The sequence below is a fragment of the Lepidothrix coronata genome, unplaced genomic scaffold, assembly GCF_001604755.1.
Source record: "Lepidothrix coronata isolate B3197 unplaced genomic scaffold, Lepidothrix_coronata-1.0 Scaffold195, whole genome shotgun sequence".
Taxonomy (NCBI): Eukaryota; Metazoa; Chordata; class Aves; order Passeriformes; family Pipridae; genus Lepidothrix; species Lepidothrix coronata.
This window is the reverse complement of record NW_016690375.1, coordinates 537,389-609,477: the sequence shown is the minus strand read 5'-3', so window position 1 is coordinate 609,477 and position 72,089 is coordinate 537,389. Positions and strand designations below refer to the sequence as shown.

Sequence of the window (72,089 nt, the reverse complement as noted above, 5' to 3'; positions counted from 1 at the left end):
TTAATCATAGATGAAAGAATGCCAATACTAGTTAAACACAAAGAATGATTGAGACTCTGTGCGTGTGCTTATATATATATCGCATAAATATATAAATTAAGAGTTCTGGAAATCTTGCATTAGTATGATAATAATTGCAGAGCAGTGCCACCAAGCATTTCCAAAAGTACCTACTATATGAACGACAGTATTGTGTTATTGTGCTGCTTCAGTGTGGGTTTTGTGCCTCTAGGTAAAGAGAAAAAGCAGAGCTGTGATAATAATGTAACAAAAATAAACTAAACCATCAGGGAAATGAAGATACAGGCCAAAATGAGGACACGCTCTTGTTTACAAGTCTTGCATAAGAGTGGAAAGGATGAATGTACAATATCTGTTGTGCTGGTGTCATGCTACAAGTCTGTACTAGACCTGGCAAAAGGATGAAAATATTATTTGGCAAAGGCTTTAAATATTTTAAAATCTGGCTTGGCTTCAAGATGAGTTACAATGAAACATGGTGATTCTGAAATCCCCAGGACAGAAATATTCTGGGAAGACAATTATTGTACTTGGAAGTCCTTCTTTTGAAAACCGAAAACATTTCATTCTGAAAATATTAGAAGATACAATAATAAAGAACTGAAAACTGAAAGAAGTCATTACAGCTATAAGAAATTCGTTTCACAATGTTAAAATGGCACCAAGCTTTGATCTTTTTAGCATCAGTGTCAGAGAACAGGAGGGTTGTAGAGGTTTAGGAAAGGGAGAGAGAACCTCTGCTCTAGATGAGGAACATACCAAGAGGAATAAGAGGATTAGAGGGCTTCTGACCATGCCAGCTGAAGTGGGTGCTGCTTGCTTGGAAGGGCAGGGTTGCAGTATTAGAAACATGAGCTTTTTTCATTCTTTCCTCACAGTGCCTCTCCCCACCCCCTCCCCCAGCTGCAGGTTTAGCGTGCACGGTGGGCTGCTTTCCCTCACACGCCCTCATTAACCAGCTCTTCAGTTCGTGCTTCCATCTCTCACTTAGTGTAGTTGCTGTCACCAATAATATATTCCCTTTGATTCCCCTCCTCACTTTCTTCCCTCCATAGCCCTCCAGAAGACATCAGGAAATTTGCATTTCTATCTTAACAGTGCATGACTTAGGAACAGTGAAGATAACTCATGACACAAGCAACTGGGAATGGCATCACAGGCAAGTGTTATTTGACATATATGCAGGCATGCCCTACATATCTCCTTTGGCAAAGCACTGCTCCCCAGTCAGCCAGATTCCTCTTGTGATAATAGCCATTCAGTTTGGATTTTCAAAGCAATCTCTGCATATCTCTATCAAAACAGGAGAAATCAGTACTCCTCCAATCCACCCTTCTCCCATCTCCCAGGAGAGAGACTTACAAGAAAATAGATTTTTTTCAAAATAAGCATCGAAACAGACAAAAAGTGCTGAGAATTATATCTGCATCACACATGTTATTGTACAATTTATGTCAAAAGTGGTTTTAGGCACATCTCTATTATTCTACACGAGACGCTTGTTACGTGGAAAGCTGATCTTTGGCATCTTTTGTATCCCTTATTTTTTCAAGGAAAACCAGGTGGGTTTGTTTCAACATTTAGTTTTAAAATGCTGCATGAATGAGTGTTTTATCTTGATACATGATTTGCTTTGAAGATTTTCCAGACTTCACGGATTGCATCCAAAGATCTCCTCAGTCTGCCAACACACAACTAAAGCAACCAAAGCATTTAGTCACTCCAGAAGAACTGCAAGTGTGCCTAAAATTAGGCTTGTGCTTCACATTTTTTGTACCTAAGCTTGTGACAGGGCACAGAGCACCTCTAAAGATTAAAGCTGCAAATTCAGTGTTCAGTCTCTAACAGATGTTTGTTCTTAGATTGCTCAGTAAAATAACAGACTTAGCCACTCTGTTTCTGAGGTGTTCAATGATGAATTTTTAAAATAAATATTACTGGAGTGATTTTATTGCACTTCTCAAACTAACATTAATATAATGGATTTCTGGTTAACAGAAAGGAGTAGTGAGTCACAGCTAATGTGACAATGGGGAAAACACATTAGTTTAATAATGAGGGGATTAAATCTGAGGTGTAGCTGTCTTGACCATTCAGAAGGATTTTATAGCGGGTGCCACTCAGATTGAAAATACAACCTTATAAGAAAGCTAAACATTAAATGCAGTTAGTACAACCTGGAGTTACATGCAGCTATCCAGTGTAAAAATCTAGCTCAAACACTGGAGATAAATGCATTGGAGTTCAGTGCAAGTGTAAAATGTAATTATATCAACAAACATAGATCCCTAAAGGACTGCAAGATGAGAACTTCTTTCTGATCACAAACAATTAGCATCTGGCTGACATCCCACAGCAGGAAGACCGACATCCTTTTTTTACATTTCATTCTAATGAGTGCAACTGTGGAAATAGCATTATTATTTATGTAGGCCCCAATCCAAGACAGCACTTAATCTTATCAGCAGGAATTTTAACCCCAACATACGGCTGAGGCAAAGAGGTTAGTAAGATTAAAGAGTGATTAGTTGTTCACAGCCATGGCTCAAGAAAGTGTTTGTGTGTGCACAGACCACTTCACCATGCAAGTCCTGGAGATAACCAGACTAAGCTTTGCAGTTGGCTTCTTCCTGGAAAGGGTGAAGGAGTAGGGACAGCACCTGATGAAGAGGGCAGCTTCCCTGGGACACTACAGGCTCTTGGGAGCAGCTGGAGTAGACAAAGGCTAAAATAGCACTGCCCAAAGCAGCAACACAGAGTAACTACTACAGCAATGGCATGATAACTGCTTTCTTTTCCTTTCCCTTTGCTTGCCCTGTAAGGTACATCTTGGTCATACTGACAACTATTTCAGTGCCTCAAAAAGTTGTAGTTCAGGCTACATAGACTTTACGTCTTTCTCTGACTCAGTGTTTGGAGGCTTCGCAGAAAATGCAAAGAAATTACTAAGAAAATAAAATCAGGTGTTTACACTTCAGCTATGTATAGTATGTACTGATATAAAAAGGAAACCTGATGGGAAACAAATGAGAAATGCAAGTGAAGCCACCCACTGCGTAAACTCTCAATTGATTTTGGAGTTTCTCCCCTTCCTTTTTTTTTTTTTGAAAATGCTTAGTTTTCCCTTCTGTGTACCTCCTGGAGCATAGCATCTTCTGTAGCTTCAGAAGTTATCTCTGCTTTAGTAGCTGTGCCTTCCAAGCTGTACTACAGGTTTCTCCTTTTCTTCCTTGAAATCGTAATCCCTTGTATCCACTGGGTTTTTTTAATTTGCTGCATGGCTACCTTTGCCTGACCATTGGGTCTAGCTGAAACAATACTAAAAAAGCTGTATTGTTAACTCCTTATGTTTTCTTTTTAAATTTTTATCCATTTCCTCTGTTTCTATGTATACTTTGTAACAGAAATATTATATTTTTGCAAGACTTTTAAAGTCCTTAATTTTGACCTTCTTAGCCTTTTGTTTAAGGTTTTGTTTCAAGGTATTGTTTCATTTTTTATTCGAGAAAGAAAATAATAATTTAAGTGGAGAGAAAGCCTTAAACAAATCATGTGTCTTGCTACTTGAGCCTTCTGACTTAGCTCTGCTGTGCCACTTGGAGTCTTTCATCTGCTTTATGAACATTCATGATTATTTTCGAACAGTACTTCATTGCAACATCCTAGCTAAGCAGCTTTTCTAGGATGTGTGAAGGTTTTGAGGCCACTTAGAAAAGTTAGCCAGGTTGTTCTGAAATGCCTTCAGTGGTGATTTGACTTAATCTCTCCCACTATCTTGAAACACTCTAAGTTCTCCATGGCCATTGGGACTTGCTGCTTCTGGGAAGGTTGGTGGCACAGAGTGGTAGAATAAAGTTCAATTTAGCTACACCATCACAGAAAGACAAGTTAAATTACCTCCATGAAACCATCAATATTCCCATTTGCCGATCCACCCTGAAATAGATTCTACTGCCATCTTTGTTCCTTTTGTCATCAGGGACTCTCTATTCTGTATGTTGTCAGATATACATTTGGCATACAGTATTTGAAACTTTTTACTGGGTTTTGTGCATCTCAAGCAGAAGAATAATAGTAAATAACCTGTACAGTTATGTCTAGGTCAAAACAATATCTCCTAATGTAATTACAAGCCCATAAAAGCCTGAGGCACACATGCAGGTCCATAATGCAACATCCATCACCACAATAACTGATTTAGAGCTTCCCATTGATGCCTTTTTTCCCCACTAAAATACATAAAAACATCTGTCTTTTTGTTTTCCCTATCAGAGACCTAAGAATTCCATAGGCCTGCTCTGGACTAGTGCCTTCCACATTACTGGGACACAAGCAGGTCATCATAGTTGTGGGATCCTAAGTACTGTGTGTGCATTACTTACGGCTGATATGACATCTAAGCAAGCCAGATTTTGAAATACACATACTGAAATATTACTTCTTGCAAACCCAATATTACTTAGGCCTTAAAGAGATAGTATATCAGGTAGGTGTGGGGCCCCTGGTGGTCTAGTGGTTAGGGTGCTGCACTCTCACCGCTGCGACCCGGGTTCGATTCCCAGCCCCCCGGGCAGATGGAGCTCGTCAGCCCTGTGAGGCAATCCATCTAAGAGAAGGTCACTCTAAACAAACCTATGTCCTGAGACCCTCACTGCCACTGTCCAAGCTTGCTCGGCCCTGGCAGATGAACCTCAGGATTAAAGGGTGGGCTCAGTTCAGCGCACACTGGGTCTCACCTAAAAAATCCACTGCGCAGGCTCGAAGGGTTAATGACCTTTCCCAAATCTTCGCTCGCGAAGACTGGCCATATCATTATTATATCAGGTAGCTTAAATCTCCTCATGGATAAGAAAAATCAAATCAGCCAAGTTTGGTAGATGAAGTGTTGTGACACTTGCTCATCCTTCCCCCCACCCCCTGCCCAGCGATTCAATAATCCTCAACTCTAAAATACAACATGTTATCTTATCTTTTTGCCCAAGACTTGAATAGCATGTGCTGTTCTGTACTCTGCAAAGGCTAAATTGCCATTTTTAAGTCATCACCTTGAGAATAGCTGAAGGTGCACAGAAGCCTTGGCACACCTTCCCATATCCTTGCGGCATTTAACAACAAATGTTCTTGACATAGAAAGAGATGAAGTCACGTGCTGTAATTGCTTAAAAGATATAACAGGGTGTGCTAGTGATTTGGCGTTCCTCAGAACAACCCAGACCAGCACAAAGGTATTACTGCTTTCACACCCTATAATTGCAGAGAGGTTACAATTGTTTAAAAGAAGACCTTGCACAAAGCTCCTGCAGAGGCAAGTTTAACTCAGGGAAGAATCTAATTCAGTCCTCTAAAAACAGAATTTGGCCTGGAATCAAAACCACAATACCATGAACTCCTGCCTACCAGTCTCACTGACCAAGAGACACTCTACCTGCTGTTTGGAATACAGACCAATGTCACCTGTGCCTTCCATGCTAACAACATTATCAACCCATCTTTGATACTTATTGCTGGTGATGTAAAAAGTATGAACACCCCAAAGCATTTTTTCTGTCTCAAACTCAATTTGCAGCACAGGCTGCAAAGCTGACAAAAACCCAACCTTTTCTTCCCTATGGCAAATTGAGCTCCCACTGGATTTCTGGCATTGCTTTTCGTCTACTCCAGAGAAGCACTGGAGTATATTTCCCCCACAGATTATTTGTCCCCTTGAGCCCCGGTGGAGCCTTTGTGGAGGAAGTCCAGTTCCAAGCTGAGTTATCTTCCTTGTAGAATCTTCAAAAGAACACAGGAAAGGGATCTGTCTAAGAGCCTACATTTGAAAATTTGCATGTACACTCTCCCAAGTGATTTTAAAAGACAAGGGCTATGCTGAAGAGGTAACAGAACCTTATAAAAGGTGTGTCTGCTGTCACCATTGGTGGCCACTCTGGTCCGTGGAGCAAGGGTTTAGTCCAAACTACAAATACGAGTTACTGCAGCCTGAGCTGAAGTGCTCCTGGTGATTTTGTAAGTTTCTTCTGTCCCCTAAGTATCAGTCAGCAAAATCTGCAAAATACACGCATCACAGGACTAAGAATATTTTTGGCCTTAATCTGAAAGTTACTGAGTAAAATATATGCAGTATTACTGTTCATTTTTTTAAGCTATTTCAGATGCTTTTTTTTTTGCTAAGAACATGTTTTACTGCTAATACACATATTGCTGATGCTATTAAAAAAAATAAATCTCAGTTCTCAAATTCCTAAAAAAAAATAAATTATATTGATCGAAGTGTGGCAAATATTTTAAGAAGGATTCATTTTATATTATGCAGCACAGAATCAACTTGGAAGTTTCAAAATGCATCATCAGATTCTTTGAAAATGGTTTCAATCAACCTTCACATGGCTCAAAAATCCCTCTGTTCTGATTTTGCATAAACAAGCTTGCCCTGTTCTTACTGATGCTGCAAGGACTACCAGCAAGGTGCTAATGAGGATTTTTGTGTGTGTGTGTGAGTAGGGACATACCTCTTAACAAAGAATTTGACTAATCTGACAGTGTCACTTCTCTATAAGAAGCCAAACATCTGTCAGCCTGTAATGACTTCTTCTGATCAATAGTGACATGGCCAGATTTGAAACTGGTAACCTGGAGGCAAAAGGCTTTGTACCCTGTTACTAATGTCCTGAGCTCTCCAATCCCCTCTGAGGTACTGCTTTCTAATGAATACATTCTACATTCAAGATGACAAATGGCTTCAATTAAAAAGAGATCTTTGGGAAAACATTCCTGTTGTTGAACGGAAGACCCCACAGTATTACTCATTTATTCTTTTAGGCCACTGGAGTTAATATGTCAGCTCTACAAATTAAAAGTTTCTGTGTGAATCATGAAGAAAGATGCCTGGGAGTCACATCGCTTTGAGACACAAGCTGTTCCTCCTGTGCTCACCAGGAGGTGGGAAGCACGGGCTGGTGAGGGCCAGGATTGAGAAAGATGTGCCCCAGAGAATGTCAGTGGTGCCCACAGAGTTGAAGTCCTACCTGTCTTAGGACTTGGTAATTGTAACAGGTGCTGCTTTTAAAATACAGCAAGGACTGCAGACACTGCAACAGGGAGGAACTGGGTGAGCTCAGTTATCACGAGGGAGAGCTCACTGTTTCTCTTATTACTATGAAGCTAAGGTAGAAAGGTGAGGTCAAAGGGCCAGCTTCTCTGAAACTGAACTTTAATAAGAACTTTTGCTGCTTTACTCCTCATTCCAGGTTATTTTTTAGGCCATTACCTGCAACACAAGCACTTACTTTCAGCCTTGGTTGATGGCAACAGATGGAAGGGGTCTAAGTGCACAATCACGTGCTTTGTGCACCCCACAGACCTTCTGAGCACTTTGACTGTGCACTTTTCAAAGTTAAGCCTTTAATTCAGATGTTCAGAGTCTGATCCTGATGTTCTTCTGAAGCCTGAGGTCAAGTGAAAGCTGTGCAGTTCATAAAGTTCCTCACAGACATACACACCAAGCAGCCCAGAGTCCACCTGAGTTGCAGAGCAGCGAGTTCAGGAAGTGGAGAGACTGTGTTAGACGAAATACATAAAAATCCCCATCCTGATTTTAAGCAAACCATATTAGAAGCATATCATTGTGGTTGGGCAATAAGAAATGCAGTGAAGTTTACTGGCTCACATAACTCGATTAAGCTTAAGCTTTGCTGCTTAAGCATTCTTGTGGGAGTTGAACGGGGACAGAAGCAGAGACTCTACAGCAGCACTGAAGGTTTTTGGTCTGAGCTCTTCACTGCTGAGGCTTACAGAGGATTTGCATGCACCCTGCAGCCTCCAAATCCCCTGAGCTAGTCAGTCTGTGATCATCTATCCCAGCAGGACTTGGAGCAGCTCCACCAATTTACGTCCCACTCCTGTCTCACAGCTGGATGTCTCAGGAGTGGCTTCACTTGACCTGTGCTGCCCTGAGCTCTGTTGTGAAAAGAGGTCCTCATCTTGCTCTCTGTTGCAGATGCCCCTCCAGAATCCCTCTATCAGGTCACCATCAGTGTTTTACACTTAGTCATCAGAGGCAAACTGTGTAGCACGTGTGACCATCTGAGCTCTTCTAACAAGTCTCACAACTGCTTCTGCTGGCACAAAAGGGACAAAGCAGAAGGCAGTGGTAAATCAGACCAGGAGTTTTAAAGTGGCTAGAAGCTGATCCAGAAGATTACATTGTCTGTAGAAAAATGGATTCAGAGGCAGGAAGTCAAACTTCTGCTTGGGAACCTCTTCTATTCATGACATTGCTGTGAAATATGAACTTTTCCTTCCTCTCTCCAAACTGTTCAAAGAGTTTTCTCTGACTTGACTGAAAGGTCATCTAGAAGACTGAGTCCAGCTATTCCCATCTGTCTTTCTTTTTTTGAGTTCAGGGATTATCAGCTCTATACTTGTCTCAGCAATTTTAAAACCCCTCAGATATTATTATCTTCAATTTTGATCAGTGAGAGTTTTTAGCTAATGAGCTCCAACGGGGAAAAAATTGATTGTTTCATAAGAAAACACTAAAATGACAAGGATGATTCTTGTTGTTAGTTGAGTATCTGAAAAAAGCCTAGCACAGCTGAACTGCTGTGGTTCTGGATCCTGACTATGCTCATTTTTGTAGGATTCCAGAATATAAAACTGCATGGCAGTTCAAATGAGACCCTGATCAATTAAAATCCTCTAGACCTGATTATACTCAAAGCCAATGAAAATTAACAATTACAGGCCTTGTTCATTAGCAGTGATGCCACTGTCAGAGAGATTGTGCAAGGGGGCCAGCACATATGCAAGCTGAACGCGTGAGATGACACAAAATTAGATGTTATTACAGCATATCCTAAATCCTTAGGCAGTACTGTACACTTTTCACAAATATGAAATTACCTACCTCAACTTCCACATTAAAAGCCATTGCTGCAATATCATTAAATTTCAAAAGTGGTTTGTACAAAAAAAGTAGTGAACTAGTAGTAAAGACCACACACCATAGTCCTATCGTAAATGTATCTTGCTCTATGGCTTGAAACTGTAACAAAGTCAAATCCACAGTAATGTTTTCCACTAATGATAAGAGGCAACATGGCTGGGGAAGAGTTGTTTTGGCTTTTGGCTAAATTCTTAACAAATTTTTGGGCACACCATTAGTCTGATACCTTGTACATACACAGAATTTCTGTTTGTACGCACATGATGGTTTTAGCTCCCACCATTACCTGAATCCAGGATGCACAACCAACTAAACATCACCCTGCATTTACAGGACTTCATTTAAATGAGAATTTCAGAGGTCCATTCAGCCATTCAGTGTATCACTCCATTTAAAGTCTACTTCACAAAGCATAGCATCAGGCAGATGTAAAACTTGGTCTGAGGAGTTTTTTGGCTCTGATATTGAAGTTTTGGAGCTTGAAATGCATCTTAGCAAGATACCTGTGCTATAATTTATTTAAGCTTTGTAACAAATTTGAATTCTCTGGTGCTTCTCTTCTACTGTATGAAATGCTGAGGAGTCTGTTCAGATTTACAGTTCACTGATCTGTGCTGAAAGTATCTATTACGATAAGCAGAGGAATGAATGGAAGGGAAAATTGTCTATCAGCACTCTTAGAGAGGTGAAGTTTTCAAGAATAGCTTTCAATCATGAAAGTTATAAAACAGCTACATTTTGCAAGTGTAGCTCTGAGAACATTTCCCCATCAGCTCTAGTAAATTGCAACATGGTTGGGTGTATCTGCCAGTATATTAATGTCACTATTAAACACCTGATAGAAACAGTGCAACTGCAGAATCTGAGAGTGAAAGAAACACACAAGCAGTCGAAAAGCAATTCCGTGGTAAGTGCGTGCGGTTTTGCCTGGAAGCAACTACACAGAGCAATCTGAACTGCAATTCAGAGCTGTTGGGAGCATTCAAAGGGCTTTAACCTGAAGAAGCACCTAATGTCACTGCGGTTACTTACATAACAGTCCAAACTGCTTTATAACAATTCATTTAAAGGCTTAAGGTAGTTTAAGGATTTTCTTTATGGCTTCACTGATGTTGCCATGGCACTTACTTTAAAGTTTGCTAATATTTTTATATTATTTTTATAAAGAGTATTTAATACTCTAAGCAGTAATCTAAATGACAAAAAACCCACAAAACAAACCCAAACAAACAAACACCCCCTCCCCCCCCCATTTATCTTAAAAAAGTGAAGACAAACTTTTGTGCCAGCTTGAGTCCTGTAGCTTTCTAGTGTATGTAACTGGTGTGATTTGAAGCATTAAGAGGAAAACTCACCTTGCTAGGTAGCTTGCCTATCTTCCTGAATACATTTTCACAGTCGGGATACAGAAGGCTGACACTTTGAAATCACATTTTGTTCTGGTAAGTGCTGCAGAATTTTCTTAACAAAAGAAATGTGAAGAACTCTCCTGTCTCCTACATTACATCAATACTAACCAAGCATTATCTGCAGGATCTTCATCAAGCCCAAGTCTGTACCTCAGCTGCACCTTAGCACCTGGGGATCAGGATTATTGGTAACAACTGATGATTTACGTGGTTGTTATCATGCTTGGGAGTGGCGCTGTCTCCTCTCAAGTCTGTCAGCACCTAACAGAAAATAACAGTTAATTCTAATTAACAACTGTCACTAAACTTGTGCCAAAACTCAATTTGAATTCAGATTTCTGGTTGAAATACTAGCAGCATGTATAAACTGCACATGTTTCTCTGATCCTTACTCCCCAAAGCAGGGAGGCTTTCTCCTTTTCTGGGCAGGATCAGCCGGAGGATCCTTAACACTTGTGAGATGTAAGGACCTAGATCTTATCTGCCTTTTCTCTCTTTCTTTGTGTGCTACGTGGCTGCGCGTCAGCGCCTCACCAGCAGTGATGGCTCACTGATGTGGCAGCTTTGGAAGGGCTCTCCTTTATCAGTGGTTCAGACATTCTTGTCTCCTCTAAGCTACAGCTGTAAGGAAGCAGAAACTTCAAGCCAGTTTCCAAAGGATAAATGTCATCATCATGAGTTATCACAACTAGTACTGCATATTTTCAACACCCTACAAAACCAAAATCAGCTCAGGGGATCTCCAGTGCAGGATTTAAAGTGCATCTGCCCTGTGCAATGACTTAGGTGTTGAAATGTGTCAGGACATTAGCTGGGATGACCAACAGAGTGTAATCACCCTGTTGAAAAGCAGGGTTAGTCACCACGGGAAGAACAGGGAGATACTCTGACTCATGCATCTACTACTGAAGGCCAGGCAGCCTGTAGGTGGCATGGACAATGCTTGTTGTCGGTGGCCTACACTTGAAACACCCTGACGTTAGAGGAATACCTTCTATCCCATTATTAATGCTTCCCTTTTCTCTTCAGTTTGCTTACAAAATATCTTTGGGGATGCAAAGGGAGCAACTTGAATGGGAAATAAAGCTGCTGAGGTAAGCAGGGACACCAGCTGTTTCAAACAGCTGGAACAAATTGAAATCAAAGGTGACAAGAGCAAAAATTTTGCAAACTGTTTGGACTTCAAAGTGCACAACAAACTACCGTAGGGGGATCAGGAAACACTGCCTATCCAAATCTGCATCACAACTCAAGCATCAGTACCTCCACAGATCCACAGCTCATTCAGAGATGACTGCTTTTATTCAGGATTTCAAAATCACAGTTGGAAAGCAGGTGTTTGTGAATTCCTGTCCAAAATAACAACTGAGAAACAATTCAACTCATAGTTCACACAAGTAGAAGCTGGACCACTGGAGATACCCTTGAATTGCCTGGGCAAGGAGTGCTGCAGTCAACGTAAGGTACCAAAAGGCTCATTTTTCTAAAAACCTGAGGTAAGAAACCTACAAGAAGCAGGGAATCTGGAGGTGCCTCTTGTTTCATTTAATCATAGTGGTGGAGAGCAGCCTCTCATTTCTGTTGCTGCTTCTGGCCAGATGTGTGTAGCACTTCTTCACTTGGAGTACTGGTAGCTCCTGAAGGAATTCCTCACTTCCAACGCCAGGCACTTTTTGACTACTGCCATATGACTGGTCAAACATGAGGTGCCGATTGCCCAATGTCCTGCCACTCCCCTTCTCTTTAACCTTATTGAGAGTGTAAAAGAGAGAACTCCCATCTGCAGCCTCCTCATTACAACCCACAGTGTGGTGCCCTTAAATAACACCTTTCTTGTGTAGGTCTAATTGGCCAATATATAGTAGCTGCTACTGGCTCCTTTAAGTGCTTGCACAGTGCATTGGGCGTGCATGCATGTAATTTATCATGTCAAACTCATTTTCTTTTACACAGTATTGTTCCTGCCTTTCTTCTTCCACAGGCTTATTATTCTGCATGAATTTCCTTTGTAATTAAGTGGCTTGGTTACCATTCCCAGCTCTGGAAAAATGACAAAGGGAAAATATGAAGAGCTGCAGCCTCAAATTGGTTTGCATTCAGCAGGGTTGCCTGCCATTTGTGGAGACCAGCAGATGTCAGCCTAAATTGAAAAATGGAAAAGAAGTACTGTATCATAATGTTAGCATCTCCCATGCCAGATGGGAGCCTTACAGAATATTGCAGGAGCAGTTAGCCAGCAGTGGTTAAAATTCAGCGTTGGAACAAGCACAGTTATGCTGCATGCACCAATAGTGTATTTTGATTATAGAACTTAATTGTATCATAGATCAATGATAGTTTAATTTATGAGGATTGATTTTGCTAATTCAAGCAGTTCAAAAGGCACTGTTAAAGCTTCAGTTCATTTAACTGTATCTGACTTTAGCTTTGCTCATGCTATCAGAAGATAAATGACTGTATATAAACTAATACCTTCGCCTCCCTACTTGTATATTTATTTCAGCATCTGTCACTAACTGTGAGTTACATTTAAATGCAAAGTGTTAACTGGGTAGGATACAGAACTGAGCTTTGCATACTTAAGATCTGGTAACAAAAGCATCATATGGTTATTTTCACATGCAGACTTACTGATTCTTCTGACAGTTTATTGTTGCCGTATTCCTGAATTTCATAATAGATAATTGTTGCACTCATATTAAACAGCAACAAGACAGTCGTAAATGCTGTGTCAGAAGAAAAGAAGGATGGGCAAGCCTATTCAAGATGTGGTTAATGTAGATCACAACTTACCAGCTGTGGTACAGAAACCTGACATCTTGTTAAGCCTCTGAGAAGCTCACGGGACTCCTTCTTGAAGGTCTAGATCATAAAGCCAGCATTTACATGAAAACCTTAACATTTACACAAAACTTGTGTTTCCCACCAATCCATTCCACACACATGGAATTTCTACCCCTGACTTTTCAGGCAAAAGATCTGAGAGCTGGAAAATCAGGCAAATAAAATCAGAATCAAGAAAACTCAAGCTAATTATTTTATGCAATCGTAGTGCCATTTTTTGAGCCCTGAGAATTCTCACCCTGAATGTGAAAGCAATTTCCCAAAACGGGTCAAATCACAGGGAGAGACTGGTTTGTCAGCTTTAAGTAGACTGCTTACAAGGAAAAGCATTCATATGTTCACCTTAATTTCACACTGACTTTTGCATCTTCCTCTGTCTCTTGCTTAATCTGATAAAATCAGTCAATACTCACTCCACTCTTATGCTGCCTGTGACAAGCAAAATCCACACTTGATGCACCTTGCTGCAACCTCTGCATTTTACAGTGAGTCTGAGTAGACTTTTGTCAACACAGCCAGGCAATCAATAAACATGGTTTTTCACTTGTTTGTTTTAATCTTTAATCCCATGCTTACCCTGTATCACTTGCAGTGGAGTGGGGGGAAGGAATAGAATCATAGATTCATAGAATATCTTGAGTTGGAAGGGACCCATGTATTGATCTTAGGAAAAACCAAGAAAAGGAGGTGCATTTTTCTACAGAGACCAGATGAATCAGGAAGACTTGTCACCATGTGACAAGCATGAGCTGTGCAGAAATACTGGAAAAGCAAATAAATTATCTTTCTGTCAGCAAAGTGTCATATCACAGGAGACTGCAAATTGGAAAGCTTTTCTAATATCTATTTTGATTCAACAGCATTGGTCAAAAAAATGAGAAATAGAATCATATCTATCACTATTAATTTTGTGTTGTAATGATAAGGGAAAGTTCCTCTTCCCTTCACCGCCCTGTCATACCAACCCCTCAAACCAGCTTTGTTTCACCTGTTTAGAAATCAGTGGAACAGTGCTGACTCAGACCATCTGATGCTTTCTTGAGCTTTTGGAAAGAACAGCAGAAAAAGATTCATTGCATGCTTGACAATCATAGTATTGCCAAAAATACTAGTTAGAAAATGAAATCAGAGCACAGAGAGAGAATGGCACACAGGGAAAAATTAGGCCACAAATTGCAACAACAGTGGCACCCAATAAAAGGGATAAAAACCAAATGAAACAAGTGGTCCAAAGTACATTTTGTGTTCATCTCTGTGCCCTGTCTATTCCTTCTGTAACTTTAACAATTAAGTCAACACACCCATAGCCAAGTAATTGCAGCTCCAGGGGTCTCTCAAACCACACAAACAACAGGTGCATGCAAGCTTTCCCAAGGAATGTCGATCACCAGCTCTTTCCCAGGTCATACACTCTTAAAATTACTGTGCAGGGACTTTCCTATCCCTTTGGATCAGGGAGTAGGACATGCTCTCACTAGGTCTTCATGTTGCCTTTGCTGGTTTCAGGGTTTCTCAGGTAGATGTCCATTTTACAGCACAGGTGGGGAGAGAAGGTCAAACTGAGCTCCCAAAGGGGTGTCATCTCTCCCTTTCAAACCACTACGAAAATGTACTCCTGCTTCCTGATGAAGAATAGGTCTCCCTCACATCTCCCAAGCAGAGGGATGTTCTGTCCTTGGAAGTGGCAAATTGGAGGGGACCAAGCAGAGCAGATGGGGTGATCCTTTAACTAAGTTTTTCACATTTGAGTCAAGACGCTTTTTCAGAACAACCTTCATGGGCCCCAAGGTGTTTCATCTCTTTTCAGGCTTTACCTCTAAAGGAACATCATCTTTTTCCACTCCCCCAAGACTTACTTTTGTCTCTCCCACTCCTGTTTCATGTAACACAAGCTATAATAACATAGGTTGGTGGGGAAGAAACAAGGAAGTAGCAATTTGTAATAGGTTTCTACAGAATAGCAGAGAGACAAATTGATACAAGTTAAAAGAAGCAGTAACATATGCAAACATGCTCTGCTCATCATAAAAATCTTTCTGTTCTTCCCCATATGGCATTAAACAGTCAAATCTTATATCAGTGATTAATTTTGGTCAAGGGAGTGTATTGACTGGGTACAATAGTGCTGTCTAGCTAATGTACAGCTGGAGTCACACAGAAAGAAAGTCAGTGGTAGGACAAAAATACTTTATCAGTGTCTCTCCTGCTCTTTGTTTTATCTTGCTCACCAGGTGGGCTCATTCCTCCTTCCTTGAGAAGACCTGAGTCTATTTTGAAGCATACCTTGAGCTGAGCTTTAGCATTCTGGAAATCACACAGATCCCATGAAAGCTAACTAATGAATCATTGTCCACAATAATGTTATCCTTGTATTTTCTTTTGCTCTTAATCCTGCTTTTTTCTATATGTTTCTCCTCTGCTTCTGTATCTCTTGACATGACAGTACATGTCCCCTTTCTCTGTGAGGCACCTCCCTTAATGCTGACTTCTCTCACTTCAGTACCATCCTTCCTTGTATCGTTACCAGGATGCATCTCACACCTTGGCTTATAAGGGTGGGCTTTTTAGTTGTACATTCTCAACATAGTTTATCCTTTTTCTCACACTCCCACTTTCATTTTCTGGTGACATTCCCAGGATTGGATCCTGTCGTGCGGCCACCTGTTAGGAAGCAGAGAGCAGGAGCCCCTGGGGACCCTGTCATATTTGTCTGCTCAGTGCTAAGTTACAGTTGCAGACAGGTGACCTATGGCTCATTACCGCATAAGCACAAATGTATTAGACTAGTAGCAATGCTAAAACCATTTAAAGGGCGTAGATACTGTAGGAGAGAGAAATTGGAAGTCTGAAGCAGAGCCACATGGCTACCAGTGGAACATAAGTGAACTCTTGACAGTGTAATTATACTCACCAGAGCACTCAAAAATAATTGCTATCCTTAAGAATCAAGCTGCTTGTTTTAATCTTAATGGGGAAAACTGTTTTAGATGGTCTTGGCACAAAGGTAGGAGAAGCCAGACAAAGAAAGATGCTTTCCTTTTATTTTCATTGGATTTGTCTTTGAGACTTGAATTGTTACCCTTCTGTACATCTGCACAATATGATAATTATCAAATTAGTTGCTGTAAATCCTGAGCTCATTCCATATGGTAGGATGAAAGGATTGTGAGGACACATGTGCAATAAAGACATTTAATTTGGAGGATTTTAGATTTGGAGGAATATCTGGTAATTCCCGTAATACTGGCACCATACAAGTAAATCAGAGAGAGTTTCCAAAGCAAAATGTGACTATTTTCTGAAGTATTATAGCAGTTCAACAGTCTGGATAGTTTTTTGGAGAAATTGGGCTCTCCACTCCTAGGAGAATAAAGGGAAGTTTTGTGACTTCAAAATGTGCAATTTCAATCTGCTAGCTGAAAGGAGAGTTAGTCTTGTAATGCAACAGGTGACACTGAGGTGATTTTTAAAAAGGGTTGCAACTCTTTCTGTGAGCACTTTTGTATCCACGTACTTGAGCAAAGTCTCTTTGAATTTTGAAGTGTTTAGCTTCAAGAGTTTTGGGGGCTCCAGAGGAACACATAGTTTCAAGCTAACTGTTCGAAATGCTGTGTTAATTAGTCCCTCTCCAAAAAGAAAATATTGGACATCAAAGCAATCCCAGGAGGAGGGGAAAACAGAATCATTCAATATATTTTACATTACTTTTCATAATCAAAATATATAAAGTAATATATGATGCAAAATTAGGAAAGAGGATCTCTGTAGTTACCAGAAAGTGTAGTTTTACTGAAGTTAGTTTTTATGCTGAGACGCACAGCAGTCTCTCATTTATTCTCAGCACTAAGTATTTGTGGTACTTTTTGGTTTCATGTGAAACCCAGCATCTAAAAATTGTTCCTGTTCACACTGCACTCAAGCCAGCTGTCCCCAGACCAGGCAGGAAAGCTTGGAATTTTCAATTGCAACCTCTGTGACACAGAAAAAGACACAACTGTCTGAGAAATGGGAAAGGGAAGCTATTCAGGTGCACCCTTGAAGGGAAGTTACCCCAAAAGGAGAGTTAAATTTTTTAAGGCCTACGTGAATCAGCTTTCTGGGAGCAACTGAAATGATATGTTCACAGATCAGACACTAAATTGGTGCATGGGAATTCAACCAAGCTTGTGAAGTTCATAAGACAAAGCAGATCAGAGATCACACAACAGACCTTAAAAACAAACACAGAAGTGTCCTGAGGTGGTAGAGAAAGGTGCTGTTCCCAAGGCAATTCTTTTAACGCTCCTGGATTATGGAAGGAATAGGATTTGAAAGCAAATTACCAAAGCAAATATTTGATAAATGAACCAGTGAATCATCAGCATAACAATGATGGTGGAAATTAAGATACATGCTGCCTTCACCAAAGAAATGTAGAAGCTCAGAGCAGCATGGATGTAAGAATTGAGCCCTTGTGAGATTTCACAGCGTGTTTGGAGTGAAAAGCAAGTTCAAAGCATGAAACTGTATGATTCAGTACAGAAAGGTTGAAATACTGCAGAAGTATTGACCACTTGAGAGGTAAACTGCTGTGATCAATCCTGTCAAGTTGGAGAGACAGGTCCAACAACATCAGCACTTGCAGCATGCTGTTCTCAGCACACATGAGCACATGGCTGCTGCTGTAACTCTGCAAAGGATAGCCATCATGCTGGGGAATGATCAAAAGTCAAACAAAAATTTCTCATTTAAGATGTTAGCTGGGAAGGGGTTGTCATTGCCAGCACTTTTGAAAATAATTGTGGAAAGAAAAATAGTAAACTATATGGTGATAAAAGAGTACTCCAAGATGGTCTTTTTCTCACCAGACATCATTATGAGGACTAAAGTCAGTAGTTAAAAAGCAAGATCTATTCGTCCTGAGATCAGCAACCCACCCTAACACTCACAGTGGCTTTGACAAGGTACCAGCATTCACTAGTTTGGTGACACTCTCCATAGATGGCAAGCAGACATTGCTGCTCTTAATAATTGCACTGGTTGCAGACTGTGAGTCTCACAAGCACACCTTAGAGTGGCCTTAAAGTCAAATGTATAGACACAACAGGATGTTGTTTCAAGGCAAGAAGACCTGAACAGGAGCCTGGCTCTTAACCTGTCAGTGCTGTCAGGCACTTCTACTTCTCTGTTACTTCAACTTTTTATATGCCTGTTGTAAATGTTAATTTACTTTTGTCAAACATATCGCTCTTTTCACCATTACTGCACTGCCTGCTATGCACGTTTCTCCATGTAGCTCTATTCCGTCAGATAGGAGTGACACATACAATTTGGTATTTATTCATTGCTATAACCACTTAAGCCAGAGATTCAAAAAATTTGGCATGCTAATACTGCCACTAGCACTGCCTTCTTCATGTTCAATACAGTTAGCAGAACTAAAGGGTTACAAAACCAACTCCGTGTTTTTAGCTTCCCTCAATTTGTATTGAAAAACTGTTGGACTTTTTTTTACATTATTTAAATATACCCTGGGATTTTTAAATGCCAAATGTAATCTCATTATTTTCTTAAACAAATATTTTGTAATTACTTGGCTTAAATTCGACAGAATTGTTCTCACTTAGACAAGGATTCCATTTTTTTCCACAGTAAGTTATTGCAAAAGAGTATTCACAATCACAGGGAATTGACATCGAGTAATTTGACATGAGAAAGACATCACTCAGTGAGTTTACTATTATCAGTTCTCATAAGCCATCAATGCACAACCTGGAGTTAGGCTTGTTACATATCCATGTCTAACTTACATCCCAGTTTTGATCTAATACTTGGAGAGGGCACAATAAGACCTGCGATTGCCCAGGGTGGCCCAGATGCCCCCATCTTAATCATGTTCTTCCCAGTAACAAAGCAAGTACACTATTCAGACCTACTCAGGTTTTGCTGCTGGCAAGCTTTCCTGGCAAGTTTAGGAAGTCACATGATTCTTTATTCTGTATCTTCCTTCTGCTTTCATATGGACATCAAGACTTGTGTTTAAGTGCTTTAATGAAATCTCATTTAACAGATCCATATGTCTTGCCATTCATTCTCTGTCTCCAGTAAACAGGAAGTTTTCCTGATCAGCAGAGAAGATTATTTTTCATCAGACTCTGTCCAATCTTAAAAAACTCTACAAGTCTATCCTATACACTGAGCAACAAATCCACAAATCAGCTCTTGATTAACTTTTTCTGCAATGGTTTTAACTATTTTCCGGTTTTAACAGTCCTCTTCTGTCTTTGTACCTTTGAACATGCTTCTGATCCTGTTTCAAAAAGTAGATCAAGGTCTACCTGCTAGCTACAGTCTTCTGCTGGGCAGCATTGCTGGGTGACCAACAGTATACCTTAAACTGAAAGGATTTCTAAGGATTTTTAAAAGAGATGTATTGTTTTTCAGTGCTGTTACGGAGCCTTTGATGTATACATATTTTCACAGTCACCAGAAAAATTACCTGAGAGAGTACAAACTGCAGAGAGAGGTATGAAACAAGCCACCAAATGAGTGGAGAGATTGTATGTTAGGGGACACTAAAAAGCTTCTCACCCGTGTGCATTTTCTTCTCTCCCAAAGTGTATTTCACCTGGTTGAAAAGTAATTTCTCCCCATCAGCTTTTCCTGTTATTGCCTGGAAAAAAAAAAAAAGGATACACACACAAACAGCAACAATGAAATAAAGAAATACTGTGTTTCTGTAGAAACAGATTGAAAGAATAATCTATCCTGTCTTCCACGCAAGCTTTCTGGAGCTTTGTACTGTATTATAACAGAACTAAAATGACAGTAATTAGGATGCCCATAGGACTTAGCAAACTGAAAATACAGGGAAAAAAATCTGGGTTTATTTTACAGCTCTGAAGAAGTGTGGTGCATGGATATTACATCACGAACAATTTCCAAAGTCACTGCCATCTGACCATTCTCAAAACCATCACGGAAGTAGAAAGAAATACAAGGGAGGAAACATGAAAGGCTGAGAAAAGTCAGGGCTGTTGTTCAACTCGAAGTCACATGGGCACCGTGAGAGCCAGGAGAACAGGTACAGAGCACACCTGATGCAGGGCTTTTCAGGAGCAGTGGTTCAAGCTTTCAGCCTCCTCTGAAATTTATAGGGAGGCTTTGTATTTGTGTGGTAACTTCACACACCCACCAAATAAACTTCATATCACACCACAGAGGTGAAGTCCCACAAGAAAATCTACTTCACAGAGTGAAACACAGAAATTGGTTTCCTAGACAACAACTCCATGAGGAAAGTTAGTATCTATTCTGAAATAATTCAAAATTAAGCCTTTCTAGCTGTAGAAAAAAATCACTGTAAAAGCTCACCTTTGATACACCTGAGCATCCTAACTTTTGATGAACACTATCCCACATCTTAGTTTTAATTAATTTTTCTCTTCATCCTTGTTTAGGAAGGCAAATGTATTCTTATTTATTAATTTTCTTTAAAGCTTACAAACATGGCCTGTGTAATTTTCCTGACTTACACCTTTGCTGCACAATTATTTAAACATCTGATCCTCCTTTGGGGAAAATGGCCATATAGACCAGTTAAGTCAAAGTCCAAACCTATCCTATACAAACAAGACAAGCCCACAGACAAATTGAAGGGTGGGCCTTTAGCACTTTTTGGCCAATATAGGCTGTATTTAACACATATTCATCCTCCTTTCCCAGGAAACTAGTGACAGGATGAGAGGATATAGCCTCAAGCTATGCCAGAGGAGGTTCAGGTTGGACATCAAGAGGAATTTCTTCATGGAAAGGGTTGTTAAGAGTTGCAATGGACTGTCCAGTGAGGTGGTGGAGTCACCATCCCTGGAGGTGTTCAAGCAATGACTGGACATGGCAGTCAGTGACATGGTTTAGTTGACAAGGTGGTCATCAGTCAAAGGTTGGATGCAATAATCCCAGAGGTCTTTTCCAACCTAAGCAATTCTGTGATCCATTGCTGGTGGCATACCAGTTTACTTTGCTGCCTTTAAACTTTTTGTGAGGTCTCTCTCCTTCTCCTGTAAGCATAGTTCCTATTTTCCAGAATTAAATGTACTATGATAACGTGTACCTATTAACAAGCTGTAAAAACACCCAGATCTTGGGGCCAAGTTAACAGAGAGATTTACTTAGACCCTAGAAATTATTGATGAAAACCATACTTGAGGTTTACTATGTTCTTCTAGAATGTGTCTAAACACTGAGCCTGAAAATTGTCTCCTGCTTGTATAAGCTGGTAATGGTCCTTTGTTTGACAGGAAGTAATAGTAAACAATTTTCTCACGTGTGTATTTTCACTTCAGTAAGTAGCAATAAGTAGCCTAGCAATGGATGGCTGAACCTTTTTTTCCTCTTCCAAGGCAATTTGCAGAGGAGTCAGAGTCATCAGATAGAGCTGAGGATAATTCTTTGTCTAAACATGTCTATCATTCTACGATTTTTGTTTTAATTGACAGCTTTCCTGAGTTTACCATTCATCCTGCTAAATCCATGTGAATGTGAGATATACTGGTTTCCAATAGAGGGCTTAAAGAGCATTCAGAAGGCTTTTGGTATTTATAAAGAACTTCTGGGCACTTCAGATCATTTGTATGGTATCTCCCAACTCCCGCAAATCCGAATAGCAAGCTTTCTGGAAGTACTTGTACGGTGTTTGTAAACAGTCGTGGTCTGTTTTGTTTGCAACTTGCTTTTTCTAAGAGGAGAATCTTGAACAGCAACCACCACAATAAATATTTTCAGAAACACTTCGGTTTGTTTACATGTAACATGTGAATGCAGAAGACTATTTTCAGCTAGCAGCCACCACAGATTTCTGAGGGTGGGGAAACAGGGTAAGGAAGTTCATTACCAGCCAGTGTGTTGGTTTTAACATATCTATAGCAACTTCAGCTAGGAAGCAGCTTGCTTATAAAGCTTTCTTACCAAGCACTCTTGACTGGAGTCCCATCTGAAGACAGTGTTTTGTTATATCTCACTCTTGAGATCTCTCCTGCCATCACTGCTCTCATACAAAAAGGAAGAGTGGCAGCTTTGCAAAGAGAAAATTACTCCAGTGGAAATTCTACTGTATATTTTAAACACAAAGTGGTGACAAATACTTGTACTTCTTATAAAACTGCTGAAAATGTGATTACACTAGGAAGATTTATAAGTACAAAGCTTTCTTCCACAATAACTAGAGAAGGTTTCCATCTTTTGTTGTCGATAACTATATCGCGGGGACAGGAGTATTGAGATCAGGCTTTCTAACAGTCAGTCAAGCAGAGAAAGAAGTATGGATTCAACAAATCTAAACTGAAAAAAAAATGTGGACCTTGCTAACTGTGGTACATCTGATGGGCTGAAGGGGTTAATGAAATCAGTGGAGCTGCTAGGCAATAGTTTCTGCACCCAAGTAGCAGCCACCAATGACGGATGTGCAAAGCCATGGTATACACTTTAATTCTTTGGAGATGTTCAAATTGTTTGTGTGTTGTCTTATTTTGTTTTGCACTGTTTTGCACTCTCCTGCTCACCTGCCCAAGTTGAGCTAGGGAGATTGGGTTTTGCAACTGCCTCAAGGCACTAATTATCCCACTGTCGAAGGTGCTTAATCATTGGATACCCACTGATTTTGGTGGGGTTTAGCTGCAGAGTTGCTCCTAATAGATGCACTCAGTCACTGCCTGAGTTCAGAAATAATGGCTTTCTTCCTGCTTGCTGCCAATGTAGATGTTATTATCGCAGAGAAAAAAATAATTGAACAAAAATATCCCAGATGTAGGGACAGACGGCAATACCCACGAGTCAGCATCAGGCAGGCCTGTGTTAGCAGGGAAGCTTGGCATGAGCTGTAGTGAGGCAGGGTTGTGCTGGCTAGAAATGGCATGTGAGGAAAACAAACCGCTGTTCTCAGTGTGAATGCTGAGTGTATGAGGGGCTGGAGAATGTGTTCTGCGATAACTTGGTTGGTATAGGTGAGAAAATGATAATGCAAACTCTGGAGTAAATTGAATGGGCTTGTCAACGCCGGATCAGACAAAACGTTGCCATGGTTATTGAGTCCCCCAAATAAAGAGAACACTGCTCACTCTGAAGTACAAAGGCTCAGGATGGCTTTGTGGTCCCTCACAAGGGCTGTGGGCAGAGATGAGCGTTCAGATGTGCTGCCTGCTATCATTAGGGAATGCAAATCAGAGCATGAAAATGGAAGCGGAGGGGTGACAAAGTGCCTCAGGAACTACCTTTCCTGGTTAATGCCTAAAAAGTTCTCCTGGGAGTTCAGACTGATTGCTGTCTTTTCTGCGTAATGGGTAGGCTGACTGATTTTATTGATCCTCAGTTATTTTTCAATATTGCTTTCTTCATTAGCCCAGGCAGCTCAGGTACATAGTCACGGGCCCATAAATAAGCTTCAGTGGCTGATGCAAACCAATCTTTACAGTAAAGAATCTGCATTTTAGTTTTTAACAATAGACAAAGACAAATACACCTAGTTTTAATTCATCTGAGGAAAGATTTGAATGGATTGTTACATGGTGCAAAAAGGGGAGTGTACATTTATTACATTTTTAAAATATATTATCTTTTGAATAGTACAATAAGAATTAGCTTCAGTTATATTTATATTAGGGAAATTGGTTTTATAACTGTTACTCCTACAAATGTGGTATTAATCAGAATTCTTACTTTAGCCCAGTAAATTTTTAGTTTTGTGAGGAAAAAAAAGTGGAGAAAAGAGGAAAGAAAACCACTACAGTGATATAGAAATTATCTGGTTGCTGGGGGAAAATAATGTCTGTGAAGATGAGGAGCCAGCTTGAAGAATTTAGAGGGAAGGGCAGCAAGGGCGAAGAAAGTCACATTAAAACAGAGATACAGTCTCTGGTGGGTCATTTGAATTTCATCTGCAGAGTAATTTTCATGCCATTTAGCCATAACCACAGCAGGAATGAAGAGGACTAAACACATTAAAATGACAAAGTCATACAAGGAGGGATTGGGGCTTGTGATCATTATATTTGATAAAATTCAATGATACGGTAGGCTGAGTTAGTGCTGTATCAAAGATTTTGAGTGTTTACAGAAAAATATGGTATGCAACAGGAGAAAGGTCTGTAGCACACTCATTCAGGGTTCATCCATCAATTACAGACGAGAAAGGATCTCTGGCCTGAAAAAAAACAAAGCAAAAATACAAACAACAGCAAAACATCCCAACCTGTTAACAAGATTTGCAGTTGACCCTTAGACTAAAGACTTGGTTTTGGGTATTTTCAGATCCTTCAAGGAAACAGGATATTTTAATAACTATTTTTGTGCTGCAAGATCTCTTAACAATTAATTAGTAGATTTAGAGCCTCAGAAAATGGGCTTATACTGAAAGCTTTCATCAGTTCTCAACTATTGTCCTTAAACACAAACCACAGTAGGATGACCCCCTGAAGCTGAGTGGATGCTGTTCAGTGCTACAGACTTTTGTACTTCAGGTAGCCAAAAGCCACAGGCACATGCCCATGGTCACACTTCAGTACCAGTGTTTCTGGTGGAGAATGTGGATATAAGTTTGGAACAATAAAATGTAGATTTATGCATCTGAGGAAAGAGATTCTCTTATCAACAGAGAGCATTCAGTCATTTCATGGACATCCATCTTAACATCTGGTAAGGTATATTAAGTAATACTAAGAAGAGAGCTGAAGATTCTTATATGTTATCAAGAAAAGTTTCTGACAGTGGAGAACAAAATAATTCAGGAAGCTTCAAACCATACTGGGCTTCAATAAATTGGCATAAATCATAGTTAGTTTTTTTCAGCTTTTAAGAAAATGGAGGGAGACAAACACAGAGACATATAAAAGCTGATCAATTAGCATTAACAAAGGCAGCAATCAGAAACAAACCTAGCCAGTCACACCAGACAATAGGATATCAAGAAACTGCAACAACCTGGGACTTCACAAAGGATAACGGTGCAAACCTGAGGGTTTATTTTTTCACGTAGTCATAGCATGAACTAAAAATAATTTTTTATTGGACTGATGCTTGAAGAATCACATGAAGACTGAAGTTCATTTCATCTTGCCTCAGTAGTTAGTGAATATAATGCAGAAACAAAAAAATCACAGACTTACAGAGGTCAAACTTAGAAAACACTTTGGTTATATCATTTAACCTTGTGTACATTATAGGTCAAATGCTAAAATGTGTGTGAAGCCAATATGTTTGCCCTAAAACTTATCACCTAAGGCAAATCCAGCTGTGGTTTAAATATTTCAGCAACAAAGAGAATCCACCAGATCCATTTTGGTGTTTTTCCTATGACTACTTATATTCAGTGCTAAAAATGAGTACCTTATTTCTAATCTGAAGGTATCTCTCTCTGTTTTTGTTGCCAGATAAAAAAACCCCTCAGTTTGTTATTATACTGGTTACATAAAAAATCATGAATTGATTAAATGCTGCCATATCAAAGTATGTGGTGAATAATGTTAGGCAAAATGAAAAAGAAACATATTTTTTCCCAAACAGATTATATACACATGATTATTTATTGATACAATGAGCTAAGTAGTAACCCAGCATCTAAGTCATCAAAATCTATCCATCACTTTTGATATGCAATCAGGGTGTAAAGGAATAATCAAAACCAGCTTTGTATTGAGAACTGATTCTCAGCAACCTTGTGTAAGTAAGTATGTCTATGCAATGTAACTGTAGATCATAATTAGATTTATGCTTCCCAGTCATGTTTAAATAGGGAAGATGTTTATTTTTCCTTCATCTCCAACCTGTTGACTCTTGGTGGTTGTGCACATGGCTACAACCAAACAACATCATGGAGAATCAGCACTACAAATGCCATTACACTCATTACTTTCAGAAACTTACTGTAGTTAAAGAAACCAAGTATTTAAAGATAAAGCTAAATTCATATGCAGGTTGCTTCATTTGACTAACTGCTTACATTTATGACTGACTTAGGTACGATACAACAAGTAACCACTAAATGTGGTTACTGGTGGATATTTGGCTGGTATAGAGCCAGTTGCCAATCTGAGCCAGACTTCTTGACCATAATTTAACTCTAATAAAGCGTTTCCAGTAATTACTCTGTCAGTGTACTTGTTACTATTAATATTTTCAGCCTGAAAAGTGAGTTTGTCTATTCCATCAATGACCAGATAGCCAGAGGCACGTGGACTAAATGATTCAATGGTATATTCAAAAACATAGACCCCCAGATATGGAACATGGAACTTTCCAGTTGCTGGAGCAAATGAAGCGCCATAGTTGACATCCAGATTGTTAAATCTGATGGGTCCTGGAGTTGTCATTCCATATGTATGAGATGCAAAAAACGCCACCATAGGTGCATATCTGTATGATCCTTTTGAAAAATCTGGAATGGAATAAAGAACAATTTCAAGTGGTGTTACATTGTAGAAAAGCAATTCAGACCAGCCAAAAGATCAAAAGCAGCTTTTCTGCAATCACATCATCCCGTAGCTTGAGCAAATGAAACATAGTATTTCTGCAAAACTGCATTTTTCTATATTGTAAAAAACATAATTTTCTTCACAATTAGTGCTAGGTGTATACACCAAAGAAAAATTTTAGAAACAGCAAGGGAACTTTATGTTGCCTATACTAAGCTATCATTAGGGGGCTTTCTTTCCACCCCCCACCGCCTCCTAGTTTTTCCCACCCCAGGATCTCTCTCATTGTTCATGTGAGTGAGCTGAAGCCAAGAATTTCTCCAGAAATCTTAGATGAACACTGAAGAGGTTTAGCACTCCTGATGTTAAATGAAGGAATAAAAGTATATGTGTTTCTCTTCAAGCTGAGCCTGCACACTATCATTACCTGTTTTTGTACAAATTATTTCATTCACTGTTCATATGCTGTCATGAGTGAAAATCAGCCAAATGAGTGCTGAAAGGTGCATATAATTCACATTCCATGTGGCCTGGATGTAAATTATTTACTTTTTTTCTGGACTGAATAAGCATAATTTCCACTTTTCTTTCTTTCTTTCTTTCTTTTTTTTTTTAATTGAAATTATCTTTCAAGGGCTACATCCTTTGTTGATGAAAGTCAGAGGCATGCCTAACATGACTCCTTGAGGCCATAGCCCCACACATTGTGGTAACTACTAGTATTTATAGAGCATTTATGGCCCTGTTAAAGCTAGTATTCCCCAGAGATGTGATTTTACCTCCCCCTACAAACTCCATGACATCATGTTCAAACACATCTATTGCGCACCCTCCACTCTGCACATTTCATCAGGGAGCTTTCCAGCTATTGTGGCAGGTCCCAAACCAATTTAATCCCATCATCTGGTCATATTAAAGAAAGAGATCATGAGTCACCCACTGGGATTGATGTCTTCAGCACCAAAACACCGGACACTGCTACTAGAGGTGGTACTCATTAAAGAGAAATGTGAGACCTCTGACCAGCAAATGCTCTCTAATTAGGCCCTGGGGCAGAGGCCCATACTGCCAGCATATTGCTCTACTAAATTCTGTACTTGCCGACGCTCAGGGAATTGTCGTTCCCCAGCTTCACGCTGCAGTTGACTCCTCCAAAGGGGTGGCGACAAGCGCAAACAAAAGTCTCTCTGTCATTGATACAGGTTCCTCCGTTCTGGCACGGGGAACTGACACAAGCTGAATACTGCCCTGTGAAAGAGAGAGAGGAAAACCAACAACCTCAGTCGCAATGTCATTACAGCGACACTTGCCAAGCTTACAGTATTTTGTAAAGCCTCTTTGTCAATGCATAATTTCTGCTGAAATTCTTTGTGAAGGACAACTTCAGATCCTGTCCAGGCTGTTCAGACCCTTTGCTGGTCCAGTCTATCTTTACTTGAACTCAGCAAGCCCCCAAGATATTCAAAGTTCCCTCTAAGTGCCAAGTTCTGCTTGTCTCAGAGGGTCAAGTACACGCAATAAGGTAAAAGATGCTTCCAAGAAGTTAGATCATGCTGCTTTTTCTGGACAGAGCCAGCTAATCCTTGGGTGTACCAAAATACAAATTTTGTACTGCTAGTGTGCAGGTTGGACTGTCTTGTCTATGACATGACCCACCCAGACATGTAGCAACCATTGCAGGAGAGTCTGGCTCCTGGTGATGAAAGATCTTTAATGCTATCCAAACCACTTCCAGTACTTGTCCCTGGAAAACTCAACTCCAGGATGTCTGCAGAGATTGTTGTAGAAGTTTTCTGTTGCAGGCAATGAAAATTACACCAAACAGAGCAGAGCAGAGCAGCCTTGCTGAGGATGTCCTGGCCTCTGTTCCCGACTATGTATGAGCTGACCAAATCACACTCAGCCGATAAGGAAAAATCTGTCAGGCCAGTGCTGCTGAGCTCTGAGACAGCAACTACTGAGTGTAATTGTATAATGTGCTGTCATAAGTTTTAGGGGGAAGAAAATTCAGGTCAGATTAAAAATTAAATAATGCTATGAAAAATTCTGAATACAAGGCGTTCCCAAACCATACATTTTTCTTTTCTCTTGTTTTGGTTAAATGAAAGTCATACGTTTTAGTAAATATTTTTTGCCAGGAACTGCCAGTAGACCTCTGGAAAGAGAACTCCACACAGTCCTGTGATGGTAAATCTACATTGGTAGGTCAGAACTGGAAAAGTCTTGCGTAAAAGGATCTACTTATTGGCAGGGAAATGTTGAGCTGCAGCTTCACACAGATATTTCAGTAATGCTCATGTTATCTTCAGATTCGTAATCAGCCATTTCACAGACTGATGCATTAAGGCAAACTATTTCTGTGTGATATTTTAGTTCAGTGAGCAGAATGCTAAGGCACATGCTACAGTGACACTTGAATTTACTCTGATATAGCATATGATTTAAAAACACAACAGTAATTCCTTCCACAGAAAATAATGTCCATCCCTTAATGCCTGAAATAAAGTAATTTGGGACTGTCATGACTGGGGTCACAGCACAGGCAACTGGACATGAGGAAATAATGGTTTTCTTCTCAGATAATAGTTTTGCTGCACACTTAATTGAAGTTATTTTTCACTTACATTTACCAAGCATCCACATATTTACCAAGCGTGAAAGGAAAGCAGAAAAGGAAGGAAAATAGCTGATTGTGCTGACCATATCATATTCCCAAAACACAAAAGCTTTGTGTAAGAACACGGCAGTCTCTCTGTTAATTGGTCTCTGCTTATCATAAACAAGAAGTAAATCCAAGAAACAGGAAAATGATCACAAAAAGGAAATGACAATGATGTTGAGACTACTGTTTTAAAAGTCTGCTGAGGGGTGATTTTGCCTGAACTTAACCTTGGAGTTAATTCAAATTCAGGCATAGTTTTATCTACATTATATTAACCCTCCAGGTGCAGCATTGCTTAATAGCAGCTGGGAAGCTCTTCCATTTGATAGAAATAGAAGCTGTGGAGTTGAGTCAAGTTAGGATTTTCAGAGTAAGAGGCAAATACCATAGATCTCCACTGTGAAGGTAATCTCTACGTAACTATGCTACAATAGCATGTTTCTGCTGTCATTTCTGGCTGAAGCTACTCCTATGTCCAGTATTTTCTTTTTCTTTTTTCCTTACTGAAGGGTGTTCTGGGACAGAGTATTCCCTCCTTGGAGTAAGATGCCAAGACGTTCAGGCTAGGAAAAGATTTCCTACTAGAGTACATATTTTATTGTTAATTAATTTTTCACAACTTAATAGTGTAGATCAGTAAAAGACGGAGAGTGTAAATTAAAGGCTTAAATTGTAGCTATTAATAGCAGAGAATAAACTGAATGCAGTTGCTTATTACACTTGGTATGGTAGGAGTGAGGATAGCAAGTTAATGCTCAGTTTTCCTACTCTTTCGGAGGGCAAATATCCAGAAGCTCTTTTGGGAAATAGACTGCCAATGCTGTGCAAACAAATCTTCAAACAAGCAATGATGCTCTGTCAGTACCTACTAGAGTGTTATTTAGAAGCAAATCAAATACTTAGCAATTTAATGGTCTCCTTATGGAAGGAAGTAACTCCAGTGGTTAAGTTTGGAAATTCTTCTGAACAGGAAGTAACTGGCCAACATTTTTTAAATATTTAGTTATCAGTAACTGTTTCTCAGGAAGTCCTAGGAGATTGGAAGTGCCTGAGAATCCACTAAACCACCCTGCTTACACAGGGTCAAACTGGTTGTCAGCCTACAGTTATTAATCACCTCTGGTTCAGCACTCTCAGTCTGACAGTGATAAAGGCAATGGCTATCCCCAGGATTCTAGATGCAAGGAGTGTCAGGGAACAGGAAAAAGACAGCTTCACCTGGGCCAGCACCCAGGAACTGAAGGTAACAGCAGGGCTGGTGCCTCACCAGGACAGGTGACAAGCAGAGCATGGCAGGTGTAGCAGGAAAACCTACCCCTGATAAGACCTATAATCCAAGACAATGTAAGTTATCAACCGCTGGTGCCCGGGGTGCTGTCTTGGTGTTAAAGCATGCTAAGACCATCCTGGTTCACCAGACTTCAAGTATGCATCCTGCTATTGAAATAGGATTTGATAGCTAGTCTGCTGGCTAGTAGATCTGTAACTAGCAGTCAATCACTTTATACTATGAAAGTCCAGTCTCCTTGCATATAGTCAGGTTCTTCTGACATAACCCTTCTTGGAGTGTATGTGTGGAGATTCCTCCCTTGGCTGGGGATGCCCTCCAAGGTTACTCCTCGAGGCTGAGAGAAAGAGGTCTCCCCATGGGCATTGGTATGGGTGAGTTTCATCAGATCTCTACTTTATAATTATTCCTTTTTGCTAGCTTTAATAGAACTGCTTCAATAATTGCTTTGTTACAGTGTGCTATACTACATTATGCTATATTATACTCTACCAGTAGATTTTTAGTGTTTATATTGTGTACTAATAGTTCTGATTAAGATCTTCTGTCTGATCATTTCTATGAAATAAATTATTCATTTTGTATAAATGTTCTCATTTTGCCAATCATCAAAACTTGCGGGACAAAAGTTGTTCAATCATACCTCTGTAATTCCTTAAATTTAAACTATTAAAATAATCCGAGGCTAAGACTGGGTTTAGCTGCACCTAGACTCCTCTCTGAGAAGGGGTTTAGAAAGCAAATGAGTCCTTTCTGTACCTTGAGACTCACTGGCAAGGCTTTGCTTTTTAACAAATTTGTCTAAGCCTTCCACTACCACCTGTGACAGCAGGTTGATCATGGTAACCAGAGTTAGTCACGGTCTAGCAGAACTAAAAAGGCCTTGGATTTTGGCTTGAGCTGAAAGAGGGATCCCAGTCCCATGGGCAGGGTGTGCAGTCTAGGGGCTAGGTCAGGATGCTCAGGATAGTTAAGGTGCTCTGGGCCCTGTCAGGAAATTCAGGTATAAGCTGTTTAGGGTGTTTGTGCTGCAAAGAAGCACAAAGGTTCACCCACAGTACTCTTGTGCAAAAAGCAAGGAGGAGAGGTGCCTCAGCTGTGCCCTCTGGTTTTGCATGGGGGCAGGTTGTCAACACCCATCTGAGCTACTTGGACTCTGGCAAGTCTGTTTCTCTGTTAAGCAGAGGTGTTTAATACTTCCAGTGTGATGATTTTAGGATCATCAATTTAAAAACAAAGAACCAGTTTCATTAATCCATTAGTCTAAAGCCTAAATATGCAAAATTGAGGTGTAGGTCATCAAACTGAAATGGAATAACCATGACACTTGTGCAATTAAAATAATATGGAAAACATTTAAATAGGTTAATTTCACTGCAGGCTTGGATGATAAAGCAACAATGGAAGCTTGCATTTCTGTTAAGAGTCAGAAATCTTGTGAAAACAAAATCAGAATTAAATACAAAGGAAATGAGAAATGAAAGAAATTACCTCTCACAAAGATGCACTGTTTTAAATACATAAATATGTGAAGCACAGCTTTTCTCAGTTATTCATGTTGATGGGAGGGTGGCATAATCTGAATAAAGCAAAGCTCACACCAAGAGAGCACATGGACCTTTGGAAAGCACTGCAGCCTCTAGACTCCTTAGAAAACAGACACAGCACTAAATAGCAACAGGCAAATATGAACAGAGCTAAGTTCCCCTTACACTGCATCACACATTTTTGCAGTAGAACAGTATTTTCATTGGAAGGTAAGACCAACCATAATCCATATGCAAGACTAATGAAGAGTCACTGAATATATATATTTTGTAAGGGCTGTCATATCCCCTATGTTAGATGTTTAAGCTGTCTTAAGACCACTACTTTTTATCCACCCTGGGTTACCATTACAGTAAGTATCAGGTAAAGTGTTAGTGTTTTCACCTCTAACACATGTAGTGCAGCCTCTATCTGACATAAACCTTTTCTTTAGTTCATTTCACAATATAGGAAGTCTGCAAAGGTATATGTCCCTGCATATGCAACGCAAACTCACATTGTTTTGTCTTGATTTCAACTAACTGCCTAGGAAAGTGTTACGTCAGGGTCAAATCCTGAACACATTAAAGCCAATGAGAACCCAAATCTGTTAGAGTAGGATCAAATATTGATCATATTGGAATCAATGAGAATTGTCATTCGCATCTTTCTAGCATTTTTTTTCTTAATTGAAAAAGACAGTCTAAGATTAAATACTTTTTATAATTAGCCAATTATGCCTCAGGGTTTCTTTGACAAATTTTAGTAGAGATGGCACAAATCTCTGGGTGGTGTTCTGGAACTTGAGAGAAAAAGCTTTCTTGGAGAAGCAAAATCTACCAGCCAGAAGATGGATACTTGTTAATTAGGATAATGGCCTTACTTCTTCAACTTACAGAAATGTAACATATGACTTTGCTAGGCATTCAATATTATTGAGTACAAAAACTCATTATAGATGGAAAAGTCTGAATAAACATTGCTACGTAGAAACCTTGTGTAGAAATAAGGCTTCTTAACATCCACAAGATCTGCACTTTCTGTAGGAGTGAGAATACGTACAATGTTATCAAGCAAGTTATTTGTTAAAATTCAGTATGAGATAAATAATAAATAGGAAAGACATTAATTCATTAATGTGGAGTGAAAGACAGAGCAGGTGGCACCTTTCTGTGCTCCAGGCAAATAGCACCAATGATATTTTCCAACAAAGCAGATGATGTGGGAAAGATCAAAGACATCATATCTCGTTTTCTCTTAATTTTAACAAAGGTTTTGAATTTCCATCCTATGCAGTGCCAGGAACAGACAAAACACAGAAATGACTAAGGAAGAACTGCCATTTTTAGTAGCAAAATATTCAAACTAATTTGTAGTAAGACCATGGCAAATCTTGGTGCATTTTTAAGCGTGACTGCCTGCTGGAATAGCTGTGCCCCCTCTCTAACTGAGAAGGTAATCAAGGACTGAAATCCTTTGGTGGGGATTGCTTTCAGCAGAAGCCGAGCTACTCGTGTGACTGGAGCTTTAAAAATGATCCTTTCCATTGATTATTGAGAAACACTGTACCTAGGACAGGAGGAGACAAAGGAGCAAGGCGGGCAAAGGAAGGAAGAGAGAGGACAAAGAAGATTGTCCATGGCCTTAGCACATGAACAAAAGTGATAGCTCCTACTACTTCCACATCTGCATGCAATAGGGACCAAATACTGTTTTAGAAATATTCATAAGTTTAAGAGTGCTTTACAGAAAAGGTTTAGGTCTGAATCTTCAAAACTACCTGGGCATGTCTCTGTCATTAAGGAATCTGTATCATCTTAACATGAATTAGAATCATCTCAGGATTTCTAGTCACTTAGTCACTCTTCATTTTCTGTATTGTGCCAGAAATTATATTTCCATGAAGCATTATCTTGGGCTATTGATTTTCACTCAAGTATGATTCCAAAAGTCATAATTCAGAGTTTGTACTTCTGTGAATTCATTCATATGAATTCATTTCACATGATGACATTTGAATTTAAGCTCAGAAGCAAATCACACTCAAAGTTTCCATTTTAAGAATGGAAGCTCCTACTCAACTGAGCTGTTCTCCAGGTGGATTTGAGCCAAACATGCTTTATTGGCTGCACTCCTTCTTTTGCAAGAACACACTGTATAACTGTAACTGTAATTTCAATGAATTACTGAAGGAGTCGGCAAAAGCCTCATTACAGTCATTTGGTGTATTCACTTGCTTCAGATTTCTGATACTTTTCATCCCTGCTGACATTGCAAAGTACTGATGCAACTCCATATTTCTCTCCCAGCTTGTATACACATTTTTTAACTGAAATTACTAATTGAGATGCAGACACAACATCTTTTTCTTTAGATTTTGTCTAAACTGTCAGTTACATTTCAAAGGTCAGGTTCTCAGCTGAGTGTGTGTGCATGCACATGTATCTTAAAATGATGTGAATTTAGGAATATTAAAATGGAGCTTCTAGATGCCTCAGTGCAGTCTCCTCATAAGAAAAACAAATTCTCTTGTAAGCAAGAGACTAGAGTAATCTCAAGTTCCTCTGAAACACTCTTTCTGGCAGTCTTTAGACTTTTTCTTACCCTCAGTCGAGTTCTGCCACTCAGTTCATCACAATGGTTACATAAGCCTTTGTTAAAACACCCTGATTTTTAGTAGAGCAAAATGCTTTACCTGGATCTATAGTATTATCCGTGTTTCTTTGACTTCGGCTTGCCAGGCTCGTGGTGATGTTTGCTGCTATTTTTTTTGCTGGGGCTGGTTTCTTTATAACTGGCTTCATCTGCTTCTGGAATTTGGTGATATTGTTCACTGCATTTGCCACTGATACGTCAACATGCTGGGTTAAATTTGTCAAAATAGTTCCTGCTTTTACTTCAAGGACAGATTCAATGAGCTCTTTGAGGCCTCTCTGCAGCAGGGGTATATCTGGCTGAGCAGATTTAATTAGCACAGGGATACTCGCGTTCACTCTCTGGATGCTGTTGTTGGTAACCTGACACAGCCCCCAGGCCTCATGAGCCGTCTTGTTCACTAGTGGGATGACGTTTGAGAAACGGATCGACTTGGCTTCCAGGGCCTTGATTCTGGAACTCAGTGTCTGAAGCTGAAGTGAGACCACTTGTTCTTTCTCTGTTGAGGCAGCATTGGTTCTTTTCAGTGAGACACAGTTGTTTGCCAGAAACTTGGAAATTTTTGACTCTACGTTCAGAAGGCGGACTTCATGGTCCTTTGATTCCTCCACAGAGTCAAGTAGTTTTTCTTCTAGGCGGCTGATATCTTGTTGCTGATTTTCCACTTTTGATGCTGTATCATTTAAGATGTAAAGAAGTCTACTGAAATTGTGGAGGATACTTTTGTCAGACTCCTTGTATGGAAGATCAGAAAGAGATGGCGCTACTTGTGAAGTGAATTCATACTTCTTGTTATTGAGCAGTGTCTGGAGGGATTCATTCAATTGTTGGAACTCGGGAATGAAAGCCAGGATGCTGTCCAGTTTCTCAACTCTGCCACAGCAGATTTCAGTCTCATTTCTTAAAGCATGTAGCATATCTTTCAGGACATAGTTATCTTGAATGGAATCAAAAGCACTGTTTATTACTGTCATGGTCTTGTTTAAGCCATCCTCTATTTCCATGGAGCATTCATTAACACGACTCTCAAGCAGTTCCTGATAAGCCTGAGACTCATTTTTAAGTACTTCCTGAGTTTTGGAAAGCTCCTTCATTGCAGAAGTCATTATGTCAATGACAGTAGTAAGGTTTTCAAGCTTCTCATTGATATCTTTAACTTGAATTTGTTGTTCATACTCTGCAGTCAGACTAAAAGGTACCCCTTGTTCAATCAAGGGTTGTAAGATCTCCATATCATAGCACAAATCATTAATTTGCTCATTCATTTTGTCCATCTTATTGTCCAGTGGTAGGAACAGGTCAGAGAGACTCTTGTTTAGGACAAGCATGTTCTCTTGGGTTGCTGCCAGCTGTGTTTGGAAATTTGTTCTGCTCTCTGACAACATGTCATCACAGACCCCCAGAACAGAGTCTCTCTGAATTTCCAGCGCAACACTGAGATTGCTGATCTTGCTGTCTTGGACTCTTAAATCATCATAGATCTCCAGCACCATCATGCCTTGTTTCTTTACTTTCTCATGCAGTGCGAACATGTACTCTGTAAGATTGTACTCCATGACTTTATCTGCTGAAGGGATGCTTTGTCTTGAAGACTGTTCAGCTGATAACAGTTGTTCATGAGCATCTCTTATTTCAGTAAGAGTCCTATTTAAAGATTCATAATAAATGGCACTTCTTGACTGTTGGTGCTCCAAGTTAATTTCCAATGACTTCTGCTTTTCTTGTAAAGCTTTCAAAGGCTTGTCACAAGCGAGGGCCATTTCTTCTTTCATCTGCACCATGTGACTCTTTAGCTCCAGAATGTCAAGTCTTGTTGGCCCACTGTCATTCTCCTGAGCAAATTTTTGTTGGGTTTCATTCAGGTGCTTGACTAATTCTTTTGTATTTTCAAGCTCACCTGACAAACTAGACACAGTCTTGAAAATTTGAGCCATGCTCTCTTGCATTTCACCTTGAAATACTTTAAAGTGTTCTCTGACTATGTCTTTGACTAATTCATTGACACTTCTGGATTTGAGACCTTTGGGGAAAAGGAGAAATACAGAAACAATCAAACCAATTGTATTAGCCACATCTTAGTTTTTCCCACAATGTGAGAAAACACAGTGTTGTACAGAAGTAAAACACGCACATCGCTGCCCCACAGAGCAAAATTTAAACCTGAGAAATGTAGAAGATGTCTAATAGTGTTTGAGGATTCATCCCTGTTTCTACTGAAATCAACAGTTTTGCTGTTATTTTGAAAAGGTAAATTCAGACTCTGCATGTGGTTTCAACTTTGATCTCCTACTTAAGTGGTTTCTGAGCACTGAAAAGAGATCTCTGTGCTTTTGTGGCTCTCTTATAAAATGATGTGTCTTTTCTCCACTAGAAAAGTAAAGGAAAAACCAACCATTATGATCAAGAAGTGAAAGCAGAGACTATGACCTGCCTATTGTATGTGCTAAGTGACCATATGAAACACTGTAGTGAGAAAGAACAAAAATACAAAGAATAACCTTATTGAATAGCTTAAGTTAGTAACATGACAACTGCTCAAAATGCAGACATTTTAACTGTAGAAACTTTTAGTCTTGCAGACTGCAACTCCTTAAATAGCTCCTAGGAATACTGATTTTGAAAAGTACTAGGCAGAGGTGAATGTGTGGGAATTCTACTCCTGTGAATAACATGAAAATATGTTTCCCATATAGCCTCAGATGGGTCAAGACTGTCATAAAAAAAAGAATGCCGCATAATATATTGTAATTAATTAGAGCAGTAGTTCTGCTCTGGTGTGAGATTAGGAGGATTTTTATTATTTTTTTCTCCAAAGGAAAACACTAAAGCATTTTTTACATGTTTTTCCTAAACCCAATGAACACTTGTAGCCAGCTTGTGATATAATGGTTAAACCCTTCAACATTGACAATGCTTCGATGACCATAGGTTCTCTGATTAAAACTGTATTGATAAAGGCAGAAATTCTCTGTTGCCTTCCCCTATATTCCTCTCAATTAGTTCTATAGCCTGGATTTTATTGATTTGTCTGTAGAACACCAAGGCACATTCTAAAAACTTATTTGAAGGTACATTCTCATCAAGGGCAGTAAAAGGTCAGGAAATCAAACCCATGAAAAGCAATGCAATTTTGGGCTCCAAGGGTGCAAAAGGATTCCAAATGAAAATGATTTTGTTCAGCAAGCTAGAGAGAAGCACAGTAGTTTTTCACATGTTCAGGTGGTGGCTTTTTTCCAGGCAGGATATAGTATGCAGGTGCACTAAGTTGCCTAGCCTAGGAAAGAGCCACTTCAGAAATATAACGTGAAGTTTCATAAGCGACAAACTCAGCTACCGTCAACAGCAATTTTACACAAAGCATAATAAACAACAGTGATAATACTGAGATTACCTTTATTACTTTTCTCTTTACTACCTGAAGAGCAAGTGAATGACTAGACAGATGTATGCACATGAACATGCACATGTATGTGCACACTTACACACTGAAATATCTGTCCTGGTAGCTGAGAGGAAGAACCAAGATGTGAACGCAGAGTCAAATAACTGTCATGTAGCGAAACCATTCTAAGTGATGATTTGGTCAGGTTACTTTATGATGCTGAAAAATGTTCTGTGCTCTGAGACACAGCGGGCTGTGAAGAAAAGTTTAATGGCTGTGGAAAGAATCAAGATTACTCTAAACCTTCTGTGAGGAATCAATTAAATTCCTTTGTCTCAGCAACAAATCTTGATAACAGACCATTCTGCTGAGAGAGGTGTTCCACAGGATCTATACCTTTTCTTTCTGTGACAGCCAAAAAGGTGCCAGCCACCCTCTCTCCTATTCCTACTCCGTTTAGCTGGATTGCAAGTGCATTATGGAGCTCAGCTCTGGTTTTCAGGTGTTCCCATTTCCAAGGGGGTGTAGAGCCTGATAAAACAGACAGCTTTGGGTTTCTCTCTCCACTGCTTGCTGGCCAGGACAACTAGGTAGCAAGTAAATAAGTGCTACTCCAAAGCCCACCAGGGGCTGTGGGAGCACACTTCTCCACAGAAAGACCTGACCCAAACTTGTATTGTAGGTGACAATTGAGTATATTCTTAAGCTTGAGCTGAGAATACGTGCTGTGCACTCAGGGATGTAACTCAATTTCTCTCTTGCTCATTTTGAAATAGAAAGGTCCAAACTACCTATGAACATTAAAGACCTTTTGCACTTTTTATGAGATTATAAATTTCAATTTTAACTTCTTGGATGAAATCCAAAGGGTGTAATTACTTTGTGTCAACATATACTCCCTTTGCAGTTTCAATTATTTGAAGAATAATGTGCAAAATAAATGTATGTACACAGGAGACTGAATTAAGGTTATATATGCAGCTGTAAATGACATTTCTGACTTGGAAGTGATTAACACTCCATTGTTGAGTTCATTTTTAAAGGCATATGGAGTTGAAGGAGGAAGAAAACAATATCAAGAAGTAAGCAGAGTTTATTAAATTAAAGGGAGAATACCAAATTATTTTCCCTAAGTAAAAAGTGCAAACAGCCTCCTGAGTACTGAAAGCAATTTTTAAAATGCACAACAGGTTTAACAAATCGAATTAGAGAAGCTTATCAGTTATTCCAGTGAGTGTTACCCCCTATTAACAAGTGGCAGGTTTGTGTCCCCAAAGTCCCTTTACAGATGAAACTAAGAATTAAAGACTTTTTAAACTGTACTGAATTGCTTGGTCACAGAATCAGACCTCACTCCTAACAAACCCTTATACAAAGCTGGGCAGAATTTGGAATTTCTGTGATAATTAAAAAAGCTGATGTATGGATTGTGAGCAAAGTACCTGGGCACCTTGGGAAGAAAACAGAAAAGTAGATGAAGAAGGAAAAAGTCTGAGGTGCATGAAGCAACTAAAGACCTAAGTGTGCTTTGAAAGTGCATTGCTTCAGGATGGCAATGGTAGTGGAGAAAGTTGTAGTTTTCTACAGTGGAGCTTCTAAGTGTAATTTTTAGCAAGTCTGGTGTGCCTATACTGCACCTCTGTACCAAGTTACAGGACAGCATGGAAACTCTTTCCAGGTCCTGCTACTTTAGGATGCTCTTTATGCATTTGGAGTACAACTGACTGACATTTTCTGGACAGAAACCACAGTTGCCCTTTGTCACTACATATAAAAGCCAACAAAAACATTAACCTTGTTCTTTCTCCCCTCCTTCCCTCATTTCTGCTGTTTACCTATGTACAAGCCAAGTATAACCTGTATTAGAATGCCCATTATTAGAGTCAAGAAATGTTGTTGATAGCATCATTTTCATTAGAGCTACTTGGTTAGGAGATAGATTGAGAAGATAAATCAAAAAAGGGCCATCAACTGGAGATTTTGTCTAAACAGGTGTAATATAAAGCATTGCACATAAAAATAATAAAGGTTTGAAACACATTTAAAGAGAAGTGTGAAATAATGGGGGTTTTTTTGGACAGCACATTTTAATTAGGACTTAGACCCTGAAATATAGATAGGGAATGGAGAAGCAGGAGCGCAGGTTGCAGCAAATCACCTGTTAGACTAGCATGAAAAAGACAGATAGAATGACTGGAATATGAAAAAGAATGAGGAGAAAGCAGAAGGGAAATGGAAAATATTCAAAGACAAATTAAATGTATACCCAAAGGTCAAGAATGCCATCTAGCAATATGTGGAGGGGTGAAAGCAGGTCATTGATCAAGAGGTGGAATAAACTTGCATACAAGGGAGCCATCTAGCACATGGCAGGAGCAACTCAGGAGACAGAGGACTGAAAACACAAGAAATAGGGTCCAACTTGGTAAATATGAGGGGTATACGGAAGCACTTATTGTTTCATGAAGTTTTATCTCAACGTAAGGAGTTCCAGATTCTTTGTTCTATTTTTAATCAGTAGAAAAATCCTCTGGATTCTAAAGTGTAAAGGGAAAAGATTCTAAAGTTTAGGAAAAATTCCTGAAAAACGAGAAAAATATTGCACATCAAGGAAATGAAAGTTTCAGTCTGAATCTGCTTGTTAAGCACCATTTGTAGTTGGGTAACAAACAGGTCTTGCTGCAGGATTCACAAAAAATGGATGTATAATTCTGCTGGTGAGGATCTGTCCAAGCTCCTGATCTCTAACTGTGTCTTTCTCATATACGGAACACGAGTACAGATGTTTATCAAAGGTATGGTCAGTGAATTATTCAGCATGATGTTTGCCATGTTATTAATACAACCACTACAGAATTCCTTATATATTTCCCCTGCATATGTGAATTATGTATTAAGGCATATTAGTTAGACTTGGTAGCAAGGCAAATACTACAACCTTTATCTGCTGTCAGATAAACAAAAACAGAGATAAGAATATTTGCAGAAGTTCTGTGTAACTGAAAATGCCTTGATAATGGCTTAAGTTAACATGTAGAGGATGTAGTACCCAAGAATATAAATTTTTTTTCATTATGAAAAACACTATAAAAAATGGTGAAATAAACAAATCCCTCTGTTATGAAATGAAATTAAAAATGAGTTCTCCCCATAAATGTTGAGCAATAGCACAGGACAATCCATGAAGGCTTTTAGCCTTTTTTTTTTTTTTTTTTGGTACCTTGCAGGGTGAGTGATTACATTAATTTATTTTTCTTACCTTTTAGAAAAGACTGGAAGTCTCTGCCCTTATCTTCATTGATTTTGCCTTCCAGAGAAGAAAGCGTCTTGCTCACATCATTCATTGCAGCCGCAATGCTGTCAACCTTCTTCTGTAGAAAAGTCAGTTTCATCTCTTGACTGCTAATCTTCTCGTTCATTTTTTGTGTAAGTGCTTGGTCAGAGAACAAAATTAGAAGAAAAAAAATAGTGTTAAACCACTGTGGGGTGAAAAAAAAAAAGGAAGTGTAATTGACTTAAAAGACATTAGTTGAAAGTGGGGTGAAAAGTTTCTGAATTTTTAGTCCTCAGTGAATCATCTTGATTTTTGTCATGTATCACGTATTAGTGAGGTTCAGCAGCACAGCAGTAACTAATTGCTGAAGCATCCGTATCCGTTATAAAGTATTTATAATTCTACAAGAGTATTTTGAATGGTTAGCATATTTTAATCAACATAATGCCATTCTTTCTCCCCCTAGCATCCTACAGGATATTCGGTTATCCCTCATTTAGTCTATCTCCTTTAACACAATCACAGAAGCATTCATTTTTACTTACTATTTATAACATAACTTCATGAATTTGCAAGGCTTGTGTCTGAAGCAATACATCATCTTTTCATTGTTCAGGTCAAAATAAAGACTTGTTTAACACAGCAGCAAGGCAGAAAAACAGCTAAAACATAAAGGACTTTGGAATAATCATTAGTCTGTCATTAAGAATAGATGCTCAACCTATGAAGCCAAGTTTATTTTAAAATCTGCTAAAATTGTTCCTGACACTCTTAGTCTATTCAGGAAAAAAAAAGGCCTAGATGGATGCTTTTAAGGCGGTGAAGAAAACCTTGATCTTGAAATAAGGACTCCTCATGACTTCAGCTAGCCATCTGAGTTTCACAGATGACAGTAATCAAACTTAGTCTGGGATTTTCAGAAGATGCTGATAAAATTAAATTCTCGAATCCCTGTAAGCAAAGCTGGAAAATCTCGTCAGCTCCTTCAACAATTCAGCCTAAATGGGCTACATTAGACACGTGATGTTAGACACATGATTCTGGCCATGCTATGACTTAATAAACTGCTAAGAAAGAGATTCTTTAGCAGTACAGACTAATATTTATTAGTGTAAATTTACAGTACTGCTATTGATCCTTTGTCACTTTTCATTATGGCGCCAGTGTCTATTCCCATGGCACTAAACAGTTATAATCAGAAATCCTGTCTAAGCACAGGGGTCTAAAGACTCCAAAAAACCCCAAGCAAGTCATATGTAAAAGGGCATCTTCTTCTGATGACTTTCACTCTTCAAAATTCTAGTATGTAAAAAATAAATGTGGCTTATCTAACTTGATAGCATTTGGGAAAATCCAGAAAATTCACTAAATGCACCCAGTCACCACAGATGAAGCATGCCAACACCCTTAAGAATGCTCTCCTGCAGAGGTATATTGGTAGTAAAAGTCATAATTGGTAGAGCCTGGTGAATAAGGCTAGCTTTGTTAGCATCTCCAGCTGTCTTCTCTGCCCAAGGTGTCTACTTACACAGATACTAAAGTGTGTTTATGACTCAAACACCTAGTTTAGACTCTGGCAATTCTCTCCAATAGCCCTGCAGAGACAGGCCATTGATAGATCTTTGTCTGAAAATTCTTCATGGTCATACTGTTTTGTGACAGACAAACAGATCTGGATACTTCTGCTCCTGGTTGAATTGTTACTATCAAAAAGGGATTTGAATTCATTACTGGCTCATGCACAGCCACCCAAACTGATACCTAACCTGCAGGGTGTAATGCTTTATTCAGTTTGGTTTCTATCAGTTCTGACTGAGGGAAGAAGAGAAGCTACATAGATGAAGCTGAAAGTGAGGGTTTATGCTTGAAAGTGGCATGGCTGCATAGTGGGAGCTGGAAACAGAATCTGGCTTGTGGATTCATGGCAGCTTCTGATGGAATGACGGATCAGGGCAGTCAGTCCTGACCCCACGTCATGTTTGCAGTGTTGGCACCCAGAAGAGGTATCTCTCTCCTTCTAGACTTACCCACTTTGATTTAAAAAAATAGCTAAAATGTAATTAATGTGGAGCTCAGATTCCAATTTCAGATTTATTTTTCAGAGCATAATTCCTACTAAAAGAAGTGGCACGTTCCAGTGCTCACTTCTTTATATATGTCCTGTCTGCTTTACTAAACAACATTCTCCTCCTTCCACCACTGAGAAACTTGGTTGCTAACACAATATCATCAATGGGCAACAGACTCCTAACTCCCATTTGAAATACTTTTCTACATTTTCATGCCAGATTCACTCTTTCCCTCTCTTTTTCTGTCTCTCAGTCATGATTTAAAGTAAAAACATATATGACATAAGCACATACATGTGTATTGTCTCCATAAAACCCTGTGGTGATCTCAATTCTGACATCCTGTTCTCCCAGCATGCATGAACATCCCAGCCCAGAACAGTATATTGACAACTGCAAAACACAGATCTGAGAACATAAGTTGCCTTATACATTTGATTCTTTAAAATGTTTTCGGATATAGGCCAACTGTGTGAGTGACAATAACACTAGAGTGTGTAACAGCTGATGATTATGCAGAAAGCCAGTGTAGACATCCATAACCAAAGCATCAACAGATCCAAAAGAAAGGGAGGTAGTAAGAAAGTTCAAGGAACATGCATCCTTTACACCATATTTCACATGTCCATCTTTTGGCTCCTCACCGTGTAAACTACAAGCTTATTTGACAGTAAGTAGAGAATGCTGCCAAATAACTTGCATATAATTTGCCATAAAAAATTTACCTGACAAATGCAGTTTCGCTCACTGCTGGGGAGTATATTACAAGCAGAGGATGATTTTTTTCAAATTAATAAATAATGGCCAGTCTTCGCAAGCGAAGATTTGGGAAAGGTCATTAACCCTTCGAGCCTGCGCAGTGGATTTTTTAGGTGAGACACAGCTTGCGCTGAACTGAGCCCACCCTTTAATCCTGAGGTTCATCTGCCGGGGCCAAGCAAACTTGGACAGTGGCAGTGAGGTCCCCAGGACGTAGGTTTGTTTAGAGTGACCTTCTCTTAGATGGATTGCCACACAGGGCTGACGAGCTCCATCTGCCCGGGGGGCTGGGAATCGAACCCGGGTCACAGCGGTGAGAGTCCTGCACCCTAACCACTAGACCACCAGAGGCCCCTTATTACTTCCTTATTTAAACATGTTTCACATGTTTCTTTAGTTGTTAATTAAACAAGATATGCTGATTGTTGGCAGCTCTGAGTACACAGACTTTCTAAATAATTCTGCCCTACCAACATATCTACACCCTCAAAGGCATATACAACTTCAGATGGTAAAGCCTGGAGTATAGTACAGTGTGCCAACTACTTCAACACCTCTAAATCATGGATACCTTTTCATGTTTCTTTGTAGTGAACAATTAGTATTTGAAATAATGGTTAATTGGAATGATCTGATAAACCATGATTGTTTCTGCTCCCAGTCTAGCGAGTGCACAAACATGCCTGGCATGAATAAAGTTCTGTTCCCATAAATATTTATGCAGACAACTATGAAATTAATTTTCTGGAATATTTGTGCTGGTAAACTTTAAATCATACAGATGGTAATGAAAAATAAATACAACAGGAAGTGAGGACACCCAGCATTCCTAGAGACCAAGAAGTGGAGAAGCTTTTCACACCACAGTCATCTAACATAACTTCTCAATGTACATCACTATCTGAATAAAAGCATTTTTGTTATTAACCAGCTCTTACAATGCTAGATGGTCTGTATGTACCCTTGCAAGACAACACTGACATTATGTTCAAAAAACTTACAGTCTAGATAGGTTAAAGTAAATGCAAAAATGAGCAAATGAATAGTGCAATCAGAAATAGTCTCAAGCATCTGTGGTATAAAACTGTCCCTGTGTTCCTTAGCTATTTGATAATCCTAGACATAGTAGCTTAAAATGCGCCCAAGCTGCCCTTGTTAAAGCTTGAAGTGTCATTGTACTCATTTTGAATAAAGCATCAACTTTTGTAAGAAAATACATAACAATAATCACACATTCAGATAATCAATTAACACCATTACACTTTCTTTTATGACCAGTGCTGGTCTCTACTACCCCTAGATTTAGTTTTGGGGTTTCTTTGTTTTGGTATTTTTTGTTTATTTTTTAAATTTCCCCCCCCCCAACGGTTAATTAATCTATTTTACTCAGTAACACAATAGTTTAAATATTTCTATGGAGCATACTTTCCTGGTTTTAATTTAGTCACAAGACACTCTATAAATGCTAAGCTGCTGGTACCCTTAAATTCAGTTTCTTCTGCCCATCTGTATCAGATGAGCATACCACTGAATCATGACTGCTAGAAATTCTGAAGGTTCATTCCAGTCCCTTCAGTAGACAGGGATTTTCCTCAAATTGTTTTTGCAGTGATCTTAGCGAGTCACACGGTCAGTGACTGGGCTAGAGGCAATAGTAATGGTAACAACTGACCTGGCCCACTGGGGTCCTGAGGAGCTCCTGGTGTCCTCTCAGTGACAGTTCTGCTGCTTTCAGCCTGGTTGCTATGTATAACTGATTGTTGTTCTTGAGCTAAAAGAGGTAGAAAGAGGAAAGGAGGTGAGTGAACCACAGAACATGACAATTTGGGTGATTCCACAACAATTTTTTCTCTCTCTCTTCTATACCAACTTTACCAAAGCCTACTTCATCTACAGTGACTCTTTATCTGCTTAGTGCGTCTGTAATATAGTGTGGGACACTGTTGATGAAGACATTGACTGGATTTATAAATGGCTTGTCAAGATTGGCAGAGGTTGGTGTTAATATTAAAGTACCAAAACTTTCTTTATAATGAACAGAATTTTTAAATGCTCAGGGCTAAAAATTCTAGAGGAATATATTAGAACAATATAAAACAACAATACAAAGACAATATAGAGATTGTCAGCTGTAAAATTAATTAGGGCTTTTTATAGCTACAAAATTAATCAGGTTTGCTGAAACTAATTTTGGGCCTGTTTTTTTTTTTTTTTTAACAGATTACACAGGTCTTCAGCTATGGAAATGTTACCACTTAAGGCAATGGCGATATTACATTGTTACAGAACCTAAAAAATACAAACCATTTCAAAACATAATCAAATTCCAAGTTCCAACAAATATCATCTGAGATTTGTGACTGGTACACACATAAAAAAATCTTCGCAAAGGTGATAATTTTATAAATATTTTCTTTGGTGATGGCAAATGGGACTATCTGTGTTTATTTCACATTTCATCCTAAAAGATCCCAAAACAATTTGTAAAAAGCTGTACTGACATTATTATTATTTCAGTATCACAGTTGGGGAAACTGAGGTCCAAAAAAGTGAAGTGCCTTCATTCACAAATGATAGCTGACATAATAACTGGGAACCAAACTGAGGTTTCCACCTTCCTGATGTACTTCTCTAGCCATCAGGCTTAGTGGTGTTGTTTTCATTTCATTATTTTTTTAAAAAATGAAATATGTACAAAGTAGGTCATAAGTTTGCTAGTGTAAATTCATACCAATTTTTATATCCTTGCTCAGTTCATGAAACATTTTGAAGTGGATGTTGTTCCAGGAGAAGCATATCTAAGGAATGCCCCTTATGTGGCACTAATGTGATTTCCAGTCTTTAGTACAGTACAAGCAGAATAACTTGGGCATGGTGACATTATTTTACAGTTCAAATATTAAAATCTAGTTTAGCCATAATGTGAGTTTCCAGGGAAACAGAATAAAATGCTGAATTGAGAAATTCCATGTTTCATCCGTCTCCAAATAGTATATTTCAAGATAAAAAGATTTAAGGGTGATATAAGATGTTTTATGTTGTACATTAAGGGGGTTGTAAAAATTAAGATAGGAACTCAGAGGAAATTATCGTATGGACTGAGAGTTTCATAGAATCTATTGAGATTGGCTGATAAGAAATACAAAATCCTCATATAGTTATAATTTAAAACAGCTTCTGTTATCTTCCTGTGGCATGGTTATTGACTGCTAAATACTTGCATTCAGCCCAACTCATTACATAGGATTTATCAGGTGGGGATGTGGTGATATAATCTATGACAAGGGAGTCAGTTACTTGCCTGTGATAAAGACCAGCTGATTGATGTCCTTTTATTCTTTCATTTACCAGCCTTTCTGTTGCTTTAAATGCATTCACTGACACTGTTAGTGCTACAGACACCACATTTTTTATGCTATCAATCTTATCTTTCATCCTCCCTAATAAATCAACTGCCCCACTCACAACTCCACATTCTAGAATACTCAAACCGTTACAGTTTTGTTCGGTTTTAGAGTTCCAAGGATATATATTTATCCCTGTGTGCTTGTTTTACTAATGCTTTGAACTGTTCAGATAACTTAATTGCTGTAAGACCCAGGATTCAGTATTTCTGTTGGAGCAAACCAGTAATGGAGTGAGCCAATAGTGCACTACGCTGCCCCTGACAGCAGCAAGGACTGCAGCCAGAGATGCACACACACATGAGCCTCACCCAGAGACAGTCTCACACACTGTGCACCTTTTAAATTTCATCACTGTATAGGAAAGGTACTCCTCAGGCACCATTAGAAATTCAGGCTTTTCATTTGTGAAACCAATTCAGAAGAGTCATTGGCAATATAGCTTCTCCTACATCATTCTTCCAGCGTGGCTCAGGCCTTTTCCAACAGAACGATTCCGAGACATCGTATGGCGATTACATCTACATGTTCCTTGGTCCCACAGCTCTGATTTCCCATCTTAGATGTTAGATAATGGAAGATATGATGGGAGCACCAGACCGAAAATCTAATACACATACTCTTTAGGGTAAAAATAGGCATCAAATGACTCACATTTGAGATCTTTTAAGAATTAGATATGCTATGCTCAGTTTAGGCTAAAAAAATAAAATATTAGACTGCTAGACCCACCTTATAGGTGCCATTTACAATAACAAAGCAACCCAAACAAACCAAATAAAGAAGCAATATAAAACCCTGAGCAATGAATTCTTCCAGTTATATCAGAAATATTGGGTAATGCATATCGAAATGCAACATTAGGGACCTGTCATTCAATATATTGGCCTAGATGTATAATTTATTGTCCCATGTATTTTTAAACACAGTGCGCAAAACCATTTCAGGGAATATTAAAAATATGGAAATTGAACCTTTTTCTTGCAACATATTTTTGATGAAGCAGGAGTGGCTGAAGGGGAATCCCTTACGGGGGTTCGGTAGTTTCCTCCCATTCTCTATGTTTCAAGATGAATTGCTACCTTTTGTGTGTGCAGTTCAACCTAAGCAGAGGACGGCTCTCACTCCTCTGCGGAACATTGCACAGCCATCTGCTGGAGAAAGGACATCACTGCCACGCCAGGGAATTCGGTGCTGACAAAGGCTTTGGCAGAGCCGGCCGCTGCTCTAAACCACGGCCGGGGCAAACGGAAGGAGATTCGTACACATTCGGTCACCTCAGCCTCACTCCACAGCAGAGCTGAATTCAAACACAGAATGATCTACATTTGAAGATGCATCTTCCAGTTCTTAAAATCTTTTGTTACACATAACATAGTGTTTAGAGGCCATATGTGCATGAGGGAACTGAGATTTCTTCCCCTCAGACATTACTATACGCACAAAGTTAGTTAAAATAAAGCTTTTTTTAGTAAAAGTGTCAGGTCATGAACTTTGCAGCACAGAACTTACATGTCCTTTTGTTTTAACAGTTTTGCTCCCAGTTAAGCATTTGATATTCCCAAATCAAAATAACGATGCTTTAGTTGTTGAATTGTCCATATTGTGATGTTCCATGAGACTTATAAGAAATCATGTCTACATTTTTCCATTCTTAAAAAGTTTCTTATAAAATTGCATTGTCCATGCTGGACTAGAATCCGTGTCTTATCCAATTTGGCCATGTGTTGCCACAGGGGAGGTAAGGTTACAAACAGTGATCTGAATACATCTCTTCCATTTCACTCACTACTGCATTACCTTGAGAAGCATCTGTAACCAAGCAGTTACAACGGGGCTACCAAATAACTTTTTCAGATGTCTAATAATAACTATCAGATGGTGACAAGTGTTTCCTCCTGCCTAAACTATCAGACTGAAATAGTTACATATGATTTCACTCTGTCTGAGGTAGAAGCTAAACCAGAAGGCATTTTAAATTAGCATTTGCTACAAGCAACCCACATCACACTAACAGTGCCTTCCCAGGATCTAAAACACATTGTCAGAACACCCTAGTTCCCCTGGCACAGAAATCCTTCAGCATCATTTTTGTTGTTGAACAACAGAGAGGCCAAGTGGAAGGCTCAGTGACGCTGGAGAGCCCCACTCAGAGCTTACAGTGTCTCTCCCCAGCCGGAGTGCCTGAAGACAAGGCTATTGGGCTCCCAACTGTTCAAGTTCATTAGCTGACGTCCCTTCATGGGAATTGAATAATACAGGCAGGGCTTGTGCTGGTGGTCTGCTCCTCATGGGAGGCAGGATTCCAGAAGCAGGGAAGAAAAGCTTTTCTGACATAACACCTTTCATCCCAATCTCTTTAAGCACTTCTACAAGCATTAATTAATTAAATATCCCAGTGCCCCTGTGAGATAAGTGTCATCTCAATTTTCTAGATGGGTAAACTTGGTTATGCAGATTATAAGTGGCTTCTCCAAGTTATTCAGCAAGCCAAAAGAGGTTTGAAAATAGAACTCAGGAGATATAATTTCAAGCCTGCTCCTGTAACACTTCACAGAACTTTCCTTTATTCTTAGTTTTACACAGGTGACACTACAAATTGAGTTATACATCTTTTCTTCCTGGTCAATGTTTCCCTGTTGTTTTGTTACCATTTCAATTTTATCAACTCTAACCTCCCCCCTCAATGTTACGCTTTACATTTTTTTAATCTATTTTTGCTCATGTTTGCATTTTTCTGAAAAGAAACCTTTAAAACCTCTGATCCATGCTCACTGGACAGCCTTGACGACTGAGCGTGTCCTGTGTTAATATCTGACTCCACACTCTGCTGCACAGAGGAGAATTCTGTGCCTGCTGAGGTCCTGGCTCTTCAGTATTGAAATTTCCCTCCTGGATGTGAATAACAGTGATTTTTCTTCATTCCCGTACATTAATTTTTAATCATAGCCTCTACTTTACCACTGCTGATTGAATTCCCTATCACATCTAATGGCCTTTCTTGTAATATTCATTCATTTAAAACTTGTATGCTGATGCCATCTTTAATTTTTCAAGGGCTGCTTGCTTAAGGCCAGCACCACAGAAATAGCTATTATACAGATGTAAAACTGCAGTATGATGCCACATGTTTGATCATGAGGGCAGAGGTAAAAGACTGTTCTGTCTAAAAGGGCACAATTATACAGGGACCATGTGTAATATCTAGTAAAATTCAGTCACTGTTGAAATGAACAACGAAAGTCCTACGCAATTCAGAGGGGGAAAAAATCGATACACTATTTTATCGCATATAAAATATATTCATAGAGCCTGAAACTGAAAGCCAAAAGAGTAACAGTGCTGTAGATGAATTTTACAGCGAGCATTCAATAGATGACCTGAATTTAATATCCCCAGCACCGCAATGCTCAATAACTAAAAGGTCAAAAAAAGAGGCACACTGAATATGAACTCCATATTTTAGCAAAATGAAATAAGGCTGAAGATTTTATGAGCTTTACTTAGAGTGGAAGAGAGGAAAGGACATTCTGTTTAGCTGCTCTGGAAATTCATGTGCAGGGAAGAGTCAACATCCCAAAGTATTTTAGTTTACTGGGTATTTTTTCTGGTTTTAAATTAATGGGAAGGACTGTATTGGTTTTCAGCACAGCCATTTGCTCACAAACCAAACTGCATTGTTTTCTTTTGCTGAAGTGAATATTCTCAAACCCTAACAACTCTACTTACCTTTGGGTTGGCAGTTTTGCCCACTGTACCCAGGACAGCACTTCCACTCCAGCGATGTTACTATTTTATGTTTGATCCTGTAGGCTTGGTGTGTTGTTGTCTGGGACCTGAAAAACAAGAAGAATTTAAACCTGTTTTAGGTGACCAAACAGGAGTTGTAGGATACCTGTATAACTACATGACATTATCTCACTTGTGAAATCTATCCTTTCATTACCTGCTTGGAAGCTAACTAGGGTTTGGTGTTTCAATAGCAATCACAGCTTTAATATTGCAGTCTTCTGTTCATCTGCATGAATTTTAAAGGAACCTGACGTCTATTTAGTGCTGTCAGATTTTTTTCCCAGAATATCTTATTCAGGAGCCAAATACTGCAAACTGTCATGGAAGATATTACAATTAATTTCTACTAAACTGAACAAAGTGAGTAAAAAAATACCATTGTCATGTACCACTTTCTTTGAAATTGGTGAAAAAATGCATTCACAATAAATTTATACCACACCAGCTCACATTTAGTGTACACTGGAAGCCTTCCATTCTGATTATTTTAAACAGGATTATACAAACATTAATCCAATAAAGTGTGAAAATTTCCACTCTGGATGTCAAGGAAAGGAGGGCATGGATATGTAATTGTGATGCCTCAATTATTCCTGTTACAGTGTGCAACTGCAAAGGCAGCAGCAATTTTGTTTCTGTATTTCAACACATTCTGCGTGTCCTGGCTACCCAGCTTTCTTAACTTCACAGAGAAATGAGTTTAGAATTAGCATGCTTCAGTAGGGCATACAGAATAAACTACAGCAAGTCTCCTTGTCCTTTTAATATGCTAAATCCAAAGGTTGAATAAAAATAATATCATACAGTACTACTAGTTGCTAAATGCTAACATGAAGAACACCTAAAATTTCAGAAAATACAATGATAAAATGGTTACTGAATTGTTTTGGACACAAAATCCCTGTCTAAAGTGTTCCAGAAGAAGAGACAAATTTGAAGGGTGTCAGACCAAAAACCCTCCCAATGAATTATAAAAATGCCACCTTGTTTTACACTCCAGCTAATCTTATCACCCCTTCATAAGGGATGTAATATTATATATATTAAAATTCTCATAGCAGCTGTCAGGAGCTTTGCGTGTGTTCCCAACCAGCTTTGCGTCTAAGAAATGGCTTTTTCAGCAGCAAGAACTCAATAAAGATTAAGGTGATCAGAAATTAAGACATTCTTAGTTATTTTGCTTTATGGATGGTCTTATTTTATGATAAAACCACCTTATTCTGCATTAGCATAATCCATTCCTAAAACCACTCACAAAAATGAAGTGACCATGAAAGGAGTTAATCAGGAATAGCTATTTCAAAAATAACTCTCCATGTACACAATCTCAAAAATATATTCAGTAGAGATTTATTTACTGGAGCAGCACAAGAAGCTGATGTGAATCATCTAGATTTAATTAGGGGAAAATACAAAACAAAACAAAACAAAACATTAAACTGGCAACATTTCGATCACAGGGTCCACTCCAGAGTTTTGCAATATGATCAACCATATTTCCGAGTCACAAATCCTAAGGAACCTCTATTCCCTGTTTCACCTCAAACCTTTAAGTATGCTTTGCCATACCAGCTAGAGAAAAACTCCCAGAACAGTCAAACTGACCTGTAAGAGACTTTTTAAATTTTTCAAGGGGAAAAGACATTACAATCTCTGTTTTGTTGGTGCTGATTCAGTTTGCTATTTTCCAGATTCATGTATTAAAACCCAATTTCATTTATGACTGAAATGTAACATTTGGAGAATATAATGAGGCACCCAGACCACAAATATGAATATGTTTAACAGAGTCATTATTTACGAGTTGCATCCAGGCCAATTACTTGTCTAGGTTCACGGCCTGACCAGTGAATAAAGCAATAAAGTGCCAGAAATAAGCACTCAGCAAAGAGATAATAACAAAAATACTTGTGCCTCTCAGGGGAAGCCTTTTGCTCTAACAGAGCACAAACCTGGAAAACTGCACAAAAAGGATTCTGTACTTTTGCACCTTTCTTTTACTTGAAGACTTTCTTTACTTGAAGAGGGCCAGAATGAAGGCATGCACAGTCATGACCGCTTAGTCTTGCTATAGAGTCGTGTGAAGATAAGACCTGGAAACATGCTAATCTACTCCCTCTTGTTTTAAATTTAATTTCTAAAGTCATAATTGTATTAATTAAGCATGATAATTAAAGAGCTTGCAAGTACTCTTTCTTCCTAGCGCTACATACCTCTGAGCACATGATCCAATATGCCAAGTGCAAGGCTTCGCTCTGCCTGATGAGAAGGTTTCCAGGTTGTCCACTACCACTGTAGGTAGGAGTCTGGTATGGACATAAGCACACCAATTTCTGTAAGAAACGGAAGGTAAATATGATTAAAAGTACAAATAATATTTTCTACAATATGATGATATATCTAAATGGGAAAGTTAAACCTGTAATTTAGAAAGAGGAGTAAGTTAAGAAAAAAAAGTTTGTTTCTCTCAGACTGCCAGTGTTGTCTTGACAATTACTTAGTCTTTGTGCTTCAGCAAAGAAAACAGATAATGTCTCCGTCTCTACATACATTTATATTGCAAATCTAATTTTTTCTTTGCAAATGTTTGTAGAGCTCCAAGTACAAAGAAGCTCTTCTAGACAGCAGTAATGTCAGGTCTTAAAATACACCTACATTTCAGACTAGAGAAACTGTTTATCCAGAGTTACCAAAGGATTGTTTGGTAAGGTTTAAAGTCACCCATAGCTTTCACTTTATGGACAGACATTTCTATTGTTTCTTCCTTTCCCCAGCAGTACTCTGAGTACATGTAGGCTGTGTTTTAGAGGGTACTGCGGGGTCAAAGCCACACACAGAAGAAACATGTCATAGCTCCACACTTGCCTGTGCCACTGGATACCCATCCAGAGAAGGAAGTAACATAAAAAATGATTAAGCTCTAGATCACTGCAGCAGAGGCTGGAGCTGGTGAGTCCACAGGATTGTCAGGTTTTTTAAAAAGGTTTCTAAGGATGTTGCAAGAAAATGCAAACTGTTAAATCCTATTTGGAAAGTAGAAGCTACAGTAGACAACAGAATTAAGTAGAAATTATAAATTCAATAATGACTCAGGACAGATTTTAACAGAGAAATTATGTCAAAGAAATCTATTGGTATTCTTTGACTCAGAAGCAGGTAGATAAAGGTGTGACTCTTAGAGGCTTTTGGCAAGGTCGCTCAACAAATATATTAGAGGGCAGTGAGGGAAGCAATCTGTAACATAGTAAGAAGATAAATCCTGCTATAGATAAATAAAGCATTAAATCAGAGAGATTAATGACTAGCTAGCTTTCTCAAGAAACAGTTTATCAGCAGAATCCCACATGAACCTGCAATAGGTAGTGTAGTCATTAATTAGGGGGTAAGTAAGTTAGTAGGGTGATTATAGAGTTATGCAGAACTATACAAATTCATTTTGTGTAGTAAACATAAAGCTGATCTGGAAGAATTGCAGAAATCTCATGTTACTGAATTTCCAACTAAGTAGGTGTCAGAAAAGGGCCTTGTAGTGCAGAGTCAGTCACAAATAAAGACAGCCTTATACAGACATACTACCTAAATTAGCTCTCATCAGAATAAAAAAAAAGTAATCTTAGAGTCATTGTGATTAGTTCTTTGAATATGCCAATTTATGTGTTCAAAGCCAGGCTGGATGGAGCTCTGAGCAACCTTGGCTAGTGGAAGGTGTCCCTGCCCATGGCAGGGGGGTTGGAACTAGATGATTATTAAGGTTTCTTCCAAACAAAACCATTCCATGATTCTATGATCCTAAAGAAAGCATTATTGCATCTCTGCTGTTGGAACAAATGTCTATTTGGCCTAGTACAGATTTTTTCTTTCATTTCTAACTTAGTACAGCCTTTCTCAGGATCATGCATTATTCCCTTAATATCATATTTGATTTTTCATTTGGCAAGTTAGTGACAGGACATTGTTTCAGTTGTAGGGCTGGTGGAGCTGTAAATACTTAATACGTAATATTTGCATACAAGAACTTAGAGTTCATCTTCCTGGGTCATGTTTTGCTGCTAACATATGCTTCCAGTTGTAGTAGTTTTGTTAGTGTTTCATAATTCAGTAAGAAAATACATATATTTACCCTTGAAATCACTCTCTTGATATGGGCTCCTTGCAGCAAAAATTAAAATACAATTAAGACCAGATTAGTTCCATTTACTTAAGTCGCATTACTACAGATTTAGACTGCCTCAAACATGAACAACAGTACAAAACACAAAATAGTATCTGTATCTATCCTTAAGTGGTTGCTTTTGTCTACCGAGATCTTACCAGTGAATGCACGTTAAGCTCAGTAGTCCTATATTTGGAAAATGGTTCCTGAGAAAACAGCAGTATAAGCTAGAAAGCAGGATGCTAAGTAAGGCCAACAGGCTGAACCTCACAATATCTCTGCTGCCAGTATTGCAGCGCTCTCTTCCACAACACATATTGTTTAATTGATGAATAATGTGTTTCATATAAAACAGGCTTTTATTAAGTGCCTTTGATCTGATTTTGTTCACTCACTCTCTACTTCCTTGAGAGTTTTCATTAAGATAGTATTTCTTTTTAATTGGGTATAAAAAGGCTGTGCTTTTTTTTGTTCTGCCTCCTCTAGTTATAGCCTTTTGTCTGTGTGTATTAATTAGAGACTCCACGAAGAAATATTTGCTAAAAGGTAAATGCAGCTATCAAGCATAATCATAAAGATTAGATACTCTCCTCACTTCCTCTGCAGAAGCCAGGAGTAACTGTATGCAAGTTTCAGACATATAAAATTGTCAGGATCAAAAGGAGATGTAAGTCTTCTGAGTTTTGCAGAGGAATAATAAAGTTACCCATACCACCCCTCTGGATGGGGCATGTGGGTCCTTTACAGTTTCCTGTATCACAAAGAGACTAGCAGTAGTAACTAAATAATAATGATATTTGTAGTAAACATCGCCAACAGTAAGCCAAAGAGAAGCATTGTAGCTGCATCCCTCCCAGAACACCTCTGGACAGGAGGACAGGCACCCCCTCTTGCCTAACCTTCCTTGCCAGGAAGACATCTCTTCCATGGGGCTTCCTCACCGAGCATAAGGGAGGAGCAAGAGGGTGGAGTCTCTCTGACAGAAGGGGAAGGGGCAACCCCACAATTCAGGCACTGACCTCACCACAGCGCCAGAGACCAGCAGGCAGCAGTGGGGTGACAAGAACAGGTCAATTAGCAGCCCACCAGGCAGAGATCAGGTAACAAGCCAGGTCCAAGAGGACAAGCACCTTAATAAGGAGAATATGCTCAAACCTGAGCTGAAGTGGAGCCCTGGCCCATGAGTGTGGAGGCTACAGGTAAAGTTGCTTAGGATCATCAAGGCTTGTTTATCTTGCCCAGGGCACTACCACTGAGCTCCTTTCTCAGTACAGGCATGAAATCTCTTCCCTTTCATGCTGTAGTGAGGGTTCTGCATATTCATATTCAAGATTAAAAACTGTAGTTTCTTTCTCTGAAGTGTAGCAGAGAGATTAAAAAAAATCTCTAAGCATATGAATGGGATAGTAAATATTTCTTAACAGATGCAGAAAGTGATTCCAGGCTGGACTGACAGCAATCTATTCAGGAGGAGCTCTGACTAAGAATGGGGATTTGCTTATGATTTAAACTCGATATAGAGAATGCAAACATCTAAATTCCAAATAATTCTCAGCAATTAACTGATGGCATATGAAGTCCGATCAGAAGACATCTGAAGCAATAATACCACCTCAAGCAGTTATGCAGTAACACCTGGAATACTGTGTTCAGTTCTGGGCCCCTCAGTTCAGGAAGGATACTGAGGTGCTGGAGCAGGTCCAGAGAAGAGCAACAAGGCTGGCAAAGGGACTCGAGCACAAGTCCTATGAGGAGAGGCTGAAGGAGCTGGGGTAGTTCAGCCTGGAGAAGAGGAGGCTCAGGGGAGACCTCATCACTCCCTACAACTACCTGAAAGGAGGTTGTAGCCAGGAGGGGTTGGTCTCTTCTCCCAGGCAACCAGCATTAGGACAAGAGGGCAGGGTCTTAAGCTGTGCTAGGGGAGGTTTAGGTTAGATATTATGAAGAAATTCTTTCCAGAGAGGGTAATCAGGCATTGGAATGGGCTGCCCAGGGAAGCGGTGGATTCTCCATCCCTGGAGGTTTTTAAGATGAGACTGGATGTGGCACTTAGTGCCATGGTCTAGTAACCACGGCGGTAGTGGATCAGGGGTTGGACTTGATGATCTCAGAGGTCCTTTCCAACCCAGCTGATTCTATGATTTTATGATCTCCTTTACTGTAGCACATTTTCTGTCTGGGAAGCAAGGAGCTAACGCCTTAGGCAGCTGGGTGCTAAGCTTCCCACCTCTACAAATTAGGAACCCAAATATAGGAGTCAGCTTTTAAAATCTGGGCTACAATGAGCAAGGGGTGAGGTTAGGACTTGAGCTTGTGGTTTCCTAGTCTGCACTTTACCTTTGCATGCAGATTCTACAGCTCACTAGAGAAAGGGATTAAGTAGAAGACATTTAACACTGTTGTCAGCGACAACCTTTTCTGCAATGCACATGGTTGGGGTATGGTTTTAATAATGGAAAGCCATTTTACACCTTAAGCAAATGTAGTCAATGAAAACAGGCATAAAAAAAATTGGAAAAGACATGAAAGCCCCAGAATACACAGTCTACTTAAAAATAGAAATAAACAAACACTGCCCCCCCAAGAAAACCTCTTTTTAAAGTGTATACTGTAAATCCCCTAATTATTATTATTATTATTATTATTATTATTATTGTTATTATTATTATTGCTGAGGGTGGCTAGCTTTGAGGTAACAGCTCCTGGCACTTGCCTATTTGGAGATGCCCTCCAAAGAGGAAAATGCTACAATACACCCCAACTGTATCAGTTAAGGGCTATTCATGTTTTTTAAAGACAGTCTGAACTCAGCCTTTTGCTAACTAGCTTTTAACTAACTTGAGTAGGTTGTTTCCATTTAAAAAATTTAACTCATTGTTTCTATTTAAATATTAAACTCATTCTTAAGATATGTGAGTGCAATGTCTGAAACTGTGGTTCTCACACGGAACAGAAATCTTTGATCAGGCTAAATTGGAGGAAATATTCACAGCAAAAGAGCCCCTGGTGTGATTCATAATTAGGTTTATGCTACCAATGAAATAAGCTCATTAAGAGACGTTAAGAATGTAAATATAATTTTGAAATCAAATTGTCTGAAAAAATGTAGATTTGGAAATAGAAGATGAAGCGTGGCGGAAGAACTATGACAGGCTGTGTTAATGCAAAGGCAGAACAGAAGACAACTGATTTGCATAACAGGACTTTAAACCTGAAAATCCTCTTTACCCTCCCTGGAATAATTTATTCCAGATCATCAACACAGGCTTCTAACATGCAGATTTTGTTGAGAGCTGCAGGAGCCCAGCATCTCTTTTGCATTGAGCCTGATTTCAATCAGGAAAGCCGTATTTGAAAACAAAACAAAATCCTTGCAACATACAACAGAAATCCAGCCTGGAAAGAGTGGTACAAGTCCCTGACTGGCATAAAGCCCAAGTAGCAGATTTCATCCTCCTCTTCCATGTATTGGCCTGGGACACACACTGGCAGCAATGTGTGGGAGAGTCCTCAGGCCTTTGAACTAGCCTCTTTGATGTGGTATTTGCAGCAGCATTTCCAGCTTGAATCAAAATGCTGCTAGCCCAATTCTGCACCCAGTGTGATTTGACCATACCCAAAAGTGTTGTCCCACCTTTAAGAAGGCAGCACCTATACTGAGCAGCGGGGCACAGTGTTAAGAGCAGCATTTGCTTCTGCTGGAAGCAGTGAGCACGTCTGCTCGGTAGCTTCGGCAGCTCGAGTCCTCTGGGGCTTACGGCCACTGCCAGCTCCGAATCCTGAACAGACGACGGATCCTGGAGCCTGCCCAGGCGGCTGGAACAAAGCGCCTGCAATCGGGCAGGAATCCATTAACGGGACCCAGACGATGCCTTGAGGTCTTGCCTTCAGCTTTTGCGGTCGCCACCTTCTGCTTCAGGGGACACTCGAGAGCCCTTAAACCCGCCGCTGCTTCCCTGGCGCTTTGCCGGCACTCTTAAAACCCCTCGCCTAATTCTCAATTAGCGGGTGCTCGGGCTCGGCTCCGCCTCGCTGGCGGCGGTGGGATGCGCTGGCGGCGGTGGGATGCGCTGGCGGCGGTGGGATGCGCTGGCGGCGGTGGGATGCGCTGGCGGCGGTGGGATGNGCGGCGGTGGGATGCGCTGGCGGCGGTGGGATGCGCTGGCGGCGGTGGGATGCGCTGGCGGCGGTGGGATGCGCTGGCGGCGGTGGGATGCGCTGCCGGCGGTGGGATGCGCTGCCGGCGGTGGGATGCGCTGCCGGCGGTGGGATGCGCTGCCGGCGGTGGGACGCGCTGGCGGGCAAGGCCGGCAGGTGGCGGCCGCGGCCCGCAGAGGGGAGCGCTGGGAAGGGCGATGGGTCCGCGGGAAGGAGGGAGAAACAGCAGGGAATAAACGTGCCTAGCTCCAAAAAGGAGCACTGTGGCTGCTCCTGCTGCTGTTGGTCTGGTCTGTGACAGGATTGTTCTGAACGCGTTCGCAAGTCAATGGAAATGCGTGTGTTTTAACTCCAGCGGGCTTTGAACCCACCCTCTTGGCGCTGTGTTACCAAATGTTGCTGGAAAGCAAAGTGCAATTTACACTAATACCAAAAAAATCATGATTTCTTTATGGTGAGAGGAAGTATATGAGACTGCAAGGACCCCTTCCACAGCACATTTCCACAGTAAACTGTTCGTTGGGTACATTGCTGAGAGAAAAAAACCCAAGCCTCACAAAAGCTTCCAGCAACACCTGTACGTGGTGATTGCTTCCACTTGCTTGTAAGCACAGATGTTTGTAAGTGGTCCTAAAGTCAGCCCACGGGAACACCAGAGGCAGTCAGCCACAAAAGGTATAGAATTTGTTCTGCCCCCTTCATATTATATCTGAAAATTACATATTTTTGTCTGTAAGTAAATTAGATTGCTTGGCTTTTAAAGAAATGCTATTGAATCAGCCCAGCTGAACATCAGTGAAACATGAAAATGAGATTATTGTGTTGCTGAAGGAATACAAAAGGACTCAGAGCTGGAGCTGCTGTCAAAGTCCATGCCCAGCTTGGTGGTTGTGTCTCCTTCATGTTATATGCAGCTTATTTGTATTTCACAGAATAGTTTATGAAATACTTATCTTGATTCTACACCTGTTCTCATCTGTATTGTCCTTTACATCTGAGCAAAGGGGATGTAGAAAGATGCTACAAGTATTTAGAGCCAGGGGATGCCTTATGAGGAGAGACTCAGGGACCAGGGCTTGTTCAGGCTGGGGAACGGAGGACATGGAGGGCACCTCACAGCAGCCTCCCTGGCCCTGCAGGGAGGATATTGTGTAGTTGGAGCACAGCTATTCCCAGCACTACAGGGCAGGACAAGAAACAACAGGTGAGTACTGAAAAAAGAGAGGTTCAGACTGACTATGATAAACTTTTTCCCTATAAGGGCACCCAAGCATTGGAGCAGGGCCCAGAGGGGTTGTACAATCACCAGCTCAGAGAGTGGAGCTCAGTGCCCAACTGAATCAAACCCAAGCAACTTGGTCTAATCTCACGCCCAGCCCTGCTGTGAACAGGAGGTCCCTTCCAACCTGAGTGATCCTATGGGTCTGTGAACTTATGATCTTGCTTATATATCTATCTATCTATCTCCTTTTGGTGATATAATTGTTCTTCTGAAAGAAGGTAGGTTAAGTGCATCCACACATAAAAACATATAATAACATAGTGTGGAAGAAATCCATTCTTTGTTTTTTTGTTGTTGTTGTTGTTGTTTTTTTAAGATAGGATCTTTCCCAGTCTGAAAGACTGTTACATAAAGATCAGAGCATAAACCCTGAATTTAGGTTGTGTAAAAGTACATTGCTGTGATCTATTTTCAATTTGCTTTAAACAATTTGACAAGTTTGGATGAGGAGAGATAATGTTGATTGACACAGTGTAAACACTCAGATTATAAGGATAGAAAGCACCTTCGCAACGTTTTTTAGCTCTTGCATGGGAGATCAGATTTTAGCAACTTCCTTTGAATTCCACTAGGTGACTACAGAGACTTCTCACTTTGTTGATATTAGTGATGTGGTAAATTCTCTGTTTAAATGAGTATTAGTCATCTCTCAAAAATATAAGATCTATTTCAAAGAAAAATTAAAAACCTGAACCAGAATCAGTTAATTTTTTAGGTTCAGTGCCTAGATTCCTTTGTTCTGAAAAATATAAATCTGAGCTGAAAAAAAATTCAGTACTCACTAAGGGCTGACCATGAACAAATCAAATTGGGAAATGTGTTTTACATGGTGATTAAAATGGAAAAAACTCTAAAAAGTGCATTTGATATGTAATATAATATCGTATGTGATGGTAAAATATGTTATAGGATGTGGTTTTATTCCTGAGAAACAGCTGAATTGTTGACACTGAAGTATTAGGTGTCAAACAATTGTTTAATGTTTGTTTTTTTTCAGGACTCAGTGTCCTGACATTTTGTCCTGTCTATTACAAAACACAGATTCTACTCTCGTCATTCATTTCCTTTTTTTGTATGTACAGTGCTGAAGCCTTGGACTGCAAACAGCCTCTTTGTTTCATCCAAGTTTTTATTCACTCTGTCCTACCTTGTGCTTCAAAAATTAATTCACAATTTCCACTTATCTAGCACTTCACCGATCTGTTTTAGCATTTAAAAAGTTCTCTTGTTGCAAATCCAATCAGCTCTTTTAGACCTGATCTCCCACTCAGTGTTAAGAGCCCTTTAAAACAATCAAACTTTTCCAGATAGAATTTAGACTTTTGAGAAGATATCCATCAATCTCCTTTGAGAATCATCCAGTAAAACCCATTTGAAAAAAAAACAGAAAAGCTGTTCTTTAGAAGGGCTTTAATTCTACATTTTCCCCTCTGAAATAGAAATTTATTTTCCATCTACTAATTGATCCAGAGTACGAAATTCATTGAGGTAGTTCTGGTCTGTTTTACTGTCAGTACTTTTCAGGTGACCTTCAGTGGTACTGGTTTGATTTTCATTGCTTTGTTAGTCCTTTTGTAATCTGCAGAAAAGGAGATTGTAGTGTGTCAGTGATGGCTTCTCCACTTTGAGAAACAGAGACAAAAAAAAAAAAAAGCCTTTATAAGTGAGAAAATAAAAATATAAAAAATATGATCCATGGCAGTTCCATGGGTGAATGCTGTTCTTCAGTCTGTTCATAGTGTTGTTCTGGCAACTTCTCTTTTCTTATTTACCTTCATTAAATGAAGGTAAATACCTTGCCAGTTTCTTTGTACCTGATTTGTCACTTAATCATGCAGATGTATATCTTTACCGTGTCACTGATTGATTTTAGGGGGCTCTTGAACAAAAAGGATCTGAGCCAAAGTCCATGAAATTCAAGGTGATTTTTTTCCACAGGCTTTTCCTCATGACTGATGGTGTTGCTTACCAGGACTGTGATACAGAATAGATGCTTTGAGATTTGCAGAGAAAATATAATTTGAAACACTTGCATTCTCTAACTGGCAACACAGATAAGCCTTTGGAAAACCTATGGGGACACCTTGCTGCTTGTCCTCTTCCTTGCCAAGTCTATTCTAGAATTAGTGTTAGTTTCCCAAAATGTTAATTATATTCAGATTTGTAAGAATGAGTGTTTTCTGTGCATGCTTGAGCAGATGTTTCTGATGTACCTTAAATGAAATGCTAGGAAGAGTCGAATATTTGCAATGTCTGGAAGGTAAATCCTATCCGGTTTGTTACCATAATCCCAATCTATGCAGAGGGGTGAAGGGATGTTTTAGGGATGGAAAACAGTCTGTTCCTAATCCTTGCTGTTCCCATGGCAGATGAAACAAAGAACAAGAGCAAAGTTAAGCATGAACATCAATGCAACGGTGTAATGAGATGAGCAGAAACACTTCTTACCATCCTGAAAAAATTCAGAAATCATCTGTATAGTGGTGCCTTATCTGAATCTGATCACAGAAAAACTAAATAACAAGACTCTGAGGAACTTAAGTACTTTGTGAGAGTCTCAAAAGCAACCTTGGCGGAGAAGGGATTTTTTTTCCAGTGCTGTATTTTCTGTGCCACTGAAAAGAGTCTGTCATTATTCTACCTAGCCATTATTGCCATTTGCAATAATGGCTAGGTAGAATAGGGACTTTAGGACTGCAATGGGACTAACACTGAGCTCAGAATGTGAAGGAAAATTGTATTGTGGACTTACAGCCAAACAACAGAAATATCTTCAAGATGCTGCTGGACAAGAGGGGCTTATTGCAAAGATCTTCTGCATGGCTGAAATACAATATTCTGGGGGCAAAGCCTGTCAGACACCTCCTGACACTTAGCCACCAAGGTGACCTAAGGACATTATAAGAGTTTCCTCCTTCCAGCTCATAGTGAGTATACCTAGTGAGGCAGAAACCTAAGCCATGCATGACTGTATTTTTCGTAAATGCACAGTGATGCAAAATCTTAAGAAATCGATTCAAGAATTGTTCTCTCTGCTCCATTAAAAAGTGACATGATGAAAAGAGACTGTGAACCTTGCATTAACTAGGCAGTTAAATCAGGTTTCTATGTGTCTTGTGTATCTGAACCATCTGCTGATCTTAACCATTCATTTTAATTTGTCAGTACACTAGAATTCTACCAAGCTGATACAGGCAAAAGCAATTCCCATGGAGAAATGCAGACGTCTGGCCATGAGAATGAAATATTTCAGCACTCCTATCACATGTGACAGCTAAGCAAATCTGTCCCTGGTGCTGACTTTATTAAAGCCTCCTGTGCTTAGTAATAAAATAGTCACCTCACCAGTACCCAAAGTAATGGCACGGGAAGTCTATAAAGACCCTCAGTGGATTCCTGATAACTGGAAAAGGTGTAATATACACATACTAAGAGGAAAGAGTTATGTAGAGCCATTCAACAATATGGAGACACTGTGGGTAATTTACAGCCTGAATCAATGTCTCATGTATTCAGGAGCTGCCTTGAACAGTAATTAATAAAGTAGGGTTCAGAATGGAAAGATGAGTGAGCTAGTCTCAGGACTCCACCTCAGACTTACTCCATGGCACCACTGTTATTTAAACTGCTTTATACAGTGAAATACTGCAATTGTCTCTCTCCTGAGAGATATGAATATGAAAAATATGTATCTCAAATGAAGTCAATTGAAAAGAATGTATCATAAATTTTCTTCTTTGACACCAAATTGCTGCTCAGATTTAATGTCACTGAACTTTGGAAAAACTCTTTGGTTTCCCAGCATTTCTTTATTCATTGATATGGATTGCATGAAACTTTCAAGATAGGTAGAAATAAAAAAAAAGAAAAAAACCATATTTGTAGAGACATTAAGTCTTACATTTCAGGGCTTAAGACAAATTCATTACTAGGAGTGAAGAAAGGAGTTTTCCTTCAGCTCAGGCCATTCCAGATATACTTCCTATGAAGTTTTCTTATCCTTCTGAAAGCTTGGGTGCAGACCCCACCATAAGGGGGGATACCTCCCCAGAGAAAACACTCTTCTGAAACAGTTTGAGAGCAGGTAGCTATAAATTATGTCCTCCTGTACCTATTCTAAGGTTAACTATAAAATTGTTCCACTGTGAAAGAACAGGATTTAATTGTATCTTCATGTCAGTGAAGAATAAGGAAGAGTTTAGGGTTTTTAGAGACAAGGATATGCCCAACATTTAGTCCTTATAATACCACACTAAGAAGTGATGTAGAGAGGCCCAAAGCAAAGCTTTGCCTTATTAACAGTAGAATCTTGGATCTGGAGACTTTAGACCTGTACTGTATTTCTCATTGGGTGACTGCCTATTGTAGTATGTCTCTGCCCCCAGGAGTTCTGCTGGAATCTGAAAAGCTAAACTGAGATGAGTTTTTAAAATAAAGTCATGGTCTTTGGCAAATACGGTTCTGTTTTAGTAGGGAAAAAAAGTATTCTGACAGTTCTGAGTGCATTTCTCTCAATAAAATGAAAGAGAAACTTGTCAGAACCCTGAGGGCACCTGTGCTTCTTATTCGCCTGGACCAGCCTGATCCAGGATTTCCATCTATACATCCTACTTGTGGGCTCAGGAGCCCCAGTGAAGTTCTTCCCAGGGCTACATTGTGTCTGTGGCAACTCTGACCTACAAGCTGACATCCTGGCCTAACTTTGACTTGCCCCATCATTATGGACTTGCCCAGTGATTGGTTGCCCTAGTCACCATCACCAGGCCTGATCCTGACTTGCCAATTTGCCTTCCCAGCTTTATGTTAGCACTTCAGCATCAACACAGATGTGCCTGGTGATTTGGGCACTGGGGGTGGTGCTAGCTGCCACATCTGGATGTGTCCTGCCTGCCCTACTTGGTGGCTGTCAGAAATATTCTTCAGGGGCAAACTTTGAAAATCCATTAAATAATTCTTCATGCTCTTCTGACATTTTAATGTGAATTTTTCAAAAATAGAATGAATCAGAACTTTTTTCTGACATAGTTCTTGTATGCATGTGATAAAATATGTGTATGTAATATTGTTTCCAAATAATCTAGGGTAGAGATAACAAGGGAATTATCTTTGTAATTAAGCCATTAAGGCACATGACCTCCTACAGAAAGGGGTATTTGGGTAATTACGCTTGTACAATGGGCACCTATTGTACCTTGTAGGTAATCTGACTGGAGACTCTCTAACAAAATATATGTATTGGTATTTTTAAAATTATAAATGTGTTTTAAAACAAATGCTCATTCTTGTTTGTTTTCCTTCCTCCTGTCTCTCACTGATCTCTCCTTATTGTTCCTTCTGTATGGAACCTCTCAACATCAGCATCTGTTAGCACAACGGGTTGTCATAAAAGATTAGAGAGTCATGCAGTTCCTGCAAGGTCACTCACAAATTTAGGTTAGAATACAGGCTATAACAAGAGAGATACTTTAGTTCAAAGTAAATTCAAAAGCAAATTGTGCTTCCAGATTTCCTCAGAGGTAGTATACTTTACAACTGTGGACTCTGCTATCAAGTCATTCATGCTGTGCTCAGGCTTCAAATGAGTAAGCTTTGAAGAAAGCTGCATGTCTTTATTGGAAGTCTCACAGCATCTCTTGCACTTTATTAGCAATAAAGATTAAAAAGATTTAAAAGAAAATATAGGCTGGAAACAAATTTAGGGTGCAGTCAATGACACCTGCACATAATAAATCAAAATACTTGTGTTCTTATGCATAGTTTCTCAGGAGTAACTTTTCAGGTGTTTCACAGCAGTGATTGGTAACAGTGAGCACACTAGACTTGGCATTTTCTCATGCCTTTACTGAAAAAAATGAGTCACAAGCAACTTTATTATTCCTCTGGGTCTAATTCATAGGGAAAGGAAGATGGAATAGTGAAGAGATTTACTTAAGTCACAGTCCAAGTCAGTGGCAAAACTGGAAGAAAAGCTCAAAACACTCTAGCTGATTGTAAAAACACCCACATACAGTAGGAAGACAAGCCTTTTAGCACGAGAATCTTGCTGCGAAAAGGATTGAGCCACACCTAGAACTGTAGACATTTGCTAGAGAGAGAGAGGCTTTTGTAGCTCAGCAGTTTAAGAAAGAGAGAGGGGATTCAGCACTCTGTTTTATGCTGGGGTTTCATGCTGCTACACGTTCCCGTAACTTTGATATGCAACCCTGGCTTTATCGTTAACTTGCTCAATGGAATCAAATATGTATGTTGCACAGCAGGTTGCTCCTTGACCACTCATGAAATCAGGTGCTAGGAAATGTGTGATTTGCTTGTTTTGCCTCTCTGCAGTTGCAACCATATGTCATTATGAAAACAAAATATGAGACCATCTTCACCAGAGACTGATTTTTTGCTATCTATATTTATATCTTAATTAAGAGATAGAATGAATATCTGCTGATTCACAGAGTTTCTCTAAAGATTAATTTCACTGAAATACTGTTCTTGAAGAAAGCTGGGAAAGATAAAACCCAAGGTTAGTGAGTATTAATAGCTATTTTAGTGGAGATGTAGTTATCAGCTCTCATGTAAAAAGAAAACCCATTTAACTCAAGTTAACTCAAACATTCTGCCCCACACTGTAGTAAGGTGTTGTAACAGATGACATTCGCAGATGACATAGGAGTATACTAGGAAAGCTATCTGGAAAACACAGCTCCTTACTGTGGTATCTCTTTCAAGCAGAGGCAAAGGACTCCTTTCCTTTGGGTCTTTGTGCATTATTTCCCTTATGCATGATCCTAAACATGCTCAGATCAATGGCAATCTTACCTTTGCGTTGAAGGAACATTAGCTCCCAGTCGTACATAGCAAGATAATTGTAGGAGTATTTCTAAGGGATGATTTATTCTCTTTCTCGTGAATTTGAATACTAACATTTAGGAAAGCACTATCAAAAGAAGAAATCTATATTCTGAAAGCCTTCTCTCCATAACTACTCTGGAAAACAACCAATCCTTTGTGTCTTTCATTTTCTAGCAGTATCTGATTATATATCAGCAATTAAGGGAAACTTGCAACATCTGCAAAGACAGTATTAATATCCCTATTGAGAACTGAAGACACTGGGGAACAAAGAAAATAATTGAGTGTTCCAGAGCTATAAAACTAGACAGTACAGTTTGATATATTCTGCTATGCGTAGCTATTATGTAAGTTATACAGTTCTGAATGCACAGTCACCTGCAACACCACTTTTCATAAGTTTTAATGTGTTTCAAACTGTCAGCCATTGATGCATTTCGTACACTTAATTGCTTGTATTTTCAATTTAGTGGAGAAGTTTACGAACACAATATTTTTAATAGTTTCCAAATGAAATAGTGCATATGCAATTTCTTTTACCCACAAGAAAAAAAAGGGAAAAAAACACCAATAAAAGTTTATTTTGCATAAAACTGGGGGACATCTATTGTAGTTCTTTCCTACCCATATATGATAATGACTTTCCTGTTGATTTTGAGATAACTACCCTGAGGAATAAAACATTGCAGCATTTACTCTGTTACAAATGTATGGTTTTACCTGAGTAGGTGCTGCAGGTTTGGTCCCTTGCTTGTTTTATCTGATCTTTTTTAAGCTCAGAAAATAATTTTGCTGAAATTGCTAGAACTTTTGCCAATTATTTCACTGGGAACAGAAAAATAGGCATTCCTAAGCAGTACACAGGAGACAAGAAAAACCACAGAACCTACCTTCCCCTGGTAGTTTCAAAGCTGGATGCTTTGGAGTTGGCATCCTGCTGGGTGCTGGTGATGCCAGTGCTGTGGGAGGACTGCTTGATAGGTCTGTTCCCTGGAGCTGTAGCCCAGCTTGTAGTGACCCCTTGCTGGAGAGAGACTTCTCTAGCGTTGCTTTGTAGAGTTGTCCCTTTGCTGCTGGATGAGCTTCCCATCTTGTCACTGTCAGAGTCTCCATCACTTGACTGCATTGCAGGGGTAGATGTTGTGAGATTTGAAATTTTCTTCTCTGCTTTCATTCCCAGAGTCTTACCTGAAGACGCAAAAGGAGGTCCCTGTAAATCCCTCACTTTGTCAGCTTGGATTTCCGAATGGGGTGACCCTGCAATTGCGGTCGAAGATGGAGTCAAGTCTGAGTGACTTATCTGGGTTTCATCACCCTGTCCTGTGGTCCAGAGCTTTCCTGGAGTGTTAAATCCAACACTGCCACTCTGTAAATGCAATAGTAGCAGCAAGAAGATGATCTCCTTCATTCTGATGGTTTGTAAAAGCTACAAATTATCTCACATTTATTTCCCAAACAAGAAATCCTGAAGCTTCTCCTTTCTCCTGAGCTGCTACTCGTACAGTGAGCCTACCCAGAGGATGCCCTGACAGGCTTTATTTTCATAGAAAGGAAACAGGTTTTGGTGTTTCAAAACTGACTGAGGAAGCCTGGTTTCCTGTTTCTGTGGATTCACCTTCAACCTGTGACCCCTTGGAGAGTGAGAGCCTGGCAGCCTATGTGGGAGGAAAAAAGAAGTTTCTGCAGAAGGCACAGGAAAAAGACTAATGGCACAATAGAAATGTGGAAAAATATGTACTGTGAAGTAATCCTGAGGGATAAAACCTGAAATTATTATCTAGTTTTCCTTTCACATGTACATGTACAGAGAAGTGATGTGCCCTTTGAATGGTTCATAATTGTGACCTTGTTATTGAAAAAGATTTAGCAAAACTGGTGTGCTACACAAAGCTGAACATCAGCTGTGTCTTCTCTTTTTGTTTAAGCACACTGCTGCCAACAGTGAGGACCTAAGGAAGAGGTTCACACTGTACCCACTGTTGTACCACAAGCCTTTGAATGTAATAATTTATCTGTAGTCATTGGCCATTTATGCCTCATCCTATTTCTATACTTCATAATGATGCATATGAAGTATTTCTCTAGCATTGCCCATAGGTGTCTGACGTCATTTCAGATTCTCTAAGGCACAAGAAACACCTACATGAGCCTGGTAGGGGCAGCATGTGATCTATGGGAGATATGCCCTTCTGGGGCATTTCAAAGAGTGTTAAAAGCTTACAAGGGGCAACTGCATCCCATCCTCCCCATTGGCTGTAGCTGCAGTTTAGACACTTAGTTCCCATGCAGGTCCATATCTGTGAGCCTCTAAATACATATCTCTAAATATGTTAACTGGATCCCACCAATAGATAAGACGGAAAGGAATATCCTGAATCACTGAGTCCATTCCTTCACTTTTCTTGCATACTTTTACAATTAATATTGTCCTAAACCAATATTAGTTGCAGTCTAAACATAATATTGGCAACTTTACATGTAGAAAAGCTCTGAGGAGATGGTGCCAGGTAAGGTTATAGAACAGATTACTGTGAGTGACCTTCACACAGCACATACAGGACAACCAGGGGATGAAGCCCATCCAGTATATGTTGAGGAAAGGAAGGTCCTGCTTGACCAACATGATCTCCTTTATAACCAGGTGACCTGACTACTGGATGAGGGAAAGGCTGTGGATGTAGTCTACTTGGACTTCAATAAAGTCTTTGATACTGACTCCCAGCATTCTCCTGGAAAAACTGACAACCCAAGGCTTGGGAGGTGTACCCTGTGCCAGGTTAAAAACTGTCTGTATGGTCAGGCCCAGAGAGTGGTGGTTAATCTACATTCAGCTGGTGGCTGATCACTAGTGGCATTCCTCAAGGCTCTGCACTAGGACCAGTCCTGTTTAATATCTTTGTGAATGATCTGGATGATCTGGATGATCTGCATGATTTGTACACCTTCAGTAAGTTCGCAGACAACAGCAAGGTGGGCGGCAATGTTGATCCACTGGAGGGCTGGAAGGCTCTGAAGCAGGATCTGGACAGGATGGATGGATGGGCTGAGGGCAGTTGTATGAAGCACAACAAGGCCAAGTGCTGGGTCCAGCACTTTGGCCGTAACAACTCATAGCAGTGCTACAGGCTGGGGACAGAATGGCTGGAAAGCTGCCTGGCAGAAACAGACCTGGGGGGTGCTGGTCAACAGCTGGCAGAACATGAGCCAGTAGTGTGTCCAGGTGGCCAAGAAGGCCAATGGCATCCTGGCCTGTATCAAAAACAGTGGGTCCAGCAGGACTAGGTAAGTGTCCCTTTGTACTTGACACTGGTGAGGCTACACCTCAAGTGCTGTGTTCAGTTTTGAGCTCCTCACTACAAGAAAGACATTGAGGTGCTGGAGTGAGTCCAGAAAAGGGCAATGAAGCTGGTAAAGGGTCTAGAGGGTAAGTCCTATGAGGACCAGCTGAGGGAGCTGTGGTTGTTTAGGCTGAAGAAAAGGAGCCTTATCGGTCTCTACAACTACCTGAAAGGTTGTAGACGGTGGGAGTTGGTCTCTTTTCCCAGGAAACTCATGACAGAACAAGAGGAAATGGCCTTAAACCAAATGGTAGCAGGGGAGGTTCAGATGGGACATAAGGAAGAATTTCCTCTCTAAAAGGGTGGTTGAGCATTGGGATGAGATGCACAGGAAGGTGGTAGAATCACCATCCCCAGAAGTGTTCAAGAAACAACTGGACATGACAGTTAGTGCTGTGTTCTGGTGGACATGGTGGTGTTCAGTCAAGGGTTGGACTCAATGGTCTTGGTGGTCTTTTCCAACCTTAATGATTCTAGGATTCTATATTCAATATAAAGAGTAAAGATAATTTTTTATATTGGAAGGGTAGATGAATAATGGAGCAAGTTACTGAGAGAGGTTGCTGGTTCTCCATGCCTGAAGATATTCGAAACTCAACCAGACAAGACCCTGAGCAATATGATCTAAGTCCTGCTTAGAGTTAGGTTTTAAACCAGATGACCTTTGGATGTCCTTTCCAATCTATCTTACTCAGTGAAATTATGCTTAGTAGCTGCAAGGTTGAACACTGCAGTCAGGAAAGAGGAGATGAAACCTTTCCTCCTCTACTGCCATTCTCCAGCTGTCTGAGACTAAGGCTGGTTAGTTTCTTGTTGAAGGAAAAGGTACAAAGCAGCAACAGAATA

The 72,089-nt window shown here is 39.7% G+C and overlaps 1 protein-coding gene across 1 annotated transcript; it reads right to left on the bottom strand.

The window, feature by feature from the left end:
* Nucleotides 1–25,235: 25,235 nt before the first annotated feature.
* Nucleotides 25,236–69,395, bottom strand: MMRN1 (multimerin 1). The gene is made up of 8 exons (XM_017831696.1): nt 68,796–69,395; nt 53,683–53,802; nt 51,407–51,513; nt 45,946–46,044; nt 41,431–41,604; nt 34,830–36,809; nt 27,759–27,905; nt 25,236–26,620 (listed from the first exon to the last, which is right to left on the bottom strand). The coding sequence occupies exons 1-8, from the start codon at nt 69,311–69,313 to the stop codon at nt 26,199–26,201; spliced, it is 3,567 nt and encodes a 1,188-aa protein (XP_017687185.1). The 5' UTR covers nt 69,314–69,395; the 3' UTR covers nt 25,236–26,198.
* Nucleotides 69,396–72,089: the final 2,694 nt, after the last annotated feature.

Excerpts from the sequence above, each read along its gene's own strand:
- MMRN1 (XM_017831696.1), bottom strand. The coding sequence starts at position 69,313 with ATGAAGGAGATCATCTTCTTGCTGCTACTATTGCATTTACAGAGTGGC. Across the intron at positions 51,514-53,682 it reads ATTGGATCATGTGCTCAGAG|GTCCCAGACAACAACACACC; the intron begins GTATGTAGCGCT and ends CTTGTTTTTCAG. Across the intron at positions 26,621-27,758 it reads CGACAATTCCCTGAGCGTCG|ATTTTTCAAAAGGATCATAC; the intron begins GCAAGTACAGAA and ends ATTCCATTCCAG.